General features: G+C 42.3%; 1 protein-coding gene across 1 annotated transcript; it reads left to right on the forward strand.

Moving 5' to 3' along the window:
- The first annotated feature begins 42,601 nt into the window (after window positions 1–42,601).
- LOC117191071 lies at window positions 42,602–49,334 on the forward strand. The gene is made up of 2 exons (XM_033396040.1): window positions 42,602–42,780; window positions 48,258–49,334. The coding sequence occupies exons 1-2, from the start codon at window positions 42,606–42,608 to the stop codon at window positions 49,010–49,012; spliced, it is 930 nt and encodes a 309-aa protein (XP_033251931.1). The 5' UTR covers window positions 42,602–42,605; the 3' UTR covers window positions 49,013–49,334.
- Window positions 49,335–72,089: the final 22,755 nt, after the last annotated feature.

Genomic DNA, 72,089 nt, shown 5'->3' on the forward strand with positions numbered 1-72,089 from the left:
TAGATACCCGCTATAAACTATCACCTCTAGTTAAGTCTAAGGTAACAAATCCTTTCAAAAGGACGGGCGAAATTAAACAGGTAGACGAAAAACATTATGAAGAAAAGAATAGGGGTAGGAAAATAACTCCTTATAAATCAAAATTCAAGAAAAAGAAGAAATCTAATAGAAGAAAATATAATAATTCCAGAGAAACCGAGGAAGTTAATGGAATCGGCGAACTTCAACACAATTTAAATCCTCATCTTCCTCATAATTACCATCGTAATGGCACAGGGCCAAAACATAGAAATAAATCCTATAAAATCCCAAAACGGATATATTATATTCAAAACTGGATCGATTAACATACCTATCAATTACGAATACCATTATCTAACTGTTAATGTAACTAAAACCGAAGAACTATACCAAAATTTATTAATGCAAGCCACTAAATTCCAGGACATAATACAAATAAAATATCTAGTAGACAAATTGCAAAGAGAAATGAACGGGCTAAAAATAACCAAAAGAAATAAAAGAGGCCTAATCAATACAGTAGGAACAGCCTACAAATATCTCTTTGGAACACTAGATCAGGAAGATAAAGTCGATTTGGAACAAAAAATAGAAAATTTAGCCAGCCATAGCATTCAAATGAATGAACTAAATTTGGTAATAGATGCAGTTAATAGCGGAATAAACGTCATAAACAAACTAAATGAAGAAAAAGACAGGAATCAACAAATAGAAATTTTGATATTCAATCTACAACATTTCACAGAATATATCGAAGATATAGAACTAGGTATGCAATTAACTAGGCTCGGTATATTTAATCCAAAATTATTAAAACAAGACTACCTGGAACAAATAAATTCTGAGAAAATACTAAATATAAAAACCTCCACATGGCTAAAATCCGATACCAACGAAATTCTAATAATTTCCAACATTCCCAAAGAGATTACAAAAGTACCAATCTATAAAATCGTTCCGTATCCAGACGAATTAAATAACATGTTAACAGATATGACATACGACAAGTACTACATAAAAAATGAAGAAGTATTTGTTAAAGAAACTAGATTGAAAACCAATGACAATTGTATAAAAGGAATTTTAATGCAAATTCCCACTAAATGTCCATATTCGAAAACTTTTCAAAACTTTCAAATAAACTTTATTGAACCCAATATACTAATCACATGGAATCTTCCAAAAACAACGCTAAACCAGAATTGTGTAAACCAAGAAATCATAGCGGAAGGAAATACCATTATAAAAATCTACAACTGTTCAATCCAATTAAATGAATTTACAATATCAAACACAATGTTAGATTTTGCCCAGAATGTTTATGTCAACAACAACATAACTAAAATAAAACCACTGTCGTATGTCCAAACTAATGAAATAATTATGCAATACACCAAATATAGTAACCTATTACAAATAAGTCTACTAATTTCATTTGTCATAATTATATTAGTACTACTAAGTTATGTAGCTGTTAAATTTAATAAAACTTCTAAAAGAATCACGGTTAAATGTATTAACCCTATAATAGAAGCAGAAGAGGAGCCAACCTCAGCCACCGCACTTGACACCCCGTCACTATACCCGAGGGTAATCGCCTAGGGACAGGCTAATAACAAACGTTGGGGGAGTGACATATCCATAATTCCCCACATCCCATACACATTATGTTTATGTACAATTCATCCACCCCATCCACACAAGTAACAGGACCCCACTCAAGAATCAATAACTGTTTCTTCCCATACTCCAAGCTAGGGCCCCCCATAATATAAACAATGGACCACATTGTTTCATCAACATTAGAATCACGCCACTCTCGAGAAATCGATTCTTTAGAATCACGCCACTCATGAGGACCAATCAAAGCTAGACATAAAACCAAGGAGTATCACATTCCTAGCTCCGTCATGTAATGCAACACCGATCGCCAGCAGTGGATGCCTTTCATCAAAGCCGACGCATCCCCAAATATCGATCCAGGCACGTACGCCACCGACACGAAGATGCAGCCGAGGAAAGCAACGCCCGAAGCCAGAGTCGGGAGTTCCAAGAGAAGGACTCATGGAAACTAGCCAGCAGCAGAGAGATCAGTTCCGTTTGAGACAAGCAGACGTAAAGTTAAGTCGGGGAATTCAACCAATCTTGTGACATAAAGAAATTAAGTACTAAAAATAAAATCTTTTTTAAAAAGAAAATTTTGAGTTGCGGATATTTAACTGGCGCAGTCGGTAGGATTTCGTTTAAAATTAACTCCTATATTTCGGTAATGGTCAGCTTGTGTAATTTATAATTACTGTGATCACGTTATCCCGGAATCGTTAATAAAATTGTGAAATCCGCCAAAGAACCTATGTGTTACGAGCACATACGATTTGCAAAACTAAAATTAAGTGAACTGAAGTAAGCGGAGATGGTGATCCACCAAGAACAGTGAAACACTAAATACAAAATCAAAAAACTTACAAGTGAACCAAAATAAAGTTAAAAACTACTGAAAACAAAACAAAACCCAATCAACACCAACAACATGGCGTTACCACCACTATCATTGAGCGAAATCCACTTGAACCAGGCACTGCTGTCGATCAGACAAATACCTGCCTATGACGGTTCATCTGGACAGCTAAGCTCATTTATCAAACGAATCGAATATGTATGCGGATTATATCCAACTGAAGATCTTCGCCAACAAAGGATCCTATTTGGAGCGACCGAGATCCAACTGTCAGGAGAGGCACAACGCATATCGCAAATGATACAACCCAACACGTGGCTCGAACTGAAGACGGCGCTGATCAACGAGTTCAAAAATCACACACCATATGAAGAACTCTTACGACAACTATACACCACCAGATTCAACGGCAGTCTTCGTAAGTTTATAGAAGAATTAGAGATTAAAGCATTATTAATAAACAATAAGCTAAACTTAGAAAACATACCAGAAAATAATGTCATTTATAAAAACGCTTTGAACAACACAATTAAAGATGTCATTACTCGAAAACTTCCTGACAGAATGTTCATGACCTTAGCAAGAAAAGATATTACCACATTGTCTAATCTTAAGAAGGCAGCACAAGAAGAAGGATTGTACGAAGCTAGTACAACAGATTCAGGTACAAATAAAGATCAATCGAAATCGTCTCAATCAAATCGAAAGAATGTTGGAAACTATTATCCAAATTGTAATACTACTAACTATCACTGTTCGGAGCAGAACCCAGCCGATTAGCTGCTTGCCAAATAGCACCTAATTCTTGGCCCTCAGCCGCTTATTTTGTTTGTTACTTATGTCTATGTCACTCATTTGTTTGTTAAAGCTCTGCGCTTGCTTGCCCTGCTAAACGCTCTCTGCCAGCTCGCTCTTCGCTATCTCCGCTTTGCGTCTGCCTACCGACGTCGGCCGAGCGAAGCTGCGCTTAGCGATCGGAGCGGCAATGTAAAGGGCAGGCAAGCCACACTTGCAATTTGGATGTCACGCATTAAAGAACATATCGTAATTTTATTTCTGCGCCGAGTTTTGTTTAATTCGAAATAATTAGTCGGCCGATTGGGGATAAAAACCATTATCTCCACATAAAATTTGGTGACCCCGACGTGATCGAAGAGTTGCAGTGTCTATTAATTATCATTCGCGATCGACATTCGTTAGCCCTAGCAAATTTTCGGCGGTTAAGCACAATTCGGTGCTAAAACACACTTACATACACCTACATACACGCATTGCTGGCTATTAATTTCTCTGTCGCGACAATTCGGTCAGTGCAGTGCGGTAGGCAGTGCAGCGAACTCACTAATACACACAAGCGGAGTACAAAGCGGAATCGGACAGCTCGCACAGCCGCACAGCTAAAGGCATTAGCTGTAATCCCTTTGCTTTCGGTTCCCACGTTTATACGTATACAGGGTGTCTTTTTCGGTCGTGCTGAGTGACTCTTTTAAAACCTCAACATGGCAGCACCTGAGCCTACCAATGTCGCGAACGCAGCAATGCCGAGTGATGTAGATTTCTACAAGCACAAGGCCGAGTCCATCGCGCGCCAACTAAAGGCCATGGATCGCTTTCTTACCAAGGAAGAGCTTGCCGAGTTAGATGAGGCAGAACTTCAAGCTCGCTTAGAGCAAATCGAGCGAATGAATGCGGATTTCGATGCCGCTCAAACGAGCCTTGAAAGGCTGGATTTCCTGCAGTTAGCCCATGATGCCCGGCTGGACTTTTCGAATGTTTATGTCAAGGTTAGGTCCAGGCTGTCGCGGGAGTTGATGGCTGCTCGCACGGTAAATGTTGCCAATTCAACGGCTCGGCATACTCTCGAGGGGAATTCGTCGTTGTTCGCCTATAATAGTACAGGCCGTTCTCGAATGCCCGAGTTGCAGCTTCCGCGATTCAGTGGGAGCTACATGGATTGGCCAGAATTCCACGCGATGTTTTCGACAATGGTGCACAAAGACCATCGTATACCAATCATCGAAAAATTCCAATATCTTCGTGGATGTCTAGATGGTGCTGCGCTGGATACGATTCGTTCCTTGGAACTTTCTGAGGAGAATTACGACAAGGCGTTGAATTTACTAATGTTGCGATTCGATAATAAACTGTTACATTTTCAGGCACACGTCAAGGCTATTTTCGGGCTGCAAGGGGTGGAGAAGGGCTCGGCTATCGGCTTGCGCGCGCTCAGCGATAAAATCAATTCGCACTTGCGTGCACTTCAGACCTTGGCGACCCCGCAGGAGATTTCCGATGGGTTGCTGATCTTCATCATAGGCACGAAATTGGACCACAAGACCAAGGAGAAATGGGAAGAGAACTTGCCGACGTCAGGATTGCCTCGGTGGTCAAGCATGGCCTCATTCTTGGAAGCAAGATGTCGGATGCTGGAAAATTTGGGATCGGCTATGGTAACAATTCCTAGCCAGCAGGTGGGAGAAAGTAAACCTAGCACCCTAATCACCTCCATTAACGATCATAATAGCTCAACATGCAAGTATTGCAAATCCTCCGATCACTACATATCCCGATGCCAGGCATTTATAGATCTCCCTGTTTTTTCTCGATACAAGGAGGTGAAGAAGCGCCATTTATGTCTAAACTGCCTCAACAAAGGCCATTCATTGCAACGCTGCAAGTCAGGGGCATGTAGAAATTGCCAAGCCAAGCATCACACACTGCTCCACATGCAGTCGGGCGCTGACGCTGAGTTGCCGTCGCCGAGCACGGAATCGACCCAGCATGATCCTGCAAGTGCCCTAGTAGCAAGCAAATATATTAGCCCTCCCCCTCGAGTCAAAAATCTCTGCCTAGCCAAAACGTGCTGCTAGCTACTGCAATCGTATATGTCAGGGGCCGTTTTGGATCGCTTATTCCATGTCGTGCCATTTTAGATTCCGCTTCTCAGGTTAACTTTATAACATCGAGACTCGCCAATCAGCTGCAGTTAGATCCTCACCCGTCTCACGTTAAAATCGCCGGTATTGGAGAGTCAATTCTACCATCCAGCAAGGCTGTGGACATCGTCCTGCAATCTCAAGACGAAAGCTATCGCGGTTTCCTCTCTGCAATTATCACTGCCTCAATCACAGGAATGCAGCCTAACTTCGGCCTAGACGCAAAGGATTGGCCAATGCCAAATAACCTAAAACTAGCTGATCCTAATTTCGCCAAGCCCCAGCGTGTCGATCTGTTGATAGGTGCTGGTTTGTTTTTCGAATTAATGTGCGTTGGACAGATTCGACTGTCAGACCAATTGCCAACATTGCAGAAGACGAAACTTGGCTGGATAGTGTCAGGAAGTATTAAAAACTCTGAGAAAGCCCGTGCGGCGCTAGCAGCCGTTGAAGATCCCCCTGTCATCTCCGCTTGCGAGACTAATTTGTGCGATATTGTAAGGCGGTTTTGGGAAGTCGATGGAGATTATTCGCCCTCATCAATTTCGGAGGAAGATGTTCATTGCGAACAGCATTTCGTCACAAACTGCATTCGCCTAGAGTCCGGAGCTTACTCCGTGCGTTTGCCAACCAAATTCAGTCTAGAGGAATTAGGAGAATCGTATCAGCAGGCGCTACGTAGATTTCTCAATTTGGAGAGGAAGCTAGCAAAAAATGCACAGCTTAAGGCAAAATATATGGAGTTTCTTCAGGAGTATCGTGATTTAGGACACATGTCGCCAGCTTCGCGGCAGTCAGACCTCCCGCAGTACTTCTTGCCTCACCATTGCGTCCACAAGCAGGATAGTACAACCACCAAATTACGCGTAGTGTTCGATGGATCTGCCAAAACAGCGTCTGGAGTATCACTGAATGATGCGCTTATGGCTGGACCCACCATCCAACCTAAAATTCTGATAACTCTGCTTCGTTTCCGCTTTTTTAAAGTCGCCTTGTGTGGCGATATCTGCAAAATGTACCGCTGTGTACGCGTTTCCCATCCCGATACGCACGTGCAGTGCATCCTATGGCGCAATGACCCGAAGGAGGAGATTCAGGTGTTCAAGTTGGAGACTGTTACTTACGGAACCAAACCTGCCGCTTTCTTAGCAATTCGTGCTATGCATCAATTGGCAAATGATGAAGAGTTGCGTTTTCCGCTTGGCGCTGATGTTGTTCGAAGAGATTTCTATGTCGATGATCTCATATCTGGAGGGGACAGCATTGATTCTGTCATCAAAATTCGTCAGCAGGTAAAGGAGCTACTTTCGAAAGGATGTTTTCCCATACGTAAATGGTGTTCCAATGAACCCGCTGCTTTGGAAGGCGTATCGGAGGCGGATCGCGAAAAGTTCCTTACCTTTCATGACGGGACTGAAGTAACCAAGGCGCTTGGTCTAGTTTGGGATCCCACCACGGACAATCTTCTGTTTAGCTTCGCTCACGTCGGAACCGCTGCAGGCCCAATATCGAAGCGTTCGGTCCTGTCTACACTAGCTAGGTTCTACGATCCTCTAGGGCTCATCTCTCCCATCATCACAAAAGCTAAAATATTTATGCAGTCGCTATGGAACGAAAGCCTAAAATTGAATTGGGACGAAAGCCTGCCCCAGGATCTACATACGACTTGGATTGAGCTGACTTCGCAGTTGTCGATGGTTAAAAACTTTAAGTTTCCACGTTACGTGCTTCGGCAGCAAGCCAGATTAGAAATGCACGCGTTTTGTGATGCGAGCCAAGCAGCATATGGCGCCTGTGTATACATGCGTTCGGAAGCTCTTGGCATTGTGCAAAGTCATCTCTTATGCTCTAAATCCAGAGTCGCGCCCTTGAATAGTATGACTATCCCCAAGCTTGAGCTGTCCGCTGCCCTCGTATTAGCCGAACTAGTGTCCACCATAGTTAAGGGATTATCAGCTCCATGCCAAATACATTGCTGGTCGGATTCGTCCATAGCCCTTGCCTGGATTCGAGAATCACCATTGAATTTTAATATATTTGTTTCTAATCGAGTTCAGCGGATTCAGGAGCTCACCGCTGGAATGACTTGGCATCACGTGCCCACAAAGTTGAATCCTGCCGACATCATATCACGTGGAGCCACGCCCGCTGAACTAATGGATAGCAGCCTTTGGATCTCTGGACCACCATTCTTGCGTCTTGAGAGCTCAGAGTGGCCTGCAGGCTTGCAATTGCCGACCGATGTACCAGAACGTCGTCATGCAGCATTGGTTGTTTCAAACGAAAGGGATGTATCGTACGATTGCAAATTTCAAAACTCATTCGGATCCATGCAGCGCGTCTTTGCTTACATATATCGATTCTACATTCTCAAGGACAAAGGCATAGCGCGGTCGAAGGGTCAACTTACCGTAATCGACATCAAAAATGGTACGCATTTGCTCATAAGGGCAATACAGCAGCAACAATTTTCGGAAGAGATAAGGGCCCTCGCCAGCAAACAGGCCCTACCCCCAAAAAGCACGATGGCCTCACTGAATCCATTTCTGGATAGCTTTGGATTGCTGCGTGTTGGAGGCCGCCTCCAAAATGCCGAATTGGACTACGACGCGAAGCACCCGATCCTGCTTCCTAAGGGACATCCTGTCACTGTCTCTATTATTATCTTCTTTCACGAAAGGTTTCTCCACGCAGGAGCTCAAGGATTGCTCGGACTGCTTCGGCAAAAATTCTGGCCTATTGGCGGACGCAAATATGTTGCGGGAATCATTCGCAAATGTGTTAGATGCTTTCGTTTGAAGCCAGTGCTGAGGGAACATATCATGGGAAACTTGCCTGCGGATCGCGTAAGGACTAATCCAGCATTCCACACAACGGGCGTTGATTTTTGCGGACCCTTTTATCACAAGTCGGAAGTCAGAAGCAGGCCTCCTATCAAATGTTACATCGCTGTCTTCGTATGCTTTAGCACCAAAGCAACTCATTTGGAAGTCGTTCGGGATCTATCTACAGAATCCTTTCTGGCAGCATTAAGGCGTTTTATAAGTCTACGTCCCAAACCTCGAATCATCTGGTCAGACAACGCTACAAATTTTGTAGGAGCAAAAAATGAGCTTTTGGAGCTTCGGCAAATGTTCCTCAGCGATCCTCATACGTCGGCTGTGTCACATCTCTGCGTTTCTAGTGGAATCGACTGGAAATTCATCCCCCTCGCTCACCTCATTTTGGGGGTTTGTGGGAGGCGGCTGTTAAAGCAGCTAAATATCATTTTCATCGCATCGTCGGGACCTACATTTTTACTCTTGATGAAATTCAGACCTTGGCTTGTGAAATCTCTGCTTTGTTAAATTCCCGTCCGCTTTATGCAATTACAGAAAGTCCCGATGATCTAGATGTGCTCACGCCAAACCACTTTCTCAATGGAGCCCCGAAAGCTGCATTCGACGAGCCAGATGTGGCGCATCTCCGGGTCAACCTACTTAGTCGATGGCAGCGGCTGTGTCAAATGAAGCAGGCGTTTTGGAGAAAATGGAGCACGGCGTATCTTTCGATTCTTCAGGAGCGGAGCAAGTGGCGGTCATCGGCTCCAAACATCAAGCTAGGAGCGCTCGTCATGATCAAGGAGGAAACGCTGCCACCATTAAGGTGGCCGCTTGGCCGCATTGAGAGCGTCATCCCAGGAAAAGATGGAACCATCAGAGTAGCCGTCATCCGCACTCAAAAAGGCCTTTTCAAGAGGGCCGTTGGAAAAATAGCGGTTCTGCCCCTTGAGGAGGGATCTGTTGAAAGCCTTTGCCTTCCAACGGGGGGTGAATGTTCGGAGCAGAACCCAGCCGATTAGCTGCTTGCCAAATAGCACCTAATTCTTGGCCCTCAGCCGCTTATTTTGTTTGTTACTTATGTCTATGTCACTCATTTGTTTGTTAAAGCTCTGCGCTTGCTTGCCCTGCTAAACGCTCTCTGCCAGCTCGCTCTTCGCTATCTCCGCTTTGCGTCTGCCTACCGACGTCGGCCGAGCGAAGCTGCGCTTAGCGATCGGAGCGGCAATGTAAAGGGCAGGCAAGCCACACTTGCAATTTGGATGTCACGCATTAAAGAACATATCGTAATTTTATTTCTGCGCCGAGTTTTGTTTAATTCGAAATAATTAGTCGGCCGATTGGGGATAAAAAACATTATCTCCACAATCACAATCAAACTCAGAGTTCATCTGGAACAGGTCAGGAACCAACCTCAGCCACCGCACTTGACACCCCGTCACTATACCGAGGGTAATCGCCTAGGGACAGGCTAATAACAAACGTTGGGGGAGTGACATATCCATAATTCCCCACATCCCATACACATTATGTTTATGTACAATTCATCCACCCCATCCACACAAGTAACAGGACCCCACTCAAGAATCAATAACTGTTTCTTCCCATACTCCAAGCTAGGGCCCCCCATAATATAAACAATGGACCACATTGTTTCATCAACATTAGAATCACGCCACTCTCGAGAAATCGATTCTTTAGAATCACGCCACTCATGAGGACCAATCAAAGCTAGACATAAAACCAAGGAGTATCACATTCCTAGCTCCGTCATGTAATGCAACACCGATCGCCAGCAGTGGATGCCTTTCATCAAAGCAAAACTAAAATTAAGTGAACTGAAGTAAGCGGAGATGGTGATCCACCAAGAACAGTGAAACACTAAATACAAAATCAAAAAACTTACAAGTGAACCAAAATAAAGTTAAAAACTACTGAAAACAAAACAAAACCCAATCAACACCAACAACATGGCGTTACCACCACTATCATTGAGCGAAATCCACTTGAACCAGGCACTGCTGTCGATCAGACAAATACCTGCCTATGACGGTTCATCTGGACAGCTAAGCTCATTTATCAAACGAATCGAATATGTATGCGGATTATATCCAACTGAAGATCTTCGCCAACAAAGGATCCTATTTGGAGCGACCGAGATCCAACTGTCAGGAGAGGCACAACGCATATCGCAAATGATACAACCCAACACGTGGCTCGAACTGAAGACGGCGCTGATCAACGAGTTCAAAAATCACACACCATATGAAGAACTCTTACGACAACTATACACCACCAGATTCAACGGCAGATTCCGTAAGTTTATAGAAGAATTAGAGATAAAAGCATTATTAATAAACAATAAGCTAAACTTAGAAAACATACCAGAAAATAATGTCATTTATAAAAACGCTTTGAACAACACAATTAAAGATGTCATTACTCGAAAACTTCCTGACAGAATGTTCATGACCTTAGCAAGAAAAGATATTACCACATTGTCTAATCTTAAGAAGGCAGCACAAGAAGAAGGATTGTACGAAGCTAGTACAACAGATTCAGGTACAAATAAAGATCAATCGAAATCGTCTCAATCAAATCGAAAGAATGTTGGAAACTATTATCCAAATTGTAATACTACTAACTATCACAATCAAACTCAGAGTTCATCTGGAACAGGTCAGACTAATCGAACAAATCAAAATCAAAATTCCCAAAATCTTGGATTATACAATGAGTTCAAAAATTCCTTGAATCAAGGTAGGGCTCAGAATCTATTCAATCAGCAAATATCTCAAAACCAAGCTAGTGGGAGTGGACCCAACCAACCTACTAAAAGAGGGAGGGAGAGCCAGAGTGGCCAAACGAAGATGGACGTAAATTTTCATCAAGCCGCCTCGGAAGAAGCCGAGGAGGACCCTATATAAACATTACCATTAATAAAAGAATATTAAGGTGTATCGCTGACTCGGGATCATCGATCAACATCATGAAAGAAAATTATACAGATTCCGAGATAAAAGACGATAACCTTACGGTCCATACCATCAATGGACCTGTCCGTTTAACTAAGAGTATAATGAGGAATGCGAACAAAACATGTCCGTCCGAACAAAAGTTTTACATACATAACTTTTCCGAAAATTATGATATTTTATTAGGAAGAGAATACTTGATGGCAAGTAAAGCCGTCATCGATTACAGAAATGACACTGTAACACTAGGAGCTAGGTCGTACCCAATCATTCAGAGTGGAGAAGCTATTGAAGCCGGCAAGACCGCACAGAAGTGCACTGATCCCTCTACAAAAGAAGAGAAGATCGCACCTAAGAGCCTTGACCCATCTCCAGAGGGAGATCAATACTTCGCTTCCGCTCTAGACAGTGAATTAAGGGAATGTAGTCAATTAAGATTGGAACACTTAAACGACGAAGAGAGGGAAGAGTTAGAGAAGGTCTTATATGAGTTTAAGGATGTGCAGTACAGAGAAGGTGACAATTTGACTTTCACAAGTACAATCAAGCACGAGATCAAAACTCAACATGAAGACCCGGTCTACAGACGACCATACAAATATGCCCAGATACATGATCAGGAGGTAAACCAGCAAATCAAAGATATGATCAGGCAGGGAATAATTCGAAAGTCGAATTCTCCTTACTGCTCGCCCATATCTATGATTCCGAAGAAGATAGATGCTTCAGGAAAGCAAAAATATCGAATGGTAGTAGACTATAGAAGTCTAAATGAAATAACAGTTAAGGACAAATTCCCAACTCCACGAATGGATGAAATCCTAGACAAACTAGGTAAATGTCAGTATTTTACGACAATCGATTTAGCAAAAGATTTCCATCAAATACCCATGGAACCTAGCTCAATCCCCAAAACTGCGTTCTCCACTAAGCATGGACATTACGAGTTCACTCGTATGCCCTTTGGGCTAACCACTGCCCCAGATGTATGAACAATCTGCTAGAAGAGTCAATCTTCAAAGATTGCTTTGTATACTTAGATGACATCATTATATTTTCCACTTCATTGGAAGAACACTTGTTGTCACTAAGGAGAATATTTGGAAAGTTGAGAGACGCCAACTTGAAGCTACAAATGGATAAATGTGAATTCATGAAAAAGGAAACTGAATTCCTAGGTCATGTAGTCACTACTGAAGGAATAGTACCAAATCCAGGCAAAATCTCTGCCATTGTCAAATTTCCAATACCAGAAACGACTAAACAAATAAGGTCATTCTTAGGTCTGTGCGGGTTCTACAGGAAATTCATTCCTAATTTTGCAAACATAGCAAAACCCATGACACTCAAACTAAAGAAAGGAGCTGTCATAGACCCCAAGGAAGAAAAGTACGTCGAGGCATTTGAGAGACTAAAAGTACTCATCACCTCAGACCCTATCCTTGCGTTCCCAGACTTTGACAAAATGTTCACGGTAACAACCGACGCTAGTAACATAGCATTGGGAGCGGTTTTGTCACAAGAACACAAGCCGATCTGCTACGCTAGCAGAACCCTAAATGAACATGAAATAAACTATTCAGCCATCGAAAAGGAATTATTAGCGATCGTATGGGCAACCAAGTATTTCCGTTCATACCTGTTCGGTAGAACATTCGAGATACAAAGCGATCACAAACCCTTGATTTGGTTGAACAACCTCAAGGAGCCAAATATGAAATTACAAATGTGGAAAATAAAACTGAATGAGTTTGATTCTAAAATAAAATATCTACCAGGCAAAGAAAATCATGTAGCTGATGCCTTATCAAGGGTAAAGATTAATGAAAATCTCCTTGGAGTAGCTTCCAATAGCGTTGGTGCAACTGTACATAGCGCACAGGAAGACAATCTAAATCACATTGCTATCACGGAAAGACCAATTAACTATTACAATCGGCAAATTGAGCTAATAAAAGGCAATGAAGATAAGGTAGAAACATTTCGTTATTTTCACAAGCTAATCATCAAGATCACGTATAAGGAAATGACTAACACCTTAGCGAAGGATATAATAAAGGAATATCTATGCACCAAAAAGAGCGCATTATATTTCCATAACGAAATAGATTTTCCTCCATTCCAAAAAGCCTATTTAGAAATCATTAATTCTAACAATATAACCAAAGCTATTAAATCAAGCACGAAACTCCTAGATATTCAGAATTACGCTGAATTTAAAGAAACCATATTAAAGAATCATAAAGGCTTACTCCATCCAGGGATAGAGAAAACCGTCAATTCGTTTAGGGGAAAATACTATTACCCGGATTATCAAAAACTAATCCAAAACATCATAAACGAATGTCCTACTTGTAATATTGCCAAAACAGAGCATAGAAATACGAAGTTGGCATTCGAAACTACACCGGAAATACTGAACATCAGAGAGAAATACGTCATAGATTTCTATATGGTTGGTAACCAACAGTTCCTATCATGTATTGACGTATACTCGAAGTTTGCCACTCTTGTAGAAGTAAAAAGTCGTGACTGGTTAGAAGCAAAAAGAGCCATCATGAAAGTTTTTAACGAGATGGGCAAACCAGTTGAAATCAAAGCCGATAAAGATTCAGCTTTTATGTGCACAGCATTGCAAGCATGGCTGAATGCAAAAACGTCAAAATAGAGATCACTTCCAGCCAAAATGGAATATCTGACGTAGAAAGATTTCATAAAACAGTAAATGAAAAATTAAAAATAATATCTAGCGAGGATAACCCAGAAGATAGATTCACGAAGTTTGAATTAATTCTTTATACTTATAATCATAAAACCAAACATAATACCACAAATAGGACACCAGCTGATATATTCATTTATGCAGGCTTACCTGATTATGACACCCAACTAAATAAAGTGAATAAAATCACTCAATTAAATAAAAACCGCATAGAGTATGAAGTAGATACCCGCTATAAACTATCACCTCTAGTTAAGTCTAAGGTAACAAATCCTTTCAAAAGGACGGGCGAAATTAGACAGGTAGACGAAAAACATTATGAAGAAAAGAATAGGGGTAGGAAAATAACTCCTTATAAATAAAATTCAAGAAAAAGAAGAAATCTAATAGAAGAAAATATAATAATTCCAGAGAAACCGAGGAAGTTAATGGAATCGGCGAACTTCAACACAATTAAAATCCTCATCTTCCTCATAATTACCATCGTAATGGCACAGGGCCAAAACATAGAAATAAATCCTATAAAATCCCAAAACGGATATATTATATTCAAAACTGGATCGATTAACATACCTATCAATTACGAATACCATTATCTAACTGTTAATGTAACTAAAACCGAAGAACTATACCAAAATTTATTAATGCAAGCCACTAAATTCCAGGACATAATACAAATAAAATATCTAGTAGACAAATTGCAAAGAGAAATGAACGGGCTAAAAATAACCAAAAGAAATAAAAGAGGCCTAATCAATACAGTAGGAACAGCCTACAAATATCTCTTTGGAACACTAGATCAGGAAGATAAAGTCGATTTGGAACAAAAAATAGAAAATTTAGCCAGCCATAGCATTCAAATGAATGAACTAAATTTGGTAATAGATTCAGTTAATAGCGGAATAAACGTCATAAACAAACTAAATGAAGAAAAAGACAGGAATCAACAAATAGAAATTTTGATATTCAATCTACAACATTTCACAGAATATATCGAAGATATAGAACTAGGTATGCAATTAACTAGGCTCGGTATATTTAATCCAAAATTATTAAAACAAGACTACCTGCAACAAATAAATTCTGAGAAAATACTAAATATAAAAACCTCCACATGGCTAAAATCCGATACCAACGAAATTCTAATAATTTCCAACATTCCCAAAGAGATTACAAAAGTACCAATCTATAAAATCGTTCCGTATCCAGACGAATTAAATAACATGTTAACAGATATGACATACGACAAGTACTACATAAAAAATGAAGAAGTATTTGTTAAAGAAACTAGATTGAAAACCAATGACAATTGTATAAAAGGAATTTTAATGCAAATTCCCACTAAATGTCCATATTCGAAAACTTTTCAAAACTTTCAAATAAACTTTATTGAACCCAATATAATAATCACATGGAATCTTCCAAAAACAACGCTAAACCAGAATTGTGTAAACCAAGAAATCATAGCGGAAGGAAATACCATTATAAAAATCTACAACTGTTCAATCCAATTAAATGAATTTACAATATCAAACACAATGTTAGATTTTGCCAAGAATGTTTATGTCAACAACAACATAACTAAAATAAAACCACTGTCGTATGTCCAAACTAATGAAATAATTATGCAATACACCAAATATAGTAACCTATTACAAATAAGTCTACTAATTTCATTTGTCATAATTATATTAGTACTACTAAGTTAGGTTAGGTTAACCCGGACGGCCCTCAGCGGGGCCACGCATAGGCCAATATGGCCCTTAGTTATCCGGAGGGGGGTGTGTATGACCCGTCGCGGGAGTGTTAATGTGGTTTTAAAAAGTCCCCGAGAATCGAGGTGTTTTTAGCATAGGCCAGCAGTACCTGTGGCTCCCTTTTGGAGGCATCTTCCAGTGATGCCAACACTGGGGCGCCCAGGTATCTCCTCCTTGCCCTTGAGAGAGCCGGACAGTTGCAGATGAGATGTTCCAGGGTTTCGATAGCCTCAGGTTCCTCACATTTCCTACAACTGTCTCTGTTGGTGATGCCTAGCTTCAGACAGTGACCTGTTTGTATCCCCACTAGCAATCTACAGTCCTTTCGTGGTAGGTGCAGTAGGTAGTGGCTAAGTTTCTCGTTGCGCTCCTTGCACATTATCTTCGAGGTTCTGCAGGTGGTGGTACTCCTCCACCTGCTATCAGTCTGTGCTCTAGCCTGCTTCTCTAGATCGCCTTGCAGCGATCTGAGGGAGACAGGCACGTTCTCGGTTCTCCTATTCTCCAGCCCGACGCCTTCCTTAGCTAGTACGTCCGCCGCTTCGTTTCCTTCGATGCCCTGGTGGCTGGGAACCCAATAGATCCGCACTGTCTTTGTCGTGCTTAGGATGTCTAATGCCTCCCTGCTCGCCAAGACACTTCTGGAACTGACCGCGGACGACTGCATGGATCTTATCGCCGCTTGGCTGTCGACGAATAGGTTGACCGCATCGTGTGCTCGTTCTGTTAGGAGAGCGACCTCCGCTGCCTTCCCGATGGCAAAAACTTCTGCCTGGAATATGCTGCATTGGTCCGGTAGCTTATACGACAGCCTTATCTCAGGGTCTGTACAGTATAGGCCCGCTCCTACTCCTCCTTCCATCTTGGAGCCGTCTGTGTATATGTTGAGGTCTTCAGGTCCCAAAGATGTGGTTGTTTTGACGTCAAGGCAAGTTTGGGGGTCATGTAATCAGTTGATCTGGTCATGTCCCTGCCAATTGAACTGTGCCCGTATCCTTGTATGGATAGGTTTCCTGATGCTATAAGGCGTTGTGCTGCCTTTCCCGCAATCAGGCGAGCGTGAATATCCAGGGGGTCGATTCCGAGTATAGTTTCGAGTGCTTTTGTTGGGGTTGACCTCAGCGCCCCTGTAATAAAGAGCAGAGCCTGTCGCTGATTCTTTTCCATAAGCTTATGGTATGTCTTCTTTTCAATAGCCTGCCACCACACTAAGGCTCCATACAGCAGAGTTGGTCGCACCACCGAGATGTAGATCCAGTGCATTAGAGCAGGTGACAGGCCCCATGTGCTGCTGATCATCTTCTTGGATGCATAAAGCGCAATGGTAGCCTTCTTCACCCCTTCCACTACATTGGGCCTCCATGCCAGCTTGCTGTCCAGTACTGTGCCTAGGTATTTCACCAGTGATTTTGGAGTCAGCCTAGTTTGGTCAATTTTCGGGGGGGTCCATATCGGTACCTTGTACCTCTTGGTAAAGAGGATGAGGTCCGTCTTGTCCGCGTTGATACTGAGTCCTACCTCTTCCGCCCACTCACGTATCTCCCTGAGTGTACGTTCCATTATGGAGCTGAGGGTCGACGGACATACACCCGTAATAAGTATGCTTATGTCATCTGCATAGGCTGTTATTTTTGGGGCCTTCCTTTCAAATCTCTTAATGAGGTCGTCGACCACCAAATTCCACAGTAGTGGCGATAGGACTCCACCTTGAGGTGTGCCTTTGTGTGCCCCCTTTACCATGGAAGCGGTGCCCCACTCCGATTGCACCCGTCTACAACTTAGGAGGTTTTTGATCCAGACGTTGATTGCAGGGTGTATGTTATTCGCTTCTAGGCGACTTGTTATTGCGGTTGTTGCCACGTTGTTGAATGCTCCTGAGATGTCCACAAATGCTCCCAAAGCATACTTTTTGTTGTGAAGGGCGCTCTCGATGGTGGCTACTAGCGAGTGTAGTGCCGTCTCCACTGATTTCCCTTTAGTGTAGGCGTGTTGGTTTATTGACATCAGTCCCCCTACCTCATTCCTGATGTGTAAATCCAACAGCTTTTCTAGTGTTTTTAGTAGAAAGGAGGTAAGGCTTATCGGTCTGTAATCCTTGGGACTCACGTGGCTGCACTTTCCTGCCTTAGGGAGGAAGACAACCCTCGAGGTTCTCCATTGGATGGGGATATAGCCTGTACTTAGGCATGCTGAGTATATTGAGAAGAGCCATGGGGTAATAACCTCTTTGGTCAACTGCATCATGGCTGGGAATATCCCGTCCAGTCCTGGTGCTTTTATGGCCGCGAAGGAGTCTATGGCCCAGTGGATTCTCTTAGTGGTTAACAGACCTATTGGGGGGTGCTGTTCCTCAGTTGCTAGGTCCTGATGCTCCTTGGCGTCAGTGACCTCGGTGCATCCAGGGAAGTGCGCCTCCATTAGTGCTGTTAGGGCTTCTTTACTGCCCTCTGTCCACTGTCCGTTGTCTAGTTTTAGTTGGCTGCTTTGAGAGCAGCTTCCGGAGCCTAGCGGTTTCGGGCACTTTCTCAATGTTGGAGCAGAAGTTTCTCCACGAGTTCCTTTGTGCCTTACGTATTTCCTTCTTGTAGCTCCTAAGTAGGATTTTATATTCCTCATTGACAATCTCTTCGTTCGCTTGTTTGGCGATCTTGAAGAATTCCTTGAGGTTGTTCCTTTGGAGGGAGAGCTCTCGGTTCCACCAGAGTGGCTTGGACCTCCTCTTCGTTCTCGAGGGCTTGCACGATGCATGGTAGGCGTTCAGTAACTCGTTGGATAGGGTCTTTAGGGACTTCTCTTTATCCTCCGCGGATTTCACAGAGCCCGGATTCGCGAGCTTCGAAGTAACAGTCTTTTTAAACTTTACCCAGTTTGTGTTTCGGGGGTTTCTATAGACTGTTATCTTCGAAGAGTGTTTGAATTCGCACTTAAACTGAATGTACTTATGGTCTGAGAAGGATGGTCTTTCGAGGACTCTCCAGTCAGATACCAAGGTACTCTTTCCCGTGACAAGAGTTAGGTCTAGCACGTTTGACGAGGTGGGACCCACGAAAGTGTGTTCCTCCCCCACGTTTGCTACATCTAAGTTTAATTTGTGGACGTTGACATGCAATGACTGCATCTTTCAAGAGGCGATGCAGCTACTGCACCGTCAAGTGGCCCGTGTGACACCAGCAGAAGGCTGTTACGCGCGGATCCCAGGCAAAACGCAGCCCTCCTCCCGCCCAACCGACCGAGGGGCGCTGCCGCATGACGCGCGGTGCGTAGCCGAACCAAACGCGAACATGCAAGAAAGATAGCTATTAGACTAACATTCGAAGAAAATTAGTACTAAACTTACTAAGAAACTAAGCATGCAATCAAAGTACAAATACCACTACAGTTACTAATTAATAGAAAGGTGTGTAAGGATTAATAATTTAATAAGAGGAAGAGAATTAGTGGTGGATATAATATGGTAGAGGGAATTATAATCCGAGCATAAGACCCTAAACGGTTCATGCAAGGAATAATTCGATCTACAAAGTGGAAGGAACAACGGTATAAAATTTCTAGTCAGTCTAATAGGAATCGTGAAGTTTATGCGGCTCAACAGATCAGGGCTGTCTATGTCACCCCTGATCAAGTTGTGCATAAATATCACACCAAGCATTTTTCTACGGTTAACTAAGGATGGGAGGTTTACTAATAGTAGTCTACTAGAGTAAGATGGGAGTCTTACACCCGCATCCCAGTTAAGGCCCCGCAGAGCAAAGAGTAAAAAGTTTTTCTGTACTGATTCTATACGGTCCTGGTGTACTTTGTACTGAGGGCACCATACACAGGAGCCGTATTCTAAGATCGGACGAACAAGCGAGGTATAGAGAGTCTTTGTTATATAGGGGTCGTCAAATTCCTTTGACCACCTCTTTATAAACCCAAGCACGCTCATGGCCTTATTTACCATGGTAGAAATGTGTTCGGAAAACTTTAACTTGGGGTCTAACATAACACCCAGATCATCCACCAGGGTAATTCTCTCAAGAGAACCACCAAATAGGGTGTAAGGAGCCAACAAAGGGCTAGAACGATGAAATGTCATAACTTTGCATTTCGAGGCATTAAGGTGTAACAAGTTTGCACAACACCATGACTGAAAGTTATTGAGATCGGATTGCAAGCGAGAATGAAATGAAATGTCCTTGTACTGGACACAGAGTTTAACATCATCCGCATACATAAGTACTCGAGAGTATGTTAATACTGAAGGTAAGTCATTAATAAAGAGTGTGAAGAGTAAGGGGCCTAGATGGCTGCCTTGTGGTACTCCCGAAGAAACCTTTACTGGGAAAGAGCGGGAGTTTTTGAAGAGGACTCTTTGAGACCTAGAACAAAGATAGCTAGAAATCCATCTCAGGAGGTTGGGCGGAAACCCTAAAAGGTCAAGTTTATGCGCTAAAAGGGAATGGTTTACAGAGTCGAATGCTTTACTAAAGTCGGTGTAAATAACATCCGTCTGTAAGTTACCTTGAAAGCCTTTAATAATGAAAGAGGTAAACTCTAACAAGTTCGTGGTGGTTGATCGCCGCCTTATAAATCCATGCTGAGTTGGAGATATAAGTGACTTGCAGAGATGTTGCAAGTGCGGAGTTAAAACCCTCTCAAACATTTTAGGAATAGCGGATAACTTTGCTATACCTCTATAATTTTTTGCATCAGACTTGCTACCTTTTTTATGGAGAGGAATTATAAACGATTCCTTCCAGATCGGGGGGAAGCAAGAAGAATCAATGGATAGGGTGAATAGTTTAAGCAAAGGTCCACACAGAGCCTCGGCGCAGTACCTGAGTACACAACCTGGAACCCCGTCTGGACCCGGTGAAAACACCGGCTTAACTAGTCGAAGATCATGAAGTAGGGAACATTCATTTAACAAGGGACTGAAAATGCCGTTCGACCTCGGTAAACCGTATGGGTACGGATGACCAGAGTAGCTTTCCTCAGAATAGGTGGTTTGGAAGAATTGGGCAAAAAGATCGGCAATTGCCTGATCATTATTTGCCGACGTATTACAAAATGATAGCGAGGATGGGTGTGCGGACGTTCTACGCTTACTGTTTACGAAGCTGTAAAACTGTTTAGGGTCCTGAGAAAAACGTATCCTGCATCGAGATAGGTAGTTCTTATAGCATTGAGCATTAAGAACTGAAAAGTTTGACCGAGCTAATACATAGCGAGAGTGAGAAGTAGGAGAACCCACTTCTTGAAATTTTTTATAAAGTCTTGATTTTAAGTTTTTTAGACTGGATAACTCTTTGGTAAACCAAGGGGGTTTTCCGGATCTAGTCGGACAAGAAAGCGGGACACAAGAATCGAAAAATGTGCCAAGAGCATTGTAAAAAATGTTCGTGCCTTTTATGATATCAGTGCACAAGTACAAAGCGGACCAATCAAAATCCCTAATGAGGTTATTAAGCTTCGCAAACTCGGCTTTACGAAAGCAGCGGACACGTTCGGGCAGCCTACTCGACCGATCCAATACAGTTGGTCCTATATCTAGCGACACCTCGAAAGTAGGGTGGTAGGCGTCTTCAGGTATAGTGAGCGGAAGGGCTCGGGTTAACAACACTATGGTCGGATCCGATACAAAGCACAGATCAAGCAATCGACCCAAGGAATTATTCACATGGTTGACTTGAGACAGGGATAGGTCAAGCAAGCCGTCAACAAAGTCATGTCGTGACATGGGCACTAGGATACTAGACTCGTTTACCGAAGACCAAACAGTTCCTGGCAAGTTGAAGTCACCAAGAACTATCATACGATCTTTATCAGATAGCGAGGAAGAAACAGCGGTTAAAGCGGACAAGTGCTGCTCATAAATTGAAATATCCGAAGAAGGTGGGATATACGAGCAAGTAATGAATATAGCGAAAGCGGGAAGAATCAGTTTTACACACAGGAATTCCAGTTCCTGTTGAACTTGGACTGTGAAGTGTTCCGACGTGAAGTAAGAGTCCACTGCAATTAGAACCCCCCCTGCCCGTCGAGACGAACGGTCCTTTCTAAAAGTTGTGTACCGACCTGCCAAAACCTCGGAACTAAGAATGTCCGGCTTTAACCAGGTTTCAGTAAACACAATAACGTGGGAAGCAAATGCAACACTATCCCGGAAAAGAATGCTGAGCTTACTACGCAAGCCTCTTACATTCTGATAGGTTACTAAAAGAGAAGTTAGTTTTTTGGAAAGGTGGAAGCAAGACGGGAAGTTGAGGAAGAGGAAGTTGAGGTTGAGGTTGAGGGTGGCACACTGGAAAGGTTTGGAAGGGATATGGGGGGCCTATTCTTCTTCTTAGCCTTAAACTCCTTCACCACCAAATGCTCCGGCCAAAATTTGGCGGAGCAAATGGTGTCAAATTGAGTTGGGGAGATGCTTATCTTAAACGAGGCTATCTCCCTGGCATAAGAGAAGTTAAATTTCTCCACCTTTAAACCCACGGCTTTTATTTTGCTTTGAATAAAAGCAATTACATCATTAGATGTGAGGTCAGGGGCCAGCCGTGAAACAAAAACTTGTCGTTTTGGTGGGACTCCCACCAGTGGTTTAGTCACCACAGGCCTAGTACCTGTGGTGGCAATATCCGGAGGTCCGGAACGTCTATTTACTGGTGGGATCGGTATAGACGGGACAACTAGCGAACTTGCGGACACCACGGACACGGACGCTGCAGACGTACTTGGCTGCACATTCTCCGAGGCGATGAATTCGGCTACCGAATCTGCGTCGCCAGCAGCTGTCGTTGCCCTTGGAGTGGCTAACGAGATCAACTGCTGCACACTTGGAGTGGTCGGAGTCAGTTTTTCGGCGGCGCACGGCTGAGTGACGGTTGGCAATTGCAGATCCCGCGGAGTGCAGCAGTTTTAAACCGCTAAACTGAGCCTCCATGGCTAGGAGCCGATCGTATTGGTTTTTAAAACCAACGGTCAGCTCCTTAAAGCCACTCCGCGTCTGCCTCATGAAAGCCACCATGTCTTTCTCCACCGCACGGCATGCCTCGCAACTGTAATGCAAGCCATTACGTTTGGCTATAGCATCACTCACGAGGCCAGAAAATCCAGCGCATTTTGCGTGCACTACGCTGTCGCAGAGCCAGCAGGGGACATTCGGCTGATCGTGGGTGATCTGCTTCTTACAGCTTTTTTTGGCACAGACCACAGCGTATTCCATTTTATTTTATTATTTATTTATATATATACTATTATTTTCAAAACAAATTGGTATCAGACCAGTGTGCCAGACAACGCTCAAAGCGGAATTGGTAAAAAAAAAGAGAGCAGAGTGGAGAGCGGTTATAGCGAGAGCTACTAAGCAGAGAGCGCTATTGCTCAGAAAGTTTAAAGAGCGAGAGAGAAAGAACAGTTATTGAAGTTGAGGTGATAGCGAGAGAGTGATAAAACAACAAAAGCTACCAGACGAGAGCGGACTGCAATGCAATGTAATGCGTACTCACTCACTGCAACAACACAAACACAAGCACAAGCACAAGCCGACGCCGAAAAATAAAAAGTTAAATAATGTTTTAACACAAATCAAAAGGCATGCACTCGCGTAATAGAATAGGTTTCCAGATTGTTGTCTGGTTAGGAAGTAAATTTAGAATTTAGTTAGGAAAACACCGGCTGTTTATTCAAAACAAAAGGAAAAAATGCGGAGCGCAAAACAAAAACACGTCTGATCACTACGAAAGATACGAAAGATTAAGTTAGTGGATAAGATAAAGTCTAGGAGTGACTCACCTCTGTCGTTGGTGTCAGGGCTTCCCCACACATTGTGATGGGCGTTGGCGTCTGCACCGATGAGGAGTTGGAGATTTTTGGAGCCGGCTTCTAACTCCTAAGTTCTTCCGGCGGGGCGGGCCTGTCGTGTGCCATGTAGCAGGAAGCTGCCATTAGGCGCTTTTCCTCGCTCTCCAGCATCACCACCGTCAGGTCATCCGTGCTGTAATGAGACATAAGATGAGCATGGATTCCCTTCCGTACGAGTACGGCGGTTCTGTTCCTGCTTACCGATGTTGAGTAGAGAAGGCTGTAATTTGAGGACTTTATTCCGGCCACAGAGTTGCCTGACGCAATCCACGGCTCCTGGACTAAAGCTATGTCGGCGGGCCCTTGCTCCATGGCAATGAGGAGCTCCGCCGACGCTAACTTGCTTTTATGGAGATTGAGTTGCAGCACCCTTAGTGTCATGGGTGGCTAACTCAACCTCGCACGACGGGTTGACTATGATTGTCAGGTCACCGTCACCGTCTTCCTCCTCCTCCGAGTCGTCCAGCGCAAGACCCTGGGCGGCCTCCACTATGGTCTCCAGACCTAGGTCCTTCTCGACCTCGCCTGCCTGGAGGGTGTGCGCATCTTTATCCTCGGGGTGGCGCTTTTTCAGCCGTAGGTATACGCTACCTACGCCCCACGCCATCTTCCCGAACTTGGGATACAGGATGTCCTCCGCCACCTTGCTGATCTGGAGGATCACGTGCTGGCCCCCTCGTTGGGTAGTGGGCTACCGGCATGCAGAACCTTCCAATCAGCAGTTGGCACGTCCGGATTTTGCCTCTGCAGCAGCTTCAGTGCTCGCTCCCCTTGGACAGCAATGGGGAAGAGCACCTTCGCCTTTGGTATGGACGGGATCAGCTCCCTGTCTACCACCTCCAGCTTGGCCCCCTCCCACAGAGCTTCCAGTAGGGGCACCTTCTGCACCAGCCACTGCCGCGTTGGGTCGTCATTGCACTTGAGGATTTTGACCCCGTTCAGCCATCCCGCTCCATCGAACGTGGGCATGGGAGCGCTAGGGTCCTCCTCCATTCGCGAGAACAGTGCCTCGATGAGCTGCGCGTGGACTAACTTTCACTGCGCCGCCGTCATCTTCCCGTTCTCATCGCTGCGATCGATCAAGGCCACAATGAGATGTCTCATGGACACCTCGCTCATGGCCTTCTGCCTCGGCTTCCTCGTCTTCGGCTGGGGGGTGGCCACCTTGGGCCCGCGTTGCGGCTTGCTCGCCGAAGTGTCTTTGGCAGCACTCTCGATCGAGCGTTGCCTCTTGGTGGCCAACATCTCCTCCACCTTGTTGGCGAATCCACCCTTTGTTGCCTTCATCTGCGGCAGCTGCGCGTAGTATTCGCGGCCCTCCTGTACCCGTTGCTCAGCCCAGGCTAGCTTGGACTTCTCCTCTTGGGAGATATCCGCCTTGCCCTGGAGCCGGCTCAGTAACTTGAGGGCCGCCTTATACTGAGCTTTTGCCTTCATCCCCTCCCTGAAACTCTTCGGCCCTTCCCTACGCAGGGAGCTGGTACCTGGTTCCGGCGAGCGGAGAAGGCTTTCCTCTTCGGTCTTGCTAAGGGATAGCACGCTCTCCAGGTCCGAGTCTGCATCGACAACGGCACCCGCGCGGCTCACCCTGCAACGCGTCGTTTTTGTGGCAGTAGTATTACAACTGACATGACCTGCTCCCGCCATGCCCGAGGTGTGACCGCTGGCGACACGCAGAGAGGATTGCTCCTCCCCGTGCCCGCCGCTGGTAGCAGTCACGCTTTCCACCGACGTTTGGGTTGACATCCCAACCCGTGTTTGCTCCTTATCTTCCTCCATATTTGGCCCGAAGGTCCATACTGGTTAATGTTTTTCGGGGGGACCACCCCCTAGCGTTTTATGCCTAGCCGCCAGGCACCTCTAGCCATGGCCTTGGTTGAGTTCCCCCAACTTTAGATCGGGAAGACGATGGACCATAGCCTTAGCTAGACACTGCATTACCCCGGGCAAGGCAAGCGACAGTGCATTATCCTCGCCCGGGATAATGCAGTGTCCATTGCCCAGCCGGCACCCTCGTGGGGGGGTCAGCTAGAGGGTTTTTGCCAGCCATACTACTAAGTTATGTAGCTGTTAAATTTAAGAAAACTTCTAAAAGAGTCACGGTTAAATGTATTAACCCTATAATAGAAGCAGAAGAGGAACCAACCTCAGCCACCGCACTTGACACCCCGTCACTATACCCGAGGGTAATCGCCTAGGGACAGGCTAATAACAAACGTTGGGGGAGTGACACATCCATAATTCCCCACATCCCATACACATTATGTTTATGTACAATTCATCCACCCCATCCACACAAGTAACAGGACCCCACTCAAGAATCAATAACTGTTTCTTCCCATACTCCAAGCTAGGGCCCCCCATAATATAAACAATGGACCACATTGTTTCATCAACATTAGAATCACGCCACTCTCGAGAAATCGATTCTTTAGAATCACGCTACTCATGAGGACCAATCAAAGCTAGACATAAAAACAAGGAGTATCACATTCCTAGCTCCGTCATGTAATGCAACACCGATCGCCAGCAGTGGATGCCTTTCATCCCCAAATATCGATCCAGGCACGTACGCCACCGACACGAAGATGCAGCCGAGGAAAGCAACGCCCGAAGCCAGAGTCGGGAGTTCCAAGAGAAGGGCTCATGGAAACTAGCCAGCAGCAGAGAGATCAGTTCCGTTTGAGACAAGCAGACGTAAAGTTAAGTCGGGGAATTAAACCAATCTTGGGACATAAAGAAATTAAGTACTAAAAGTAAAATCTTTTTTAAAAACTAAATTTCGAGTTGCGGATATTTAACTATATATAGAAGAATTTGTGTTATAGGACGGCGGCCCGTAGCCACGGTACTGCTCGTGAGATCATCAGTTGCATAGGAGTGCATATACGGTGTGGTTTACGAGAGTTGTGGGGCGGATCGAAAAGACAAGTAGTGAATCCACGGGAAAAAAAACCGAACAGCGAGACCTGCAGCTGGACGTCGTCGGTCGAAAGCCTCAACAACCGTGTGGATGCACGGCGAAAACCAAGAGGCGCCTCCGGAACTTTATTTCTGGCGTCATTGATGCCACCCGACGTCGAATCGGATCGGCAACCTGAAGTCAAGCTAAGGAGCTAATGTACCCCATCGTCAACTGATTTAGCTGCGCCAGCGACCCCCAATAATGAACTCGAATTGATTGCATTATTGTTGGATTCTTCCGGAGGCGCAGTCCTACTCAGCCTGGCTGACATGTCTCTCGACCACGTCAATAGAGGATCGTAGTTACTCGTTGATGTAACACACGCCCCTTTTTCCTCTAGATTTCATGTGCCAGGCTAAAACCATTCTCTTTCGTCACACGATGTATACAGTTTTATAGTTAGTTATGTAACACAGCCAACATAATGGTTTTTGGAAACTAATGGGTATGAGAGCAACATTAATTTTTCTTGAGATTACAAAGCAGTACACTCTAGTACGCTCACGTGCATATATACTCGTATTAAATATATTTTCTTTTCCTTAGAAGTATACACCAACGTCATCATTGAGCTCAACGATCACGGATGGAATAAACGGTACTAGCCTACCAAAAGCGCTGTGAGTTTGTAAATAAGAACAAGTACATATATGCACTGAGCTGGGAAGTAACCTGCGTGTTACATATAATTATACCCGATACTCAAAATGAGTATTGGGGTATATTAGATTTGTGTAAAAGTGGATGTGTGTAACGTCCAGAAGGAATCGTTTCCGACCCCATAAAGTATATATATTCTTGATCAGCATCAATAGCCGAGTCGACTGAGCCATGTCTGTCTGTCCGTCTGTCCGTCTGTCCGTCCGTCCGTCTGTCCGTCCGTCCGTCTGTCCGTCCCCTACAGCGCCTAGTGCTCAAAGACTATAAGAGCTAGAGCAACGATGTTTTGGATCCAGACTTCTGTGATGTGTCACTGCTACAAAAATATTTCAAAACTTCGCCCCGCCCACTTCCGCCCCCACAAAGGACGAAAAATCGATAAAACCAAAAACGCAGAATCGTAGAGGATGACTATATGTTTTAGAATGTAAGATCTCAACCAGATCGTATAGTTATTATAGCCAGAATCAAGAAAACAATTTCATTCTTTCTCGCTCTGTCTCTCTCTAACACACAGGTTTCATGGTCGTTTTTGCCAATTGCAAAATATGAGTTCAAGGATCTCAAAACCTATAAGAGCCAAAGCAACCAAACTTAATATCCACACTCCTGTGATATCGGACCGTGACCGTTTCGTGTCCAAATTTCGCCTCACCCCCTTCCGCCTCCACAAAGGACGAAAATCTGGGGCATCCACAAACCTCAGAGACTATTAAGGCTAGAGTAACCAATGTTGGTATCCGCACTTCTGTTAGATCTCACTACAAAAAGTATATCTCAGAATTTCGCCCCACCCCCTTCCGCCCCACAAAGGACGAAAATCTGTTGCATCCACAATATTGCACATTCGAGAAAACTAAAAACGCAGAATCATAGATAATGATCGTATCTATCAGATTGCTGAATCTGGATCAGATCAGATCATTTTTATAGCCAATAGGAACAAATCAATTTGCAGGGGCTACGCAGCGCCCGACGTCACGCTCAGACTGATTTTCTGTCTCTCTCGCACGCACTCTTTGTCGTGTCGTTCAAATTAGCGGCGTCTGCCGGAGTGGCTCTCTCTCCTACTGACTTAGTATCGGGTATAACTGTAAAGTTGCGGTGTCCGCTGCAACTCACAACGTTCCCCCTCGTTATACCCGATACTCAAAATGAGTATTGGGGTATATTAGATTTGTGGTAAAAGTGGATGTGTGTAACGTCCAGAAGGAATCGTTTCCGACCCCATAAAGTATATATATTCTTGATCAGCATCAATAGCCGAGTCGATTGAGCCCTGTCTGTCTGTCCGTCCGTCCGTCTGTCTGTCTGTCCGTCCACTTCAGCGCCTAGTGCTCAAAGAATATAAGAGCTAGAGCAACGATGTTTTGGATCCAGACTTCTGTGATATGTCACTGCTACAAAAATATTTCAAAACTTCGCCCCGCCCACTCCCGCCCCCACAAAGAACGAAAATCTGTGGCATCCACAATATTGCACATTCGAGAAAATAAAAACTCAGAATCATTGATAACGACCATATCTATCAGATTGCTGAATCTGGACCAGATCAGATAATTTTTATAGCCAAAAGGAACAAATCAATTTGCATTGGCTACGCAGCGCCCGACGTCACGCTCAGACTGATTTTCTGTCAGACTGTTTCTCTCGCACGCACTCTTTGTCGTGTCGTTTAATATTAGCAGCGTCTGCCGGAGGAGAGCCATACTGACTTAGTATCGGGTATAACTGTAGAGTTGCGGTGTCCGCAGCAACTCACAACGTTCCCCCTCGTTTTCTATTGATATCACCTTTATATATCCGTAACCATAATGTATTGGTACCTCTCACCCCTTTAGAATCTGTTACCCATATATGATGGTAATTTTTAAATCTTTTTTTTTCCTAATATTTCTTCTCAATTCTTTACATATATATTAAGCTATCGAGACACAGCAAAAAAATGAATTTAATTATAAGTTAAGAAAACCCCCCTCCAAGAATTTAATTATATGATTAGGGATTTATTGAAATATATATATAATGATATTGATTTTGAAGTACAACCATAATATGTTCTAAATTCAGGAGTCCGTTCTCAGAAAGGCATGATCGAAGTGGTGGGATGATAACTGTTTAACGTTATTCAAGGGTCTATACGGTCAGGTTACCTGTATAGCATAGGTTGGGAGGGTAGAGAAGATAGAGATTCTCACTAACACCGGAGTTTCTCATCATTTGAGTAGAGTAATTGATAAGTATGTCCACACTTTCCACAACCAACTTGTTAGTCCCATAACCAATTCCTTGCTCCGGTTAAACCTGGATTCTGTGTTAGTTTTATGTTTGTTTCTTATTTTTTTTTCTTAATTTTTAAATGTGCACCTAAAACATTATGCGAGTGTGTGTCAGGTGCACACGAAATCTCTTCATACTAGTATGGGTAAACGATAGCTATCCCACACCTGCACGCTACACGTCTTGTATTCTTTACAAACTTAAGAGCGCCATCTTGGCGTTTACACACTCTCGCACACACAATCAAACAAACCAGCACTCACTCGCAGTGAACGGGGGGAACGCTTAAGTATCACTTATACGACCCGTGCCCCGAAATGTTGCCAACACGAAGTGGCGCCTACAAGGGGCGCACCGCGGTGCTGGCAGCTGGTGCTGGCTTGTGCGAAAAAATACCCAGAATGTCTGCACTTTATTTTCTCGGGGCAGACATGCAAATAAACACGAGATAAAAGCTAAGGTAAGAATAAACAAGAAGAAAAGGCCATATTTGGAGACCGAAAATTGGAATACACTTGCAGGTCGCTCTATTAGGGGCTTAGCTATTATGAATCCAGGAGAAGCCACATTCTGATAAACAACATTTTCTCATAGAAGGTTGGGAAGTCTTCCTTACAGCCACTATAACCATTTGAATGGGTATACGAACCATAGTAGGAACGACAAGGGCCAAAGGACAAGAGGTGGCAACGCATCCTCGTATTTCTCTATCTCGCTTTCTGTTGAAACTATGCAAAATTAAACATTCCTCAACCAATTAAGCTACAATAAAATTCGAAATTCTTCGTTTTAATCATTTTACAGAGACTCGGGCCCCTTTCCAAGAATACACCGACTACCAGACTAGAGAGGGGGCCAATTAATTAGCCGTGAATCTTTAGTAACCTGAACCGCCCCAAGATTATTGCCATAATTTAGATTGGAGGGAAGGCGGGGTTAAGGTGGTGTAAAAGCATTAAAGCCCCATTGACCTTGTGCTTGCACAAAAGGAAAGAATTCTCGGTAAAATGTAAACTGTGCTGTGCAACCATGTTGAACCGAAACCGTCAGGCCGCCGGACCCGAGCGATACCACCGGGAGGATTGCGTTCTCAGACTCTGGACGCGATGCGATAAAGTTTACGACAAGCGTGATGAAATCGCATTCGATTCAACACACAATTTAATCTTTAAAGAACTCCCTCACTACAATAAAACGAAGGGGAACGTTGTGAGTTGCTGCGGACACCGCAACTCTACAGTTATACCCGATACTTAGTCAGTATGGCTCTCCTCCGGCAGACGCCGCTAATATTGAACGACACGACAAAGAATGCGTGCGAGAGAGACAGAAAATCAGTCTGACCGTGACGTCGGGCGCTGCGTAGCCACTGCAAATTAATTTCTTGCTTTTGGCTACAAAAATGATCCGATCTGATCCATATTAAGCAAACTGATAGATATGGTCATTATCTATGATTCTGCTTTTTTAGTTTTCTCGAATGTGCAATATTGTGGATGCAACAGATTTTCGTCTTTTGTGGGGGCGGAAGGGGGTGAGGCGAAATTCTGAGATATACGTTTTATAGTGAGATCTAACAGAAGTGCGGATACCAAATTTGGTTCCTCTCATCTTAATAGTCTCTGAGATTTGTGGATGCCCCAGATTTTCGTCCTTTGCGGGGGCGGAAGGGGGTGTGGCGAAATTTGGACACGAAACGGTCAAGGTCCGATATCACAGGAGTGTGGATACCAAATTTGGTTGCTCTGGCTCTTATAGGTTCTGAGATCCTTGAACTCATATTTTGCAATTGGCAAATCGACCATGAAACCTGTGTGTTAGAGAGAGACAGAGCGAGAACGAATGAAATTGTTTTCTTTATTCTGGCTATAATAATTATACGATGTGGTTGAAATTTTACACTCTAGAACATATAGTCATCCTCTACGATTCTGCGGTTTTGGTTTTATCGTGTCTTTAAAAATGTGGACGCCACAGATTTTCGTCCTTTGAGGGGGCGGAAGTGGGCGGGGCGAAGTTTTGAAATATTTTTGTAGCACTAGGCGCTGAAGGGGACGGTCAGACGGACAGACAGACAAGGCTCAATCGACTCGGCTATTGATGCTGATCAAGAATATATATACTTTATGGGGTCGGAAACGATTCCTTCTGGACGTTACACACATCCACTTTTACAAATCTAATATACCCCAATACTCATTTTGAGTATCGGCTATAAATATAATTAAAGGGCAGACAGAAACAGTCGAAGAAGCCGACCGTCTATTAGGGCTATAGACAATTATTCTACGCTTGCTTCATTGCAGAAAACTTTAGGCTTATACTGGGAAAAAAGATAGAGAGCTGGAGCTAGTTCTTAACTATTATTCTCTCTTCCAGGGAAAACCATCATAAGTTGATGGAAATCAAAGGGAATAGTGTCCAGATATAACCTTAGGTTAGTGGAAACATCAATTCGGATTGGAAAGTTTTTTTTTTCTTCATTCTCTTTACCATCAGTGAAACAGCGTTCGCCATTCATTGGAGTTCGCTTTCTAGATTAAGAACTTAAGCAATGAAAGGTATATGAATAGATTCTATTTAATGCGGCCAGGGGCACGGCCAAAGAGCCTGACGTGAATGAACTGGCAAAAGTTCAATAAACGCCCAAAGTCGAAACATAAACAGAATGAAAATTTGTCATTTATAAGAACAGATGGCTGATAAAAGAAACGAAAATCATACAAGGGAAAAACGCAAAGAGAAATGAGTAAACAAGGAATGCCGGAATATAAGATAATTAATTAAATAAAAATGGCTTGAAATGAGAGGACATTTATGATACTTAGTGAATATTTCTAGAGATTCCAAATTCCGTACATATTTTTTTCGAAAAAGAGACGACAAATTAAATTAGTTTATACAGAAATGACAAGAAAGGAACGCATCTTCGACAGCAGACACTTTAGATACCCTGCATTTTGATTGTTTCTATGGTAGATATGCTCATACATAAGTTTGTAAAATAAGGGAATTAGCTATCGATAGGACACTTTTGAAATTAAACACTCACCCAAAATGGCCACAACCATATCGTCCTTGATCCCCTCCATGGAGCCGTTGCACAGATAGTAGATGTAGTTGAGGGCGTCGCCTTTGTGGATTAGATATTCGCCGGGTGCACAGAAGCTCGTCTTTATGTGCAGCGACAACAGCTTCAGGCAGCCCTGCAACGAGAACCCCCAAACAAAAGTACAGATATATATAGATCCCATTCTGGTCTGTTCGAGGAATTGTTGTTGTTTGGGGTCGACTGCTCGACTGCTGGACTGCTGAACTGCTGGATGCCGACTCCTCGGTGGCGCTTGCAGGCATTAAGCTCAGCGGTTGCCGCGCTTTATTTGCGCAATGAAACAAAACGACAACAGCTGTGTCCTTGCCCTGGAATGTCCTGCGGTCGCCTTCCAGCAGCCACTGCACGTCCTCTACTCTCATTTGGCCACGATAAGTGGCTTAAAGCGCGCTTATAACTGTTGAGTGGTTTTTATTTGCACTGCCGCTGCCTTGCTGAATGGGGTTTACGAATGTTCGCACTCCCCTTTGTCCGTTTTTGTGTTGTTTAGATTCATTTTGTTTGCGCTCTATTCTATTCAAGTTGCAGCCGAGTCACGGTTCCCACACTCTCTCTCTATCTTTGGACGTTGACATGCAATGATTGCATCTTTCAAGAGGCGATGCAGTTACTGCACCGTCAAGTGGCCCGTGTGAAACCAGCAGAAGGCTGTTACGCGCGGATCCCAGGCAAAACGCAGCCCTCCTCCCGCCCAACCGACCGAGGGGCGCTGCCGCATGACGCGTGGTGCGTAGCCGAACCAAACGCGAACATGCAAGAAAGATAGCTATTAGACTAACATTCGAGGAAAATTAGTACTAAACTTACTAAGAAAGTAAGCATGCAATCAAAATACAAATACCACTACAGTTACTAATTAATAGAAAGGTGTGTAAGGATTAATAATTTAATAAGAGGAAGAGAATTAGTGGTGGATATAATATGGTAGAGGGAATTATAATCCGAGCATAAGACCCTAAAAGGTTCATGCAAGGAATAATTCGATCTACAAAGTGGAAGGAACAACGGTATAAAATTTCTAGTCAGTTTAATAGGAATCGTGAAGTTTATGCGGCTCAACAGATCAGGGCTGTCAATGTCACCCCTGATCAAGTTGTGCATAAATATCACAATCTCTGAATAAATTTTAGCAACACAATTCTGAATTAAATATCTATAAACTTGCCTTCGTTTACTCTTTAAGAAATTCTACCTTCTCCTTTCTATTTACCATTTAAACGAGACATCAACTCTTCAGCTTTCAGCAGTCCTAGGCAGGTTGAACTGAACCGTAAATGAGAAATCAATTACTTCGTGGAGGGCAGACACAAAACGGAACTCCATTCCATCAGCAGCCAGAAAACACTCACACGAAAACTCGTAAAGGACCCATTTGTAGGTAAGCTTTCAGAGGTTGACAAGGGTATTGACATTGGGCATCGAAAACTACTCAAGTTCGGCGAATTTCTGTTGCTGCATTCGGATCTTTGCCTACAAATTTTCCCTAAAACCTTTTTCATGCTCCGCTTCAGACGCTGGCTGGAGCTCACTGGCCCAAAATTCGGGGCCAGAAAGTTTATCTGTGACCATAAGTCGGTTTATGCGTAGACCTGTGCATATAGTACATTTGTGTGTAAGTTAACGTACCCAATTCTATTGAGCTCTTATACGAGTTGTAAACAATCTTTGGCTTTCTAAAACGAAAACAGTTTTCTATCGTGGGCCTCCGCCTAATAGATTTCTAAGATGTACAATCTCAATGGCTCCCGCCACAATCCCAATCTTTGACACTCGCCTAAATGGAAAAACCAACCAATCTCACACCCGGCTTTCTGCAGATCCTGCACTTTGGGCATTTTACAGTTCTCTCTTTGGATGACGAAATCCAATACTCGGGATGGCGAAATCAATTGAGATGTTTATAGAAAAACTATTCTCGAAAGGGATCGACGATGCAAAGATCGAAAAGTTCAAGTGAGTCTTGATCCAGAAGCGACACCGAAAAGTCGAGCTAAAAACTAAGATCGCGCAAACCCTTTGTCCGGAATCCTTTGTGACCCTCAACTTAAATCTATATCTGTAAACTTAGAAGTTAAATAAATACTTTTTAAAAACGCAATCCGCTACCGCAGTTATTTAATTGGCGCCCAACGTGGGGCGACGTTGTATAAAAAGCCCCGAAAAATAAAAATGTTGCGTCGTGCCGAAACCCCAAGGACAATTAATTAATGGAATAAATCCTTCAATATAAAAACGCGGAGTGACTGTGAGATATTAGATAAGAAAAAGTGAGATAAAAACGAAACAAACCGGAGCTTAGGGTGTGCAAAAATAAATACAAAAAAAGCTAATCAAGACAACTCAAACATACAAAAAAAAAGGGGCGGAAGGATGTGGGGTGAAATTTTGAGATACACGTTTTTTAGTAAGATCTAACAGGAGTGCGGATACCAAATTTGGTTACTCTAGCCTTAATAGTCTCTGAGATTTTTGAATATCCCCAGATTTTCGTCCTTTGCGGGGGCGGAAGGGGGTGTGGCGAAATTTTGAAACAAACTTGTCTCGGTCCGATATATTAGGAGTGTGGATACCAAATTTGGTTGCTCTAGCTTTTGTAGTCTCTGAGATCTAGGCGCTAATGTTTTACTCTAAGCAAAGCCGGCTATGCTACGTGTGTGTTAGAGAGAGACAGAGCGAGAAAAAATGAAATTGTTTTCTTGATTCTGGCTATAATAATTATACGATCTGGTTCAGATTTTGCACTCTAAAAGATATAGTCATCTTCTACGATTCTGCGTTTTTAGTTTTCTCGTATCGCCAAAATTGTGGATGCCACAGATTTTCGCCCTTTGTGGGGGCGGAAGTGGGCGGGGCAAAATTTTGAAATATTCTTGTAGCAGTGACATATCACAGAAGTCTGGATCCAAAACATCGTTGCTCTCGCTCTTATAGTCTTTGAGCACTAGGCGCTGAAGGGGACGGACAGACGGACAGACGGACGGACGGACAGACGGACAGACAGACATGGCTCAATCGACTCGGCTATTGATGCTGATCAAGAATATATATACTTTATGGGGTCGGAAACGATTCCTTTTGGACGTTACACACATACACTTTTACCACAAATCTAATATACCCCAATACTCATTTTGAGTATCGGGTATAAAAATTAGAGACAACGCCTTACTCATTTTTGTCACTGGCCTAAACGGCGGTATTTCAGAAATCCTATTCTCATTGAATCCTCCAGATTTACCGAATGCCTTGGCAAAGGTACAGGAATTGCAATCAAATAACATACGGGCCCAATTTGCCTACCAATTCAGTGGCCCCAGAAATTCAGTGAAAAATAATTACAATACATTAAGATTCAACCAACGGCAACCAAGGATTAATAGTTCACCACTCGACCAAAAAAGGGATTTTCAGAGGAATAACATGTCATGGGGACAACCCTATTTCTTGGGTAATAGACAACAAAATCAGGCCCCAGAACCAATGGATGTAGACGAATCAATACAAATCCAGAACCGACAGAACAGCACTCAATACAGGGGTAATAATAATAATAATAATAATAGATATTATCGGGAAAATACTAATGGTTATTATCGGAGAAATAATAACAATTATAACCAAGCTCAGCAATTTCGAGCAAACGTAGTACCGAATAATCAATCTAACGCAAATCAAGCGCAGAAACGAAAACCAAATGAAACGTCGGAACAACCGGGTAATAAAGCAATGCGGATAAATAAAATTGAAGAGGACCATTTTTTAGATCAGCCCCCGAAGTAGGTCTGCCCTACCTAAAAAGAGTAGATAAAAAATTAAACAAAAGAATTAAAAGTTTTGATAGATACGGGAGCAACTTTCTGTTATATAAAAAAGGGAATTTACGAAAATAAAAAAGAATTATCAATTTATAAGAAAGCTGCTACATTAATGGGTTTTCGATAATTAAATATTTCCATAATATAACTATTTTTAACACAAAATAAGTGTTTTACGAAATAGATGGAATGGAGGCAGATTTACTAATAGGATTTAACCTATTAAAGAAAATCGGAGCTGTTATTGATACAGGAAAGGGGACTTTAAGTTATAAAGACAATGAAGAGAAACTTATATATGATGAGGTTCTTTCTTTAAACAAATTAACCTTTATAGAAGGAAAAACCATCCTTCCATTGAAGGAATTTATAATAAAAAAATATTTTGAAGAAGAAAAAGAAATGAAAAGTGATTCAGTAAAGGTAGAAGGAAGTTTATATAGCTTGGGATCAAAAACTCCTGAGCACGCCGACGAAGAATTAACCGTCAATAGTTTGGGATTCAAATATCCTGAACCCGCCGTCGTTGAATTATCCGACATCCAAAGTTTTAATAGTTTGGGATTCAAATATCCTGAACCCGCCGTCATTGAATTATCCGACATCCAAAGTTTTAATAGTTTGGGATTCAAATATCCTTAATAGTCTCTGAGATTTGTGGATGCCCCAGATTTTCGTCCTTTGCGGGGGCGGAAGGGGGTGTGGCGAAATTTGGACACGAAACGGTCAAGGTCCGATATCACAGGAGTGTGGATACCAAATTTGGTTGCTCTGGCTCTTATAGGTTCTGAGATCCTTGAACTCCTAGTTTGCAATTGGCAAAACCGATCATGAAACCTGTGTGTTAGTGAGAGACAGAGCGAGAACGAATGAAATTGTTTTCTTGATTCTGGCTATAATCATTATACGATCTGGTTCAGATTTTGCACTGTAGAAGATATGGTCATCCTCACCGATTCTGCGTTTTTGGTTTTATCGTATCTTTAAAAATGTGGATGCCACAGATTTTCGTCCTTTGTGGGGGCGGAAGTGGGCGGGGCGAAGTTTTGAAATATTTTTGTAGCAGTGACATATCACAGAAGCCTGGATCCAAAACATCGTTGCTCTAGCTCTTATAGTCTTTGAGCACTAGGCGCTGAAGGGGACGGACGGACGGACGGACGGACGGACAGACGGAAAGACAGACAGGGCTCAATCGACTCGGCTATTGATGCTGATCAAGAATATATATACTTTATGGGGTCGGAAACGATTCCTTCTGGACGTTACACACATCCACTTTTACCACAAATCTAATATACCCCAATACTCATTTTGAGTATCGGGTATAAAAATGAAATTGTATAACACAATAACCTACAAAGAAGACAATTTAGAAAATCTCAGAGAGAAAATGGTATCTATCATCGAAGAAGACCATGCCAATATAGATTTACAGTTACCGTTCAGAACGGATATAAAAGGAGAAATTAACACTGAACATGATAGACCGGTATATGGCAAACAGTATCCAAACGCTTATTCGGTTAACGATTTCGTTAATAACGAAATAAGTAAAATGTTAGATGAAGGTATAATCAGACCTAGTAAAAGCCCATATAATTCACCGGTAGTAGTAGTACCAAAGAAGGGAGTAAATGAGGACGGAACTCCTAAACATAGATTAGTAATAGACTTTAAGAAACTTAATGAAAACACCATACCGGATAGATACCCTATGCAAGATCCTTCAGTAATCCTTGCCAATTTAGGTAAGGCAAAGTATTTCTCGGCCATTGATTTAGAGTCAGGTTTCTATCAGATTTTAATGAGGGAATCAGATATTGAAAAAACATATTTTTCCATAAATAACGGTAAATATGAATTTCTAAGAATGCCTATGGGATTGACGAACGCTCCCAGAATTTTCCAAAGGACGATATACTTAGAGAACAAGTTGGGAAAACTTGTCACGTCTATATGGACGATGTAATAATATTTTCAAAAACTATAGAACAACATTATAAAGATCTTATTCATATAATACAGATTTTGCAAAATGCTAATATGAAAATTTTCCTAGAGAAGTCTAAATTCTTTCAATTGGAAACCAAATTTCTGGGATACATTGTTTCCCATAATATCATTAAAACAGATCCAGACAAAATCTCTACAATACAAAACTATCCAATTCCTTATAATATCAGAGAGCTACGTAGCTTCTTAGGACTAACAGGGTATTACAGAAAATTTGTCCGAAATTATGCCACAATTGCCAAACCATTAACAAAATATCTGAGTGGAGTAAATGGGAAAGTTTCACGAAGGGCATCCAAGAAAACATTAATACAGCTGGATGAACCAGCAATTGGAGCATTTAATAATTTAAAGGACATTTTAATAGCACATATTGAATTAGTACAACCAGATTACAATAAAAAATTCACATTAACCACAGATGCATCGGACATAGCAATAGGTGCAGTTTTGTCGCAAGATGGGAATCCCATAACATTTATTTCTAAAACTTTAAGTAAAACCGAGCAATTATATGCTACTAATAAAAAGGTATTATTAGCTATTGTATGGGCATTAAAAAATTTTCGAAATTATTTATACGGAGTGAGTGGAATTGAAATACATACAGATCACCAGCCTTTGTCCTTTGCAATGTCGCAAAAAAATCCAAATGTTGAAATGAAAAGTTGGTATTACTACATAAAGATAACATTAAATATTAAGGAAATGCTTTCCATTTTTTCCAGAAAATGTATGCGAATATACTTATACTGACTTTTGTTATATTGACGACTTCGGAAGTAATTGACTATACGCATAGTGACTATCTATTGCTCAAAGACGACAGAGACGTTTACACTTATGAAACATACGCTGAACTTTTCCATATTACTAATTTGAGTTTTTATAGAGAGATAATTGATAAAGAACCCAAATATGTCAACAAATCAATTAATTCAGACGATGAGTGGGAAATATCAATGGACTTAAGTCTATTAAAATTAATGATTTCAGAATTAGTTCCAAAACGGAATGAAAGGGGAATAAATGAATTCGGTACCATTTGGAAATGGATAGCAGGCAGCCCTGATCATGACGACTTTTTGAAAATACAAAATAAAGTAAATGAATTAACTGAAAATAATAATAAACAATTTATAATAAATTCCAAATTTTTCAAAGAAATTGAATTGCTATCAAATTCATTAAAAAATGTCATCTTCAATGAAGAAACGATACTGAGGAAGCATCGTTTAAAATTAATAGCTTTTGACCTACTAAATTTAGTTGATACCATAACCCTCTTAAAAGTAAACATTTTCAATACAAAAATTTTAAATAAAAATGAAATAGAGGACATTTATAATCATGAAAAACAGCCTGTTGAACTGTCTGATCTACTGGACATTGCAACGGTTCAAATAATTCGAAATGCAGATTTAATAATCATTTATATAAAATATCCTCAAATTAATGATATTTGCAAGTTTTACCATGCAAGAGCCATCTCACAAAATAATGGAATGTTAGTTATAAGTGAAAAAGTTTGTGAATGTAAGGAGAAATACTATTTAATGAATAATTTTAAAAGTGAAACTTTTAATAATTACGCACAAATAAATTTAAAGAAGACCTGTTTCACCAATTTACTTAATGGCTTTAAAGCCAACTGCACTAAAAAAAGGGGAAAAAAAAAGAAATAGACATCATTCAGGATGGTGCCATATTAGTTTCAGGCAAAAATTACGTAGACAATACTACTTTGGTAGGTTTGTATCTCCTTATATTCAACAACACAATTATAATAAATCATATAACCCACATAAATGATAAGGGTAAAATTCAAAAATACATATCGCATCATAGATATAGCGATTGTGAATTAGTTGATTATGTACAATCGAATGATAAACAATTTTCTTTTGATAATGTTAATATTTTAAATCCCCTTATAACATTAGGTAATACGGCATTACCATTAACAACATTATTTTTAATCATTTTGATATTGATAATGTTATTTTACTTCGGCTATAAATTAACCAAATTTGTACTTATTAAATCAATAAGAATACCGACAGAAGAAAGCAGCATTCAAATACTATCAGAAGAAATTAGAGCTCTATCAAAACTTCAAAATGTATCGGGACGAAACATTTAAGAATGGGGGGAGTTAACGTACCCAATTCTATTGAGCTCTTATACGAGTTGTAAACAATCTTTGGCTTTCCAAAACGAAAACAATTTCAATCTTGGGCCTCCGCCTAATTGATTTCTAAGATGTACAATCTCAATGGCTCCCGCCACAATCCCAATCTTTGACACTCGCCTAAATGGAAAAACCAACCAATCTCACACCCGGCTTTCTGCAGATCCTGCACTTTGGGCATTTTACAGTTCTCTCTTTGGATGACGAAATCCAATACTCGGGATGGCGAAATCAATTGAGATGTTTATAGAAAAACTATTCCCGAAAGGGATCGACGATGCAAAGATCGAAAAGTTCAAGTGAGTCTTGATCCAGAAGCGACACCGAAAAGTCGAGCTAAAAACTAAGATCGCGCAAACCCTTTGTCCGGAATCCTTTGTGACCCTCAACTTAAATCTATATCTGTAAACTTAGAAGTTAAATAACAACTTTTTAAAAACGCAATCCGCTACCGCAGTTATTTAATTTGTATGTATGTACAAGAGCGAAACGAAGGGAAGCCCCAACATTTCTGTTAAGCCAGGAGTTAACTTTTGACTGCTCCAGAATCCCCCCAATGGGCCGTTCGCTCCGCTTCTCTGATTATTTTGCCATCGTTGCCATTTCGTCCCATTTGTCTGAGCCTCCTGGTCGACCCCTGAAAGAGAGCATTCACATCCCACATCCCATCCCCCGAAGAAGCCGCTCACCTGTGAGGCAGCCTCGAATATTGGTAGCTGTAATATTTCACGGTGGAGATGCATAGAGACGTCGCCGCGTAACTCTTCGGGAAATTCGCGTAGCGTCTGAAAGAGGAGGGACAAAAGCAAAAAAAGAGAAGAAGGATGTAGATGTAGATAAAGATATGCGAGTATGTATGTGGGATTTGGTGGGAGAGCAACAGAGTCTGTAGAGATAACAGAGGAAGTAACAGAGAGAGAGACTAGAAGCGGCCGTCGAACAAAGAGAGGAGAGAACACAGCCTCAACGATCGACGCCATTTAATTCGGTGCCAAAGTCTCACTCAGCCACACGCAAATTACGAGCGCAAATATCTGTATTAATCAAAATATACTTAAAGCACAGCGACCGTTGTAATCATAACTAATCTTAAATAATATTCATAAATAAAGACTAATTATAATAAAACCTGGCGTCCTGGACTAAAGTACAACTACGGAAAATCCGGGGCCACAATTTTTGGGGGCTCGTCCGCGAGTTGAACGATTACAAACGGAAAGTCATCAAACTAAAGTAGTGTTTTACAAATATTGCGAGAACTCGGTGAATTGTGGTGGCGTTGTTTGGAACATTCTGGAATAAATCTGCAAAAACTCTGCTGCGCGAAAATTCAAACAAAAGGCAATTGGCAAAGCAGCGCGAGAGTGAGCAAGACGGCAGCAAGCAGCTACGGTAAAAAGGAGAAGAAAAACCGAAGCAAACCGAATCAAGAGGAACGGCGTAAGCAGCTGAGACGGCGATAAAGAGACCCAGTACCCAATCTGAAGGCAACGCAAGACTTGGTGGTTGGTCAGCAACGTGCAATAGGCAGGATCGTTGGCGGCGAGCATCATCTAGACAAGGAGAAAGGCGTGGAGCAGAGAAGGTAGCTAGTGGTTCGCAAGTACTGTACGGCGAAAAAGGCGGCTGGTCACGACGAAAATTCTGGAGCTGTGTTGGTGTGACGACGACAGAAAATTCTGGAGCTGTGTTGGTGTGACGACGACAGAAAATTCTGGAGCTGTGTTGGTGTGACGACGACAGAAAATTCTGGAGCTGTGTTGGTGCGACGGCAACGAAAACATTTTGGAATTGGTTGTTGTTGGTGAGTGCAAGCGAAATATTGCAAAGAAGCAGACAGACAAGAACGGCGGTAGCAGTGGTAATTAACATAGTGTTAAGTTTACATTTTCAATAACATAACATCAAGTTTAAAGAGCGGAATACTGTTAATTATTGTAAGGTCTGAGAGGAACTGGATTCTAAAACTGTATTTTGTCGAGCGAGCGGCATAGATCCATTTCTTATTCTATTATATTTCATACAAGTTTTTAAAAATGAATAGAGATGAGATTTTGGCACTGTTGGTGGCAGATTTGCGCGATAAATTGGCCGAGATAGGTTTAAATAGAACCGGAAGAAAAGTTGAATTGCAAAACAGACTGCTGGCTCACTATGGTTTTCAAACCGATCAAAACGATGAAGAAGTTAGGGATGAGGGAGAGACTGCAGATGAGATTAATGAAGAGTTATCATTTAGAACAGTGGCCTCAAATAATGAACAAGCAAGGGGAAATAAAAGGCGAGATGAAAATCAAATTGGATCTGGTCAGAGGCGGCAAGCAGACAGTTTTAATTCAGGAAGGTCATGGTTTACGTTGAAAGATGTAGAAGGCAGTGTGTCACAGTTTTCGGGTACAAGTTCACCAGACATTAATCAGTGGATCGAAGAACTCGAGGAGTGTGCACTCACGGTGGAATGGAACCAATTACAGGTGTTCATTTATGCCAAACAATTGCTCAGTGGGGCAGCGAAGCTTTTTATTCGAAGTCAACGCGATATTCGTGATTGGAATGTTTTAAAGGGTGCATTGATCGACGAATTTGGGGTGAAGGTGTCATCAGCTGAGATACATCGTAGGTTAGGGAAGCGGCAGAAGAGGAAGAACGAAACGTTGCACGAGTATCTATACGCTCTGATGGAGTTGGCAAAGCCAATCGAGATGGATGATGAAAGTTTAATTGAATATTTTGTCAGCGGGATTCCAGATTCTAGTACAAACAAGGCTTTACTGTATCAAGCTAGGAATATGAGGCAATCGAAGGTGCAAATTGAGGCATACCAGAAAATGACAGGGTCGGTGAGATCACAAGGGAAGTTTGACTCACACTTCAATAAAGGAGAAAAAGAGTTAGTGAAATCAGCGGAAAAGTTTAAAAAGTGTTTTAACTGCGGAGATGAGTCGCATATTAAGCGGGATTGTCCAAAAAGAGATAACAGGTGTTTCAGCTAGGACATAGAGCTGCTCAATGCAAGGTCGACATGGCAATTAAACAGGAGAAAGCAACCAATCTAGTTCTGGAGAATGGTAGGACAAAGCCATCAAGCACGTGCACTTCGTCAGGATTAGAGTTGAAATCGGTAAACTACGGAAAAGTTGTGTTTAAAGGATTGGTCGATACAGGTGCAGATTTGTGTCTTCTAAGCAGAAATGTGTTTTTGAAGCTTGGTAGAGGAAAACTGGCAGGACGTAGTAAATGTTTAACGGGAATTGGTGAAAGCCAAATTATGACTTTCGGTAGTATCACAATACCTGTGCAGATTGATGACATTGACTTAATTGTAGAATTTCACGTAATTGCGGACGAGGACATGGGATTTGATGCTATATTGGGTAGAACTCTTTTAGAGAGTGTGGACATGAAGGTAACAAGAGATGGAACAGCACTAGTCCTCAGATCAGGAAGTCAAGTAAGTACTAGGCGCAATGTTCCAGAACATAGAGATGAGAGGGAAAATGTTAATTCATGTACGGAGTTGCTGAATGAGTTTCAGAGTTTGTGTATGGTGAACTTAGAGCAGAGTGAAGCAATAAATATTGATTTGTCACATTTGCCCTATTCAGAGAGAGATCAAATAAGAAAGATAATTGAGGAATACAAGCCGAGTCGAAATGTGCATTGCCCTATAGAGATGAAAATTGTACTAACGGATGATTTACCTGTGTATCAGCATCCTAGGCGTATGGCTTATAGTGAGCAGAACATAGTAGACGAGCAGGTCAACGAGTGGTTAGCACAAAAGATAATAAAGCCCAGTACATCAGAATATGCCTCTCCGATTGTATTAGTACCAAAGAAGAATGGACAGAAACGTCTATGCTGCGATTATCGCAAGTTAAATGAGAAAATAGTGCGAGATAACTTTCCGATGGTACGGATGCAGGATGTTATTGAGAAATTGCAAGGAGCTTTGATTTTTACGACATTAGATTTGACTAACGGTTATTTCCACGTACCAGTTGAAGTTCAGTCACAAAAGTATACATCATTTGTAACGCAGAAAGGACAATATGAGTTCCTATTTGTACCGTTTGGGATTTCGAATTCGCCAGCAATCTTCACACGTTTCATAGTTGCGGTAATGAGAGAATTGGTTCAGAAGGGTGACGCTGTAGTATATATGGATGATATCATTATACCAAGTAAGGATGTTAAGGAAGGCTTACAAAAGTTGAAAAGAGTGCTAGAAGTGACAAGAAAGAATGGTTTGAAGATAAACTGGAGTAAAGGTCAAATTTTGCAAAGTAAGGTAGATTTCTTGGGGTATGTTATAGAAAATGGTACCATAACACCCGGTAAGGAGAAAACACAGTGCGTAGCAAACTTTCCGATCCCAAAGGATAAAAAAGCTATACAACGATTCATTGGGCTGACTTCTTATTTCAGGAAATTCATTGAAGGATACGCAGTCATAGCCAGGCCATTGTCGGATTTGTTGAGAAAGGATTCTAAGTTCGAGTTCAAGGAGTTGCAGCGATTAGCATTCGAGCAATTGAAAGCCGCTCTCACTAGGAAACCAGTTTTACGATTGTACAATCCTAAATTATCTACGGAGATACACACGGATGCTTCTAAGTTAGGTTTTGGGGCTGTCTTGTTACAAAAGGATCCAGAAGATGGTCAGCTGCACCCAGTGATGTATATGAGTAAGAAAACAAAGCCATGTGAGGAAAACTATCATTCATACGAACTTGAAGTGCTAGCAGTAATAGGAGCATTGACTAAATGGCGTGTGTATGTTCTCGGACTGAAATTTAAAATCATTACGGACTGTAACGCGCTTGACATGACGATGAAAAAGAAAGACGTTCCATTAAGAGTAGCTAGGTGGGCAATGTATCTGCAGGACTACGATTACGAAATAGAACATCGTTCAGGATCGAAGATGCGACACGTAGACGCTCTCAGTCGAGTTGCTTGTTACGTATTAACAGAGAGTGTTATGCACAGGCTTAGGGATGCGCAGTGTGCAGATGAATGGACAAGGGTGGTCAAAATTCTGGTGGAAAAGCAGGGATACGAGGATTATTATATGGCAAACCAAATCTTATTCATAGATCTAAACCGAGAGTTAATAGTTGTTCCATCTCAAATGGAAACCGAAATAATACAGATCGCCCACAGGCAGGGACATTTTTCGGTGAAGAAAACACAGGATCTGGTAGAGAAATCTTACTTTATCCCTAAACTAAGAAATAAAGTAGAAAGAGTGGTAGGCGGTTGCGTGCAGTGTATCTTAGTTAATACAAAAGCGGTCAGGCAAGAAGGGTACCTAACTCCCATTGACAAGGGTGATAAACCATTAGTTACCTATCACTTAGACCACGTCGGGCCGATGGAGATTACAAAGAAAAGATATAATCACATTTTGGTAGTTGTTGATGCATTTTCAAAATTCGTTTGGTTGTACCCCACACGTAGTACCGGAGTAGAGGAGGTGCTGAACTGTTTAGAAAGGCAAGCAGTATCATTTGGTAACCCATTCAGAATTGTCACTGATCGTGGCGCAGCTTTCACATCGCACTTATTCAAAGATTACTGTGACAAGCAGAAGATACAACATTTGTTAATAGCTACAGGCGTACCTAGAGGCAATGGACAGGTCGAGAGAATGCACAAAATAGTAGTACCGATGCTGTCAAAGATGAGCTTAGAAAATCCAGGAAATTGGTATAGGCACGTGGGTAGAGTGCAACAGATAATTAACAATGTCGAACCTAGGAGTACCAAAGTCGCCCCATTTAAACTCCTAACAGGAGTAGACATGCGTATAACTGACATAGCTGAATTGAGAGAATTGGTACAGCAGTCTCTCATAGGTGAGTTAGACGAAGATCGTGAGCAGTTAAGGAAAGAGGCTAGGGACAATATTCAGTCGTTGCAGGAAGAAAATAAGCGAGCCTCTGATAAAAAGAGAAAGGATGAAAAGCAGTACAAGATCAATGACTTAGTTGCAATCAGGCGGACCCAATATGGTGTTGGATTGAAGTTGAGGGGAAAGTTTCTAGGGCCCTATAAGGTGGTCAAGATTCACAAGCACGGCCGGTATGATGTAGAAAGAGTGGGTGAAGGAGAAGGCCCTTTTAAAACATCTACGGTGGCCGAATTTATGAAGGAGTTCGGGGCGAACTCTATGTCAGGAGGGCCGAATGTGGGATTTGGTGGGAGAGCAACAGAGTCTGTAGAGATAACAGAGGAAGTAACAGAGAGAGAGACTAGAAGCGGCCGTCGAACAAAGAGAGGAGAGAACACAGCCTCAACGATCGACGCCATTTAATTCGGTGCCAAAGTCTCACTCAGCCACACGCAAATTACGAGCGCAAGTATTGTTATTAATCTAAAGCACAGTGACCATTGTAATCAGAACTAATCTGAAATAATATTCATAAATAAAGACTAATTATAATAAAACCTGGCGTCCTGGACTAAAGTATAACTACGGAAAATCCGGGGCCACAATTTTTGGGGCTCAACCGGGATTTTAACGATTACAAACGGAAAGTCATCAAACTAAAGTTGTGTTTTACAAATATTGCGAGAACTCGGTGAATTGTGGTGGCGTTGTTTGGAAAATTCTGGAAGAAATCTGCAAAAACTCTGCTGCGCGAAAATTCAAACAAAAGGCAATTGGCAAAGCAACGCGAGAGTGAGCAAGACGGCGGCATGCAGCTACGGTAAAAAGGAGAAGAAAAACCGAAGCAAACCGAATCAAGAGGAACGGCGTAAGCAGCAGAGACGGCGATAAAGAGACCCAGTACCCAATCTAAAGGCAACGCAAGACTTGGTGGATGGTCAGCAACGTGCAATAGGCAGGATCGTTGGCGGTGAGCATCATCTAGACAAGGAGAAAGGCGTGGAGCAGAGAAGGTAGCTAGTGGTTCGCAAGTACTGTACGGCGAAAAAGGCAGCTGGTCAACGCAAAAAGTCTGCAGCAAGAAGACGACGAGAAAATTGACAAGGCAGTAAGTGCGTGGAAACGAGACGCAGCAGTCGGTAACTGTATAAGCAGAGGAATAGAGAGGAACGGCGTAAACAGCAGAGACGGCGATAAAGAGACCCAGTACCCAATCAGAAGGCAACGTAAGACTTGGTAGATGGTCAGCAACGTGCAATAGGCAGGATCGTTGGCGGTGGACATCATCTGGACAAGGAGAAAGGCGTGGAGCAGAGAAGGTAGCTAGCTGTGTTGGAGCTGTGTTGGTGTGACGACGACAGAAAATTCTGGAGCTGTGTTGGTGTGACGACGACAAAAAATTCTGGAGCTGTTTTGGTGTGACGACGACAGAAAATTCTGGAGCTGTGTTGGTGCGACGACAACGAAAACATTTTGGAATTGGTTGTTGTTGGTGAGTGCAAGAGAAATATTGCAAAGAAGCAGACAGACAAGAACGGCGGTAGCAGTGGTAATTAACATAGTGTTAAGTTTACATTTTCAATAACATAACATCAAGTTTAAAGAGCGGAATACTGTTAATTATTGTAAAATCTGAGAGGAACTGGATTCTAAAACTGTATTTTGTCGAGCGAGCGGCATAGATCCATTTCTTATTCTATTATATTTCATACAAGTTTGTAAAAATGAATAGAGACTTTGGCACTGTTGGTGGCAGATTTGCGCGATAAATTGGCCGAGATAGAGACTGCAGATGAGATTAATGAAGAGTTATCATTTAGAACAGTGGCCTCAAATAATGAACAAGCAAGGGGAAATGAAAGGCGAGATGAAAATCCAATTGGATCTGGTCAGAGGCGGCAAGCAGACAGTTTTAATTCAGGAAGGTCATGGTTTACGTTGAAAGATGTAGAAGGCAGTGTGTCACAGTTTTCGGGTACAAGTTCACCAGACATTAATCAGTGGATCGAAGAACTCGAGGAGTGTGCACTCACGGTGGAATGGAACCAATTACAGGTGTTCATTTATGCCAAACAATTGCTCAGTGGGGCAGCGAAGCTTTTTATTCGAAGTCAACGCGATATTCGTGATTGGAATGTTTTAAAGGGTGCATTGATCGACGAATTTGGGGTGAAGGTGTCATCAGCTGAGATACATCGTAGGCTAGGGAAGCGGCAGAAGAGGAAGAACGAAACGTTGCACGAGTATCTATACGCTCTGATGGAGTTGGCAAAGCCAATATATTTTGTCAGCGGGATTCCAGATTCTAGTACAAACAAGGCTTTACTGTATCAAGCTAGGAATATGAGGCAATCGAAGGTGCAAATTGAGGCATACCAGAAAATGACAGGGTCGGTGAGATCACAAGGGAAGTTTGACTCACACTTCAATAAAGGAGAAAAAGAGTTAGTGAAATCAGCGGAAAAGTTTAAAAAGTGTTTTAACTGCGGAGATGAGTCGCATATTAAGCGGGATTGTCCAAAAAGAGATAACAGGTGTTTCAGCTAGGACATAGAGCTGCTCAATGCAAGGTCGACATGGCAATTAAACAGGAGAAAGCAACCAATCTAGTTCTGGAGAATGGTAGGACAAAGCCATCAAGCACGTGCACTTCGTCAGGATTAGAGTTGAAATCGGTAAACTACGGAAAAGTTGTGTTTAAAGGATTGGTCGATACAGGTGCAGATTTGTGTCTTCTAAGCAGAAATGTGTTTTTGAAGCTTGGTAGAGGAAAACTGGCAGGACGTAGTAAATGTTTAACGGGAATTGGTGAAAGCCAAATTATGACTTTCGGTAGTATCACAATACCTGTGCAGATTGATGCCATTGACTTAATTGTAGAATTTCACGTAATTGCGGACGAGGACATGGGATTTGATGCTATATTGGGTAGAACTCTTTTAGAGAGTGTGGACATGAAGGTAACAAGAGATGGAACAGCACTAGTCCTCAGATCAGGAAGTCAAGTAAGTACTAGGCGCAATGTTCCAGAACATAGAGATGAGAGGGAAAATGTTAATTCATGTACGGAGTTGCTGAATGAGTTTCAGAGTTTGTGTATGGTGAACTTAGAGCAGAGTGAAGCAATAAATATTGATTTGTCACATTTGCCCTATTCAGAGAGAGATCAAATAAGAAAGATAATTGAGGAATACAAGCCGAGTCGAAATGTGCATTGCCCTATAGAGATGAAAATTGTACTAACGGATGATTTACCTGTGTATCAGCATCCTAGGCGTATGGCTTATAGTGAGCAGAACATAGTAGACGAGCAGGTCAACGAGTGGTTAGCACAAAAGATAATAAAGCCCAGTACATCAGAATATGCCTCTCCGATTGTATTAGTACCAAAGAAGAATGGACAGAAACGTCTATGCTGCGATTATCGCAAGTTAAATGAGAAAATAGTGCGAGATAACTTTCCGATGGTACGGATGCAGGATGTTATTGAGAAATTGCAAGGAGCTTTGATTTTTACGACATTAGATTTGACTAACGGTTATTTCCACGTACCAGTTGAAGTTCAGTCACAAAAGTATACATCATTTGTAACGCAGAAAGGACAATATGAGTTCCTATTTGTACCGTTTGGGATTTCGAATTCGCCAGCAATCTTCACACGTTTCATAGTTGCGGTAATGAGAGAATTGGTTCAGAAGGGTGACGCTGTAGTATATATGGATGATATCATTATACCAAGTAAGGATGTTAAGGAAGGCTTACAAAAGTTGAAAAGAGTGCTAGAAGTGACAAGAAAGAATGGTTTGAAGATAAACTGGAGTAAAGGTCAAATTTTGCAAAGTAAGGTAGATTTCTTGGGGTATGTTATAGAAAATGGTACCATAACACCCGGTAAGGAGAAAACACAGTGCGTAGCAAACTTTCCGATCCCAAAGGATAAAAAAGCTATACAACGATTCATTGGGCTGACTTCTTATTACAGGAAATTCATTGAAGGATACGCAGTCATAGCCAGGCCATTGTCGGATTTGTTGAGAAAGGATTCTAAGTTCGAGTTCAAGGAGTTGCAGCGATTAGCATTATAGCAATTGAAAGCCGCTCTCACTAGGAAACCAGTTTTACGATTGTACAATCCTAAATTATCTACGGAGATACACACGGATGCTTCTAAGTTAGGTTTTGGGGCTGTCTTGTTACAAAAGGATCCAGAAGATGGTCAGCTGCACCCAGTGATGTATATGAGTAAGAAAACAAAGCCATGTGAGGAAAACTATCATTCATACGAACTTGAAGTGCTAGCAGTAATAGGAGCATTGACTAAATGGCGTGTGTATGTTCTCGGACTGAAATTTAAAATCATTACGGACTGTAACGCGTTTGCCATGACGATGAAAAAGAAAGACGTTCCATTAAGAGTAGCTAGGTGGGCAATGTATCTGCAGGACTACGATTACGAAATAGAACATCGTTCAGGATCGAAGATGCGACACGTAGACGCTCTCAGTCGAGTTGCTTGTTACGTATTAACAGAGAGTGTTATGCACAGGCTTAGGGATGCGCAGTGTGCAGATGAATGGACAAGGGTGGTCAAAATTCTGGTGGAAAAGCAGGGATACGAGGATTATTATATGGCAAACCAAATCTTATTCATAGATCTAAGCCGAGAGTTAATAGTTGTTCCATCTCAAATGGAAACCGAAATAATACAGATCGCCCACAGGCAGGGACATTTTTCGGTGAAGAAAACACAGGATCTGGTAGAGAAATCTTACTTTATCCCTAAACTAAGACATAAAGTAGAAAGAGTGGTAGGCGGTTGCGTGCAGTGTATCTTAGTTAATACAAAAGCGGTCAGGCAAGAAGGGTACCTAACTCCCATTGACAAGGGTGATAAACCATTAGTTACCTATCACTTAGACCACGTCGGGCCGATGGAGATTACAAAGAAAAGATATAATCACATTTTGGTAGTTGTTGATGCATTTTCAAAATTCGTTTGGTTGTACCCCACACGTAGTACCGGAGTAGAGGAGGTGCTGAACTGTTTAGAAAGGCAAGCAGTATCATTTGGTAACCCATTCAGAATTGTCACTGATCGTGGCGCAGCTTTCACATCGCACTTATTCAAAGATTACTGTGACAAGCAGAAGATACAACATTTGTTAATAGCTACAGGCGTACCTAGAGGCAATGGACAGGTCGAGAGAATGCACAAAATAGTAGTACCGATGCTGTCAAAGATGAGCTTAGAAAATCCAGGAAATTGGTATAGGCACGTGGGTAGAGTGCAACAGATAATTAACAATGTCGAACCTAGGAGTACCAAAGTCGCCCCATTTAAACTCCTAACAGGAGTAGACATGCGTATAACTGACATAGCTGAATTGAGAGAATTGGTACAGCAGTCTCTCATAGGTGAGTTAGACGAAGATCGTGAGTAGTTAAGGAAAGAGGCTAGGGACAATATTCAGTCGTTGCAGGAAGAAAATAAGCGAGCCTCTGATAAAAAGAGAAAGGATGAAAAGCAGTACAAGATCAATGACTTAGTTGCAATCAGGCGGACCCAATATGGTGTTGGATTGAAGTTGAGGGGAAAGTTTCTAGGGCCCTATAAGGTGGTCAAGATTCACAAGCACGGCCGGTATGATGTAGAAAGAGTGGGTGAAGGAGAAGGCCCTTTTAAAACATCTACGGTGGCCGAATTTATGAAGGAGTTCGGGGCGAACTCTATGTCAGGAGGGCCGAATGTGGGATTTGGTGGGAGAGCAACAGAGTCTGTAGAGATAACAGAGGAAGTAACAGAGAGAGAGACTAGAAGCGGCCGTCGAACAAAGAGAGGAGAGAACACAGCCTCAACGATCGACGCCATTTAATTCGGTGCCAAAGTCTCACTCAGCCACACGCAAATTACGAGCGCAAATATTGTTATTAATCTAAAGCACAGTGACCATTGTAATCAGAACTAATCTTAAATAATATTCATAAATAAAGACTAATTATAATAAAACCTGGCGTCCTGGACTAAAGTATAACTACGGAAAATCCGGGGCCACAATTTTTGGGGGCTCAACCGGGATTTTAACGATTACAAACGGAAAGTCATCAAACTAAAGTTGTGTTTTACAAATATTGCGAGAACTCGGTGAATTGTGGTGGCGTTGTTTGGAAAATTCTGGAAGAAATCTGCAAAAACTCTGCTGCGCGAAAATTCAAACAAAAGGCAATTGGCAAAGCAACGCGAGAGTGAGCAAGACGGCGGCATGCAGCTACGGTAAAAAGGAGAAGAAAAACCGAAGCAAACCGAATCAAGAGGAACGGCGTAAGCAGCAGAGACGGCGATAAAGAGACCCAGTACCCAATCTAAAGGCAACGCAAGACTTGGTGGATGGTCAGCAACGTGCAATAGGCAGGATCGTTGGCGGTGAGCATCATCTAGACAAGGAGAAAGGCGTGGAGCAGAGAAGGTAGCTAGTGGTTCGCAAGTACTGTACGGCGAAAAAGGCAGCTGGTCAACGCAAAAAGTCTGCAGCAAGAAGACGACGAGAAAATTGACAAGGCAGTGAGTGCGTGGAAACGAGACGCAGCAGTCAGTAACTGTATAAGCAGAGGAATAGAGAGGAACGGCGTAAACAGCAGAGACGGCGATAAAGAGACCCAGTACCCAATCAGAAGGCAACGTAAGACTTGGTAGATGGTCAGCAACGTGCAATAGGCAGGATCGTTGGCGGTGGACATCATCTGGACAAGGAGAAAGGCGTGGAGCAGAGAAGGTAGCTAGCTGTGTTGGAGCTGTGTTGGTGTGACGACGACAGAAAATTCTGGAGCTGTGTTGGTGTGACGACGACAAAAAATTCTGGAGCTGTTTTGGTGTGACGACGACAGAAAATTCTGGAGCTGTGTTGGTGCGACGACAACGAAAACATTTTGGAATTGGTTGTTGTTGGTGAGTGCAAGAGAAATATTGCAAAGAAGCAGACAGACAAGAACGGCGGTAGCAGTGGTAATTAACATAGTGTTAAGTTTACATTTTCAATAACATAACATCAAGTTTAAAGAGCGGAATACTGTTAATTATTGTAAAATCTGAGAGGAACTGGATTCTAAAACTGTATTTTGTCGAGCGAGCGGCATAGATCAATTCCTTATTCTATTATATTTCATACAAGTTTGTAAAAATGAATAGAGACTTTGGCACTGTTGGTGGCAGATTTGCGCGATAAATTGGCCGAGATAGAGACTGCAGATGAGATTAATGAAGAGTTATCATTTAGAACAGTGGCCTCAAATAATGAACAAGCAAGGGGAAATGAAAGGCGAGATGAAAATCCAATTGGATCTGGTCAGAGGCGGCAAGCAGACAGTTTTAATTCAGGAAGGTCATGGTTTACGTTGAAAGATGTAGAAGGCAGTGTGTCACAGTTTTCGGGTACAAGTTCACCAGACATTAATCAGTGGATCGAAGAACTCGAGGAGTGTGCACTCACGGTGGAATGGAACCAATTACAGGTGTTCATTTATGCCAAACAATTGCTCAGTGGGGCAGCGAAGCTTTTTATTCGAAGTCAACGCGATATTCGTGATTGGAATGTTTTAAAGGGTGCATTGATCGACGAATTTGGGGTGAAGGTGTCATCAGCTGAGATACATCGTAGGCTAGGGAAGCGGCAGAAGAGGAAGAACGAAACGTTGCACGAGTATCTATACGCTCTGATGGAGTTGGCAAAGCCAATCGAGATGGATGATGAAAGTTTAATTGAATATTTTGTCAGCGGGATTCCAGATTCTAGTACAGTCCAGTTCCATGGAATGCTGTTCCGCGATCTGTTGAAGATCTGGCATCCCTGCTTTGTAGTGGATCGTCGAGGCAAGGACAACTCCTACCTGATCGTGTCTCTAGCCGTGGGCGCAGAGCATCAGAATGTGGTGGACTGGCCGCTGGTCCGTCAGTTCCAGCGTCTGCCCACCCCGAAGCCTGTCAGTGTGAAGCAGCGCAAGGAACAGCGAGCGCCGCGTCCAGAGGACTATGAGGGGAAAATTGTGACTCAGTGGTATGCCAACTTCGCGAGCAAGCGAATGCTTTACTGTATCAAGCTAGGAATATGAGGCAATCGAAGGTGCAAATTGAGGCATACCAGAAAATGACAGGGTCGGTGAGATCACAAGGGAAGTTTGACTCACACTTCAATAAAGGAGAAAAAGAGTTAGTGAAATCAGCGAAAAGTTTAAAAAGTGTTTTAACTGCGGAGATGAGTCGCATATTAAGCGGGATTGTCCAAAAAGAGATAACAGGTGTTTCAGCTAGGACATAGAGCTGCTCAATGCAAGGTCGACATGGCAATTAAACAGGAGAAAGCAACCAATCTAGTTCTGGAGAATGGTAGGACAAAGCCATCAAGCACGTGCACTTCGTCAGGATTAGAGTTGAAATCGGTAAACTACGGAAAAGTTGTGTTTAAAGGATTGGTCGATACAGGTGCAGATTTGTGTCTTCTAAGCAGAAATGTGTTTTTGAAGCTTGGTAGAGGAAAACTGGCAGGACGTAGTAAATGTTTAACGGGAATTGGTGAAAGCCAAATTATGACTTTCGGTAGTATCACAATACCTGTGCAGATTGATGACATTGACTTAATTGTAGAATTTCACGTAATTGCGGACGAGGACATGGGATTTGATGCTATATTGGGTAGAACTCTTTTAGAGAGTGTGGACATGAAGGTAACAAGAGATGGAACAGCACTAGTCCTCAGATCAGGAAGTCAAGTAAGTACTAGGCGCAATGTTCCAGAACATAGAGATGAGAGGGAAAATGTTAATTCATGTACGGAGTTGCTGAATGAGTTTCAGAGTTTGTGTATGGTGAACTTAGAGCAGAGTGAAGCAATAAATATTGATTTGTCACATTTGCCCTATTCAGAGAGAGATCAAATAAGAAAGATAATTGAGGAATACAAGCCGAGTCGAAATGTGCATTGCCCTATAGAGATGAAAATTGTACTAACGGATGATTTACCTGTGTATCAGCATCCTAGGCGTATGGCTTATAGTGAGCAGAACATAGTAGACGAGCAGGTCAACGAGTGGTTAGCACAAAAGATAATAAAGCCCAGTACATCAGAATATGCCTCTCCGATTGTATTAGTACCAAAGAAGAAAGGACAGAAACGTCTATGCTGCGATTATCGCAAGTTAAATGAGAAAATAGTGCGAGATAACTTTCCGATGGTACGGATGCAGGATGTTATTGAGAAATTGCAAGGAGCTTTGATTTTTACGACATTAGATTTGACTAACGGTTATTTCCACGTACCAGTTGAAGTTCAGTCACAAAAGTATACATCATTTGTAACGCAGAAAGGACAATATGAGTTCCTATTTGTACCGTTTGGGATTTCGAATTCGCCAGCAATCTTCACACGTTTCATAGTTGCGGTAATGAGAGAATTGGTTCAGAAGGGTGACGCTGTAGTATATATGGATGATATCATTATACCAAGTAAGGATGTTAAGGAAGGCTTACAAAAGTTGAAAAGAGTGCTAGAAGTGACAAGAAAGAATGGTTTGAAGATAAACTGGAGTAAAGGTCAAATTTTGCAAAGTAAGGTAGATTTCTTGGGGTATGTTATAGAAAATGGTACCATAACACCCGGTAAGGAGAAAACACAGTACGTAGCAAACTTTCCGATCCCAAAGGATAAAAAAGCTATACAACGATTCATTGGGCTGACTTCTTATTTCAGGAAATTCATTGAAGGATACGCAGTCATAGCCAGGCCATTGTCGGATTTGTTGAGAAAGGATTCTAAGTTCGAGTTCAAGGAGTCGCAGCGATTAGCATTCGAGCAATTGAAAGCCGCTCTCACTAGGAAACCAGTTTTACGATTGTACAATCCTAAATTATCTACGGAGATACACACGGATGCTTCTAAGTTAGGTTTTGGGGCTGTCTTGTTACAAAAGGATCCAGAAGATGGTCAGCTGCACCCAGTGATGTATATGAGTAAGAAAACAAAGCCATGTGAGGAAAACTATCATTCATACGAACTTGAAGTGCTAGCAGTAATAGGAGCATTGACTAAATGGCGTGTGTATGTTCTCGGACTGAAATTTAAAATCATTACGGACTGTAACGCGCTTGACATGACGATGAAAAAGAAAGACGTTCCATTAAGAGTAGCTAGGTGGGCAATGTATCTGCAGGACTACGATTACGAAATAGAACATCGTTCAGGATCGAAGATGCGACACGTAGACGCTCTCAGTCGAGTTGCTTGTTACGTATTAACAGAGAGTGTTATGCACAGGCTTAGGGATGCGCAGTGTGCAGATGAATGGACAAGGGTGGTCAAAATTCTGGTGGAAAAGCAGGGATACGAGGATTATTATATGGCAAACCAAATCTTATTCATAGATCTAAACCGAGAGTTAATAGTTGTTCCATCTCAAATGGAAACCGAAATAATACAGATCGCCCACAGGCAGGGACATTTTTCGGTGAAGAAAACACAGGATCTGGTAGAGAAATCTTACTTTATCCCTAAACTAAGAAATAAAGTAGAAAGAGTGGTAGGCGGTTGCGTGCAGTGTATCTTAGTTAATACAAAAGCGGTCAGGCAAGAAGGGTACCTAACTCCCATTGACAAGGGTGATAAACCATTAGTTACCTATCACTTAGACCACGTCGGGCCGATGGAGATTACAAAGAAAAGATATAATCACATTTTGGTAGTTGTTGATGCATTTTCAAAATTCGTTTGGTTGTACCCCACACGTAGTACCGGAGTAGAGGAGGTGCTGAACTGTTTAGAAAGGCAAGCAGTATCATTTGGTAACCCATTCAGAATTGTCACTGATCGTGGCGCAGCTTTCACATCGCACTTATTCAAAGATTACTGTGACAAGCAGAAGATACAACATTTGTTAATAGCTACAGGCGTACCTAGAGGCAATGGACAGGTCGAGAGAATGCACAAAATAGTAGTACCGATGCTGTCAAAGATGAGCTTAGAAAATCCAGGAAATTGGTATAGGCACGTGGGTAGAGTGCAACAGATAATTAACAATGTCGAACCTAGGAGTACCAAAGTCGCCCCATTTAAACTCCTAACAGGAGTAGACATGCGTATAACTGACATAGCTGAATTGAGAGAATTGGTACAGCAGTCTCTCATAGGTGAGTTAGACGAAGATCGTGAGCAGTTAAGGAAAGAGGCTAGGGACAATATTCAGTCGTTGCAGGAAGAAAATAAGCGAGCCTCTGATAAAAAGAGAAAGGATGAAAAGCAGTACAAGATCAATGACTTAGTTGCAATCAGGCGGACCCAATATGGTGTTGGATTGAAGTTGAGGGGAAAGTTTCTAGGGCCCTATAAGGTGGTCAAGATTCACAAGCACGGCCGGTATGATGTAGAAAGAGTGGGTGAAGGAGAAGGCCCTTTTAAAACATCTACGGTGGCCGAATTTATGAAGGAGTTCGGGGCGAACTCTATGTCAGGAGGGCCGAATGTGGGATTTGGTGGGAGAGCAACAGAGTCTGTAGAGATAACAGAGGAAGTAACAGAGAGAGAGACTAGAAGCGGCCGTCGAACAAAGAGAGGAGAGAACACAGCCTCAACGATCGACGCCATTTAATTCGGTGCCAAAGTCTCACTCAGCCACACGCAAATTACGAGCGCAAGTATTGTTATTAATCTAAAGCACAGTGACCATTGTAATCAGAACTAATCTGAAATAATATTCATAAATAAAGACTAATTATAATAAAACCTGGCGTCCTGGACTAAAGTATAACTACGGAAAATCCGGGGCCACAATTTTTGGGGGCTCAACCGGGATTTTAACGATTACAAACGGAAAGTCATCAAACTAAAGTTGTGTTTTACAAATATTGCGAGAACTCGGTGAATTGTGGTGGCGTTGTTTGGAAAATTCTGGAAGAAATCTGCAAAAACTCTGCTGCGCGAAAATTCAAACAAAAGGCAATTGGCAAAGCAACGCGAGAGTGAGCAAGACGGCGGCATGCAGCTACGGTAAAAAGGAGAAGAAAAACCGAAGCAAACCGAATCAAGAGGAACGGCGTAAGCAGCAGAGACGGCGATAAAGAGACCCAGTACCCAATCTAAAGGCAACGCAAGACTTGGTGGATGGTCAGCAACGTGCAATAGGCAGGATCGTTGGCGGTGAGCATCATCTAGACAAGGAGAAAGGCGTGGAGCAGAGAAGGTAGCTAGTGGTTCGCAAGTACTGTACGGCGAAAAAGGCAGCTGGTCAACGCAAAAAGTCTGCAGCAAGAAGACGACGAGAAAATTGACAAGGCAGTGAGTGCGTGGAAACGAGACGCAGCAGTCAGTAACTGTATAAGCAGAGGAATAGAGAGGAACGGCGTAAACAGCAGAGACGGCGATAAAGAGACCCAGTACCCAATCAGAAGGCAACGTAAGACTTGGTAGATGGTCAGCAACGTGCAATAGGCAGGATCGTTGGCGGTGGACATCATCTGGACAAGGAGAAAGGCGTGGAGCAGAGAAGGTAGCTAGCTGTGTTGGAGCTGTGTTGGTGTGACGACGACAGAAAATTCTGGAGCTGTGTTGGTGTGACGACGACAAAAAATTCTGGAGCTGTTTTGGTGTGACGACGACAGAAAATTCTGGAGCTGTGTTGGTGCGACGACAACGAAAACATTTTGGAATTGGTTGTTGTTGGTGAGTGCAAGAGAAATATTGCAAAGAAGCAGACAGACAAGAACGGCGGTAGCAGTGGTAATTAACATAGTGTTAAGTTTACATTTTCAATAACATAACATCAAGTTTAAAGAGCGGAATACTGTTAATTATTGTAAAAACTGAGAGGAACTGGATTCTAAAACTGTATTTTGTCGAGCGAGCGGCATAGATCCATTTCTTATTCTATTATATTTCATACAAGTTTGTAAAAATGAATAGAGATGAGACTTTGGCACTGTTGGTGGCAGATTTGCGCGATAAATTGGCCGAGATAGAGACTGCAGATGAGATTAATGAAGAGTTATCATTTAGAACAGTGGCCTCAAATAATGAACAAGCAAGGGGAAATGAAAGGCGAGATGAAAATCCAATTGGATCTGGTCAGAGGCGGCAAGCAGACAGTTTTAATTCAGGAAGGTCATGGTTTACGTTGAAAGATGTAGAAGGCAGTGTGTCACAGTTTTCGGGTACAAGTTCACCAGACATTAATCAGTGGATCGAAGAACTCGAGGAGTGTGCACTCACGGTGGAATGGAACCAATTACAGGTGTTCATTTATGCCAAACAATTGCTCAGTGGGGCAGCGAAGCTTTTTATTCGAAGTCAACGCGATATTCGTGATTGGAATGTTTTAAAGGGTGCATTGATCGACGAATTTGGGGTGAAGTTGTCATCAGCTGAGATACATCGTAGGCTAGGGAAGCGGCAGAAGAGGAAGAACGAAACGTTGCACGAGTATCTATACGCTCTGATGGAGTTGGCAAAGCCAATCGAGATGGATGATGAAAGTTTAATTGAATATTTTGTCAGCGGGATTCCAGATTCTAGTACAAACAAGGCTTTACTGTATCAAGCTAGGAATATGAGGCAATCGAAGGTGCAAATTGAGGCATACCACAAAATGACAGGGTCGGTGAGATCACAAGGGAAGTTTTACTCACACTTCAATAAAGGAGAAAAAGAGTTAGTGAAATCAGCGGAAAAGTTTAAAAAGTGTTTTAACTGCGGAGATGAGTCGCATATTAAGCGGGATTGTCCAAAAAGAGATAACAGGTGTTTCAGCTAGGACATAGAGCTGCTCAATGCAAGGTCGACATGGCAATTAAACAGGAGAAAGCAACCAATCTAGTTCTGGAGAATGGTAGGACAAAGCCATCAAGCACGTGCACTTCGTCAGGATTAGAGTTGAAATCGGTAAACTACGGAAAAGTTGTGTTTAAAGGATTGGTCGATACAGGTGCAGATTTGTGTCTTCTAAGCAGAAATGTGTTTTTGAAGCTTGGTAGAGGAAAACTGGCAGGACGTAGTAAATGTTTAACGGGAATTGGTGAAAGCCAAATTAAGACTTTCGGTAGTATCACAATACCTGTGCAGATTGATGACATTGACTTAATTGTAGAATTTCACGTAATTGCGGACGAGGACATGGGATTTGATGCTATATTGGGTAGAACTCTTTTAGAGAGTGTGGACATGAAGGTAACAAGAGATGGAACAGGACTAGTCCTCAGATCAGGAAGTCAAGTAAGTACTAGGCGCAATGTTCCAGAACATAGAGATGAGAGGGAAAATGTTAATTCATGTACGGAGTTGCTGAATGAGTTTCAGAGTTTGTGTTTGGTGAACTTAGAGCAGAGTGAAGCAATAAATATTGATTTGTCACATTTGCCCTATTCAGAGAGAGATCAAATAAGAAAGATAATTGAGGAATACAAGCCGAGTCGAAATGTGCATTGCCCTATAGAGATGAAAATTGTACTAACGGATGATTTACCTGTGTATCAGCATCCTAGGCGTATGGCTTATAGTGAGCAGAACATAGTAGACGAGCAGGTCAACGAGTGATTTTTACGACATTAGATTTGACTAACGGTTATTTCCACGTACCAGTTGAAGTTCAGTCACAAAAGTATACATCATTTGTAACGCAGAAAGGACAATATGAGTTCCTATTTGTACCGTTTGGGATTTCGAATTCGCCAGCAATCTTCACACGTTTCATAGTTGCGGTAATGAGAGAATTGGTTCAGAAGGGTGACGCTGTAGTATATATGGATGATATCATTATACCAAGTAAGGATGTTAAGGAAGGCTTACAAAAGTTGAAAAGAGTGCTAGAAGTGACAAGAAAGAATGGTTTGAAGATAAACTGGAGTAAAGGTCAAATTTTGCAAAGTAAGGTAGATTTCTTGGGGTATGTTATAGAAAATGGTACCATAACACCCGGTAAGGAGAAAACACAGTGTGTAGCAAACTTTCCGATCCCAAAGGATAAAAAAGCTATACAACGATTCATTGGGCTGACTTCTTATTTCAGGAAATTCATTGAAGGATACGCAGTCATAGCCAGGCCATTGTCGGATTTGTTGAGAAAGGATTCTAAGTTCGAGTTCAAGGAGTTGCAGCGATTAGCATTCGAGCAATTGAAAGCCGCTCTCACTAGGAAACCAGTTTTACGATTGTACAATCCTAAATTATCTACGGAGATACACACGGATGCTTCTAAGTTAGGTTTTGGGGCTGTCTTGTTACAAAAGGATCCAGAAGATGGTCAGCTGCACCCAGTGATGTATATGAGTAAGAAAACAAAGCCATGTGAGGAAAACTATCATTCATACGAACTTGAAGTGCTAGCAGTAATAGGAGCATTGACTAAATGGCGTGTGTATGTTCTCGGACTGAAATTTAAAATCATTACGGACTGTAACGCGTTTGCCATGACGATGAAAAAGAAAGACGTTCCATTAAGAGTAGCTAGGTGGGCAATGTATCTGCAGGACTACGATTACGAAATAGAACATCGTTCAGGATCGAAGATGCGACACGTAGACGCTCTCAGTCGAGTTGCTTGTTACGTATTAACAGAGAGTGTTATGCACAGGCTTAGGGATGCGCAGTGTGCAGATGAATGGACAAGGGTGGTCAAAATTCTGGTGGAAAAGCAGGGATACGAGGATTATTATATGGCAAACCAAATCTTATTCATAGATCTAAACCGAGAGTTAATAGTTGTTCCATCTCAAATGGAAACCGAAATAATACAGATCGCCCACAGGCAGGGACATTTTTCGGTGAAGAAAACACAGGATCTGGTAGAGAAATCTTACTTTATCCCTAAACTAAGAAATAAAGTAGAAAGAGTGGTAGGCGGTTGCGTGCAGTGTATCTTAGTTAATACAAAAGCGGTCAGGCAAGAAGGGTACCTAACTCCCATTGACAAGGGTGATAAACCATTAGTTACCTATCACTTAGACCACGTCGGGCCGATGGAGATTACAAAGAAAAGATATAATCACATTTTGGTAGTTGTTGATGCATTTTCAAAATTCGTTTGGTTGTACCCCACACGTAGTACCGGAGTAGAGGAGGTGCTGAACTGTTTAGAAAGGCAAGCAGTATCATTTGGTAACCCATTCAGAATTGTCACTGATCGTGGCGCAGCTTTCACATCGCACTTATTCAAAGATTACTGTGACAAGCAGAAGATACAACATTTGTTAATAGCTACAGGCGTACCTAGAGGCAATGGACAGGTCGAGAGAATGCACAAAATAGTAGTACCGATGCTGTCAAAGATGAGCTTAGAAAATCCAGGAAATTGGTATAGGCACGTGGGTAGAGTGCAACAGATAATTAACAATGTCGAACCTAGGAGTACCAAAGTCGCCCCATTTAAACTCCTAACAGGAGTAGACATGCGTATAACTGACATAGCTGAATTGAGAGAATTGGTACAGCAGTCTCTCATAGGTGAGTTAGACGAAGATCGTGAGCAGTTAAGGAAAGAGGCTAGGGACAATATTCAGTCGTTGCAGGAAGAAAATAAGCGAGCCTCTGATAAAAAGAGAAAGGATGAAAAGCAGTACAAGATCAATGACTTAGTTGCAATCAGGCGGACCCAATATGGTGTTGGATTGAAGTTGAGGGGAAAGTTTCTAGGGCCCTATAAGGTGGTCAAGATTCACAAGCACGGCCGGTATGATGTAGAAAGAGTGGGTGAAGGAGAAGGCCCTTTTAAAACATCTACGGTGGCCGAATTTATGAAGGAGTTCGGGGCGAACTCTATGTCAGGAGGGCCGAATGTGGGATTTGGTGGAAGAGCAACAGAGTCTGTAGAGATAACAGAGGAAGTAACAGAGAGAGAGACTAGAAGCGGCCGTCGAACAAAGAGAGGAGAGAACACAGCCTCAACGATCGACGCCATTTAATTCGGTGCCAAAGTCTCACTCAGCCACACGCAAATTACGAGCGCAAATATTGTTATTAATCTAAAGCACAGTGACCATTGTAATCAGAACTAATCTTAAATAATATTCATAAATAAAGACTAATTATAATAAAACCTGGCGTCCTGGACTAAAGTATAACTACGGAAAATCCGGGGCCACAATTTTTGGGGGCTCAACCGGGATTTGAACGATTACAAACGGAAAGTCATCAAACTAAAGTTGTGTTTTACAAATATTTCCAGAACTCGGTGAATTGTGGTGGCGTTGTTTGGAAAATTCTGGAAGAAATCTGCAAAAACTATGCTGCGCGAAAATTCAAACAAAAGGCAATTGGCAAAGCAACGCGAGAGTGAGCAAGACGGCGGCATGCAGCTACGGTAAAAAGGAGAAGAAAAACCGAAGCAAACCGAATCAAGAGGAACGGCGTAAGCAGCAGAGACGGCGATAAAGAGACCCAGTACCCAATCAGAAGGCAACGTAAGACTTGGTAGATGGTCAGCAACGTGCAATAGGCAGGATCGTTGGCGGTGGACATCATCTGGACAAGGAGAAAGGCGTGGAGCAGAGAAGGTAGCTAGCTGTGTTGGAGCTGTGTTGGTGTGACGACGACAGAAAATTCTGGAGCTGTGTTGGTGTGACGACGGAAAAAAATTCTGGAGCTGTTTTGGTGTGACGACGACAGAAAATTCTGGAGCTGTGTTGGTGCGACGACAACGAAAACATTTTGGAATTGGTTGTTGTTGGTGAGTGCAAGAGAAATATTGCAAAGAAGCAGACAGACAAGAACGGCGGTAGCAGTGGTAATTAACATAGTGTTAAGTTTACATTTTCAATAACATAACATCAAGTTTAAAGAGCGGAATACTGTTAATTATTGTAAGGTCTGAGAGGAACTGGATTCTAAAACTGTATTTTGTCGAGCGAGCGGCATAGATCCATTTCTTATTCTATTATATTTCATACAAGTTTGTAAAAATGAATAGAGATGAGACTTTGGCACTGTTGGTGGCAGATTTGCGCGATAAATTGGCCGAGATAGAGACTGCAGATGAGATTAATGAAGAGTTATCATTTAGAACAGTGGCCTCAAATAATGAACAAGCAAGGGGAAATGAAAGGCGAGATGAAAATCCAATTGGATCTGGTCAGAGGCGGCAAGCAGACAGTTCTAATTCAGGAAGGTCATGGTTTACGTTGAAAGATGTAGAAGGCAGTGTGTCACAGTTTTCGGGTACAAGTTCACCAGACATTAATCAGTGGATCGAAAAACTCGAGGAGTGTGCACTCACGGTGGAATGGAACCAATTACAGGTGTTCATTTATGCCAAACAATTGCTCAGTGGGGCAGCGAAGCTTTTTATTCGAAGTCAACGCGATATTCGTGATTGGAATGTTTTAAAGGGTGCATTGATCGACGAATTTGGGGTGAAGGTGTCATCAGCTGAGATACATCGTAGGCTAGGGAAGCGGCAGAAGAGGAAGAACGAAACGTTGCACGAGTATCTATACGCTCTGATGGAGTTGGCAAAGCCAATCGAGATGGATGATGAAAGTTTAATTGAATATTTTGTCAGCGGGATTCCAGATTCTAGTACAGTCCAGTTCCATGGAATGCTGTTCCGCGATCTGTTGAAGATCTGGCATCCCTGCTTTGTAGTGGATCGTCGAGGCAAGGACAACTCCTACCTGATCGTGTCTCTAGCCGTGGGCGCAGAGCATCAGAATGTGGTGGACTGGCCGCTGGTCCGTCAGTTCCAGCGTCTGCCCACCCCGAAGCCTGTCAGTGTGAAGCAGCGCAAGGAACAGCGAGCGCCGCGTCCAGAGGACTATGAGGGGAAAATTGTGACTCAGTGGTATGCCAACTTCGCGAGCAAGCGAATGCTTTACTGTATCAAGCTAGGAATATGAGGCAATCGAAGGTGCAAATTGAGGCATACCAGAAAATGACAGGGTCGGTGAGATCACAAGGGAAGTTTGACTCACACTTCAATAAAGGAGAAAAAGAGTTAGTGAAATCAGCGAAAAGTTTAAAAAGTGTTTTAACTGCGGAGATGAGTCGCATATTAAGCGGGATTGTCCAAAAAGAGATAACAGGTGTTTCAGCTAGGACATAGAGCTGCTCAATGCAAGGTCGACATGGCAATTAAACAGGAGAAAGCAACCAATCTAGTTCTGGAGAATGGTAGGACAAAGCCATCAAGCACGTGCACTTCGTCAGGATTAGAGTTGAAATCGGTAAACTACGGAAAAGTTGTGTTTAAAGGATTGGTCGATACAGGTGCAGATTTGTGTCTTCTAAGCAGAAATGTGTTTTTGAAGCTTGGTAGAGGAAAACTGGCAGGACGTAGTAAATGTTTAACGGGAATTGGTGAAAGCCAAATTATGACTTTCGGTAGTATCACAATACCTGTGCAGATTGATGACATTGACTTAATTGTAGAATTTCACGTAATTGCGGACGAGGACATGGGATTTGATGCTATATTGGGTAGAACTCTTTTTTAGAGGGTGGACATGAAGGTAACAAGAGATGGAACAGCACTAGTCCTCAGATCAGGAAGTCAAGTAAGTACTAGGCGCAATGTTCCAGAACATAGAGATGAGAGGGAAAATGTTAATTCATGTACGGAGTTGCTGAATGAGTTTCAGAGTTTGTGTATGGTGAACTTAGAGCAGAGTGAAGCAATAAATATTGATTTGTCACATTTGCCCTATTCAGAGAGAGATCAAATAAGAAAGATAATTTAGGAATACAAGCCGAGTCGAAATGTGCATTGCCCTATAGAGATGAAAATTGTACTAACGGATGATTTACCTGTGTATCAGCATCCTAGGCGTATGGCTTATAGTGAGCAGAACATAGTAGACGAGCGGGTCAACGAGTGGTTAGCACAAAAGATAATAAAGCCCAGTACATCATAATATGCCTCTCCGATTGTATTAGTACCAAAGAAGAATGGACAGAAACGTCTATGCTGCGATTATCGCAAGTTAAATGAGAAAATAGTGCGAGATAACTTTCCGATGGTACAAATGCAGGATGTTATTGAGAAATTGCAAGGAGCTTTGATTTTTACGACATTAGATTTGACTAACGGTTGTTTCCACGTACCAGTTGAAGTTCAGTCACAAAAGTATACATCATTTGTAACGCAGAAAGGACAATATGAGTTCCTATTTGTACCGTTTGGGATTTCGAATTCGCCAGCAATCTTCACACGTTTCATAGTTGCGGTAATGAGAGAATTGGTTCAGAAGGGTGACGCTGTAGTATATATGGATGATATCATTATACCAAGTAAGGATGTTAAGGAAGGCTTACAAAAGTTGAAAAGAGTGCTAGAAGTGACAAGAAAGAATGGTTTGAAGATAAACTGGAGTAAAGGTCAAATTTTGCAAAGTAAGGTAGATTTCTTGGGGTATGTTATAGAAAATGGTACCATAACACCCGGTAAGGAGAAAACACAGTGCGTAGCAAACTTTCCGATCCCAAAGGATAAAAAAGCTATACAACGATTCATTGGGCTGACTTCTTATTTCAGGAAATTCATTGAAGGATACGCAGTCATAGCCAGGCCATTGCCGGATTTGTTGAGAAAGGATTCTAAGTTCGAGTTCAAGGAGTTGCAGCGATTAGCATTCGAGCAATTGAAAGCCGCTCTCACTAGGAAACCAGTTTTACGATTGTACAATCCTAAATTATCTACGGAGATACACACGGATGCTTCTAAGTTAGGTTTTGGGGCTGTCTTGTTACAAAAGGATCCAGAAGATGGTCAGCTGCACCCAGTGATGTATATGAGTAAGAAAACAAAGCCATGTGAGGAAAACTATCATTCATACGAACTTGAAGTGCTAGCAGTAATAGGAGCATTGACTAAATGGCGTGTGTATGTTCTCGGACTGAAATTTAAAATCATTACGGACTGTAACGCGTTTGCCATGACGATGAAAAAGAAAGACGTTCCATTAAGAGTAGCTAGGTGGGCAATGTATCTGCAGGACTACGATTACGAAATAGAACATCGTTCAGGATCGAAGATGCGACACGTAGACGCTCTCAGTCGAGTTGCTTGTTACGTATTAACAGAGAGTGTTATGCACAGGCTTAGGGATGCGCAGTGTGCAGATGAATGGACAAGGGTGGTCAAAATTCTGGTGGAAAAGCAGGGATACGAGGATTATTATATGGCAAACCAAATCTTATTCAAAGATCTAAACCGAGAGTTAATAGTTGTTCCATCTCAAATGGAAACCGAAATAATACAGATCGCCCACAGGCAGGGACATTTTTCGGTGAAGAAAACACAGGATCTGGTAGAGAAATCTTACTTTATCCCTAAACTAAGAAATAAAGTAGAAAGAGTGGTAGGCGGTTGCGTGCAGTGTATCTTAGTTAATACAAAAGCGGGCAGGCAAGAAGGGTACCTAACTCCCATTGACAAGGGTGATAAACCATTAGTTACCTATCACTTAGACCACGTCGGGCCGATGGAGATTACAAAGAAAAGATATAATCACATTTTGGTAGTTGTTGATGCATTTTCAAAATTCGTTTGGTTGTACCCCACACGTAGTACCGGAGTAGAGGAGGTGCTGAACGGTTTAGAAAGGCAAGCAGTATCATTTGGTAACCCATTCAGAATTGTCACTGATCGTGGCGCAGCTTTCACATCGCACTTATTCAAAGATTACTGTGACAAGCAGAAGATACAACATTTGTTAATAGCTACAGGCGTACCTAGAGGCAATGGACAGGTCGAGAGAATGCACAAAATAGTAGTACCGATGCTGTCAAAGATGAGCTTAGAAAATCCAGGAAATTGGTATAGGCACGTGGGTAGAGTGCAACAAATAATTAACAATGTCGAACCTAGGAGTACCAAAGTCGCCCCATTTAAACTCCTAACAGGAGTAGACATGCGTATAACTGACATAGCTGAATTGAGAGAATTGGTACTGCAGTCTCTCATAGGTGAGTTAGACGAAGATCGTGAGCAGTTAAGGAAAGAGGCTAGGGACAATATTCAGTCGTTGCAGGAAGAAAATAAGCGAGCCTTTGATAAAAAGAGAAAGGATGAAAAGCAGTACAAGATCAATGACTTAGTTGCAATCAGGCGGACCCAATATGGTGTTGGATTGAAGTTGAGGGGAAAGTTTCTAGGGCCCTATAAGGTGGGCAAGATTCACAAGCACGGCCGGTATGATGTAGAAAGAGTGGGTGAAGGAGAAGGCCCTTTTAAAACATCTACGGTGGCCGAATTTATGAAGGAGTTCGGGGCGAACTCTATGTCAGGAGGGCCGAATGTGGGATTTGGTGGGAGAGCAACAGAGTCTGTAGAGATAACAGAGGAAGTAACAGAGAGAGAGACTAGAAGCGGCCGTCGAACAAAGAGAGGAGAGAACACAGCCTCAACGCTCGACGCCATTTAATTCGGTGCCAAAGTCTCACTCAGCCACACGCAAATTACGAGCGCAAATATCTGTATTAATCAAAATATACTTAAAGCACAGCGACCGTTGTAATCATAACTAATCTTAAATAATATTCATAAATAAATACTAATTATAATAAAACCTGGCGTCCTGGACTAAAGTACAACTACGGAAAATCCGGGGCCACATGTATAGAAAGAATAAGAAGCAGATATAATCCAGCACTTATCGAACGTACGCAAAGATACGAAGCCTTCGAGCTCTTAAGTGTACCTACACACTCGTACAGTACACGAGTAAAACGAATTGCATGAAAATTGTAAGGGAAATATTTGGCTTCACTTTACTCGGTCACCAGGGAAATGTTGGGCTTTCGCTCTCCCATCTTGTTATATGTCGTGCAACAGGAAGGGAAAACTACAGCAGATGGAAAATAAACGATGGAATACTTACAGGGTAGGGAATGGAACGGAATGGTACGATGGAATGCTACAGAGATCAGTTCTAATAAGTTCGGTAATGAGCGTCAGTTACCCTTTAAAATCAAAATTATCCTTGGAAGAACACTGCGCCAAAGAAGTAACGCAGCCAACAGATAACTTACAGACTTATTTTAAACTGGTTTATAGATCGATTCTTAGTAAGAGAATACAATTATAGAGCAAACTCTTGAGAAAGTTGAAGAAATCTCCCAAAGAATGTTGGAACCTTTTGAAATTCATTAAAGGTCCAAGTAAAATGAGACTTTTTATCTTAATAATTGTTTCACAAAATAATCTGGACGGGTTAGTACCACCATCCTGATAAATAAGGGCAATATTGGCAAGTCCAGACTAACCAAATCTTCCTTTCGAGAGAAAGATAGAAAAGATTCCTACAGTTTTTTTAAGTTGCCATCATACACGAGAGATAGCAGAGATGGAGCACTGCATTACCTCCGATTGAATCGTGAATTTTTGTTTATGTTTCTCTTCGAGAGCATTAGCACGAAATTGTGTTATCTCGTATTGCTCTCCCATCAATTGTCTTAGTGCTTCACTATGCTCTAGTGGGGCTCTGTCACCGGCATAATCTTTATCTCCGAATGCACTATGATTGTCACCATATTGTTTTGTTTGTCTCCTTTGGATCTGATGCTTTATCTTTGCCTATGCATTGTCAGGTGGATAGAAATCATTGTCCGAAAATTCATGTTCAAAATTAAAGAGAAATTTGCATCCCGGCTGTTTACTTCTCTCTGCCCTTATCGCCATTGTACACTCAGGTGAATTCCTTTGCTACCTACGAAAGCATTGTATAAACTAACGCCCTTACCAGCTAATAAGAAACCTTCTAAATTAAATTCCAAATTATAAAACGAATATGCAGACGAGGGGGCCGAAATTCGGGGTAACCACGCGTAACTAAATAAGGAACTTGTTTTGAAAGTTTTGTGTTCGTTTTGCTTGTAATGCCGTCTTTTAATACCCTTTGAGGAGGCATTCTTCCGCCCATCCATCGTTTTGACTCACGTCGCTGCTATCGCAGCATCAACGGCTATCCAACTATTATCAAACATTGAATATTAAATATAGAATATACAAGATTATTTATCTTAGTAACAATGAATCTGCGAAGGGTATCTTCATCTTCGGTGTCCAAAACTAGCGTTCAGTTCTTTCCTGTTTTTGGTTGTTTCTGTTTGCCCCCGAAAGGCCAATTCGCATGGAGTTGTTATTTATTCGCTGCCCTCTACTTCAGTGCTCAGAGAAGCTTAAAATATTCAACATTAATTGAGCACACACACTGCCCAAAAGGACGAAGCCAAAGCTAATGTCAATCCAAAGCAGATGCTGGTGGTGGGGCGGCTGTTTGAAATTTTCGCATGCCAGAGAGCAGCGGTGGAGGTGGGGCAGGGTGTCCCTTGACGTTTTGCCAGTTAATTTTCATGCGCAATAAATTAACAATTTAATTTACTGCCACAGCGTGCCACAGTCTGCCACTATGCCACCGCTTCTGCCTCTGCCCCACTTTTTTTGGCTATAATTAGTGGACTTCATCGGTGCATGAGTGTTAGTATGTTTGATTTAGGCTTTTCAAAAATGTTTTTGAAGCTTTTACGCCAGGTTAAGTCAAGGAAAATGCATATAGATGGTGGAAGGAGTGATCCCAAAGACCATGTCCATGTCCAACTGACATACCTTTTCAGGGAAGCTGACGGTAACCGTCAAGTGCTCGGGTGTGCTAACTTCAAAGGCTGTCCGCACTAATAAATTTTCTGCCCCCAGGCCCCGAAAATGCAGTGCACGTGCTCGCTGGCCGGGTAAACAGACAGAGACTGAGATGCGGATATAGCGGGGGAATTATTTGAAGAGTTTTTAATTAACGCTATTAAAAAAGGAGCAGAAAAACGTTCTTTGCCATTGCCCACTGAATTGTGATAGCAATTAGAAAGGGAATGCAACTTTCAGTCGGGGCTGCAGTTTCCAAGTACGCCATTTGATTGTGCCGCGAGTTGAGGCAACAAAGTTGTACGAGTACTGCAGCTAAATGTGTCTGGTTGTCACTTCTTAAAGTCAGCAAAATGACAACCAACATTTGACCAAGGTTTTAGAAAGTTCAAGTTCAAAAGAAGTTCAAAAAGTATGAGAAGGTACGTTTCACAGCAGCTGCCGTCAAGATTGACTTCTCATGACCGGCAATCAACAGTTTAAGTGGTGTTTTAATACTCATATAATATATATAAGAAATCCCTGCCATTTGGTGACAGAGACTGCTAGATACCTCCTCGGTACTCTACAGCGCAACAGCCAAAGTAGTAGTACACAAAACACTAATCTACAGCGAGAACGTAGTATTCGAAGTTATTTCCTTGGAGCACACAAGAATACTCTTACCCATCGAATAGCAGAGGAGAAATACAATTGGCAGTGGCAGAGTTTTAATTAAAATGTACATTCAGTTTCCGAGATATGCGTTGCCCATTCATACTCATACGATATTTAATTTTGGCTTTGTAATGAGTGAAAGCAGTGGAAAGCATTGAAATTAATGTTAAAATACCTGCAAGCTGGCAGCTGGACATGAATGACGTGGATGACCAATCAAAGGATGACCAGGCATCTGCCATTTAACCCAGTGGCAATCAATAAGTCACAAACAACCACAGCATGAACCTGAATGAATATATGTGGTATATTGTGAGTGCGAACCCTAGGGGAATTTGCTTAATTAAAGGCCCAGACGTATTTACATACATAT

This window comes from Drosophila miranda (genome assembly GCF_003369915.1).
Source record: "Drosophila miranda strain MSH22 chromosome Y unlocalized genomic scaffold, D.miranda_PacBio2.1 Contig_Y1_pilon, whole genome shotgun sequence".
Lineage (NCBI taxonomy): Eukaryota > Metazoa > Arthropoda > Insecta > Diptera > Drosophilidae > Drosophila > Drosophila miranda.

Bases quoted from the DNA above. Each gene is read 5' to 3' on its own strand.
- LOC117191071 (XM_033396040.1), top strand. From the start codon at position 42,606: ATGAATAGAGATGAGATTTTGGCACTGTTGGTGGCAGATTTGCGCGAT. The intron at 42,781-48,257 runs ATGAGATTAATG...TAGAGACTGCAG, and splicing joins GGATGAGGGAGAGACTGCAG to ATGAGATTAATGAAGAGTTA.